The sequence below is a fragment of the Vicia villosa genome, linkage group LG3, assembly GCF_029867415.1.
Source record: "Vicia villosa cultivar HV-30 ecotype Madison, WI linkage group LG3, Vvil1.0, whole genome shotgun sequence".
Lineage (NCBI taxonomy): Eukaryota > Viridiplantae > Streptophyta > Magnoliopsida > Fabales > Fabaceae > Vicia > Vicia villosa.
The window spans coordinates 52,996,738-53,068,826 of NC_081182.1; the positions used below are offsets into that span (position 1 = coordinate 52,996,738).

The 72,089-nt window shown below is 34.6% G+C and overlaps 2 protein-coding genes, 1 long non-coding RNA gene and 1 other non-coding gene across 5 annotated transcripts; 1 reads left to right on the forward strand and 3 right to left on the reverse strand.

Annotated features, from left to right (window-relative positions):
- Positions 1-1,120: 1,120 nt before the first annotated feature.
- TRNAM-CAU (transfer RNA methionine (anticodon CAU)) lies at positions 1,121-1,208 on the reverse strand. Its single transcript is given in 2 exon segments — positions 1,121-1,156; positions 1,171-1,208. It is a non-coding gene; the product is annotated as a tRNA-Met (tRNA).
- A 21,439-nt stretch (positions 1,209-22,647) lies between these two features.
- Positions 22,648-24,327, forward strand: LOC131661436 (uncharacterized). The gene has a single exon (XM_058930976.1). The coding sequence runs from the start codon at positions 22,896-22,898 to the stop codon at positions 24,174-24,176; it is 1,281 nt and encodes a 426-aa protein (XP_058786959.1). The 5' UTR covers positions 22,648-22,895; the 3' UTR covers positions 24,177-24,327.
- Positions 24,328-37,594: 13,267 nt separating this feature from the next.
- LOC131655725 (uncharacterized) lies at positions 37,595-39,016 on the reverse strand. 2 transcript variants are annotated; one of them, XR_009299862.1, is made up of 4 exons: positions 38,845-39,016; positions 38,616-38,654; positions 38,442-38,524; positions 37,595-37,756 (listed from the first exon to the last, which is right to left on the reverse strand). It is a non-coding gene; the product is annotated as an uncharacterized LOC131655725 (long non-coding RNA). The 2 variants fall into 2 exon arrangements; XR_009299861.1 differs by having other exon boundaries at positions 38,616-38,758.
- Positions 39,017-39,050: 34 nt separating this feature from the next.
- On the reverse strand, positions 39,051-39,786 carry LOC131658054 (glutathione S-transferase L1-like). Its single transcript, XM_058927390.1, has 4 exons — positions 39,679-39,786; positions 39,493-39,592; positions 39,313-39,389; positions 39,051-39,206 (listed from the first exon to the last, which is right to left on the reverse strand). Exons 1-4 carry the CDS (start codon positions 39,721-39,723, stop codon positions 39,051-39,053), a joined length of 378 nt encoding a protein of 125 aa, XP_058783373.1. The 5' UTR covers positions 39,724-39,786.
- Positions 39,787-72,089: the final 32,303 nt, after the last annotated feature.

A 72,089-nucleotide genomic window follows, 5' to 3' on the forward strand; every position in this document is an offset into this window, starting at 1 on the left:
CGGTCTTCCTACAGAAACACACCATGTTCAATGTTTGTCAACGAATACGACTGTTCGATCCTAATAATTTGGGCTTTTGTCCCATCTTATCGAATCGAAGCCCAAAGCACAAAAAAATACTTTGTTTTATTCTTTGACCCAACTACTGTCGAAATTATCAGTTAACAACATCAAAATTAAATCATGTTGTCATTTCCAAGGCCTCGTACTTGAGGGACTGTGGACTGGGATAACTTATTATGGCCCGTGATAAAGTACATTTTGGTAAAGTCCAGCTAAGGGTAGAAAGTGGGGTAGCCTCCCACTCCCAAAACGGGTGTGAGCGTCAGAAGTGGCATCGAAATAGATTAGAACATCTCACACAGTCTATCTCATGCATCCCAGATGAATATAACGATGAAAGGGTGTCAAGGAAGGGGAAATTGTTTTCCTGTGATTTGGAGAAAGAGGTCTCACACTCTGCCTCTCATTATTGATAATGAGTTATGAGATCCACTCTTAGTTACATCCATAGGACTCTATAAATACCCTAAAATCTCCAAGTTTAAAGTTAGACACAAATTTCAAAAAAGGAAATACACGACCCCTTATAGCTATTACATGAGCAGATCATTGTTCTCTCATAATTGTAAATTTAGCAAATACAACTTGTATAATACAAGACTCAAATGATAAATACCATAGTTTATATTTTATTATAACAATAATAATAAAATTTATGAAAATTTTGTAAATGAAATATTTAAAAGAAAAAATAATTACACAAATTTTGTATTCCCAAAAAAATAAAATAATAAGCTGCCGAATATTACAAGTTCTATATTGTCTTAAAAACCTGATTGTGGATAAGTGTGCATAAGCAAAAGCAATAAGACAATTTATTTTGAAAGTATATAATTGCTTGTAAACAGTATGATATGTAATTAAGCGTAGAAGAACTTGAATCCCATTTGTTTATTTTTTCCAATGGTAAATTAAATATAAGCCAGTTGCAATTCCATATTAAACTCATGTCTGGTGGTAAAGAATGAAAAGAAAATCCGATCAGAAAGATACGAGGCACATGATCTCACATAGTCACATGGCAAGTTGTACATAAAAATGTTGATAAAAAATATTTTGGGGTGAGAGAGGCTCGAACTCTCGACCTCAGGATTACTCTCAGAAAGCTATGAGACCTACGCGCTAGCCAACTGCGCCACCACCCCTTGATACTCATTGGTCAATCCATACTTACCTATCCTTTTATTAACATATCTTTTTTGGTCCTTTTAGTCCGTATAAATCCATGGTAACTTTTTTGTTCACTTATTTCTCCTCAAATACAGTAATATAATAATAAGCTTTTATATATTTTTTTCTTTCTAATTTATTATTAGACAAAATTAGCAAGAGTATGATCAACCCTATTGCCATTGAAATAAGCTTTTTTATATACTGCATTCTGTATAGATTAACTATCACACAAATGATAGCAAATGATGTAAGGCCTAGGCTACTCCATCATAAAATAGCGTTATGTATATTACTCCCTCCGTCCCAAAATAAATGTCGTTTAAGGATGTTACACACAGATTAAGAAAAGTAATGATTGAGTCAATAAAGATAACATTTTTACAAAATTACCCTTAATTACTATTGGGTGTTATATATTATCATGTCTTGAAAAGAGTGTAGATAAGGGGTAAAGTTGATAAAAGTTGGTTAATATTGCATTGGGAAAGTAAAGAGACTATTATTTTGGGACAACTTTTTAGGGCTAAAAAGACACTTATTTTGGGACAGAGGGAGTACTTGTCATCAATAAGTCACATTTTAAAATCAAACACATAAAATGGATTTTATTATTTTAAATTTAAGACTTAAAATATATTTTTTTAGAGGGTTTTGTTTTTAAACCTGTAAAAGATTTTTTTTTAAATATTTTTTATTTTATCTAGATTTTCTTAATAACTCTCAAGTGTCACATGTTTTCAAAAATTCTCTATTTTTTGCAGTGTGACAGTTTATTTTTTAATTTTTTTAATCTTTTATTTATAATTTTTAAAAATATTAAAATTTTAATTTTAATTTTAATAATTAAATTATTTTTTATCTCATGGGTCACTGTCAACATAATATTTATTTTAATCCATCATTATCTTATTTGAAAGATAAATATTTTATTTTTAAATATTAAATTTTTTTCTTTCTCCACCTCACGATTCATTTTTCCTACAAATTGCTTATTAAAAAAAATGATTCATTTTAATACAATTAAATTTATATGATTGTTGTTCATTTTATAATTCAGTAAATCATTTCAAATTTTGCATGTGTATCTTAATAAATTTTATATTATATCAAATAATTTTTTAATCTCACGGGTCATTATCGGCTAGATGTCTATTTTATTTAAACTAATAATTTATCTTAATTTGAAAGACAACACCCTTATTTTGAAATATAAGAAAAAAATTATTTCTTCATTTCACGAGTCATTTTTTCTTCTTGAATGATTATTTAATACAATTAAATTTATATAATTATTTTTCATTTTCAATTAAGTAACTCATTTCAAATTTATATCTGTATATAAATATATTTTATATTGTACCAAATAAAATTTCTATTTTATGAGTCAATATTAGCACAATATATATTTTATTTTATTAAAAACTTTATTTAATTTAAATGATAACATACTTATTTTTAAATATTAAATATTCTTTTTTCTTTCATCACACGAGTCCTTTTTCTCTCTTGTATTTTAATACAATTGAGTTTATATAATTATTATTCATTTTAAAATTAATAGTTACTTTCATATTTAAATATGTGTTTAAATATAATTTGTATCGTATTAAATAAATTTAACCGTGCACCCGCACAAATATCTGACCAGTTAACTTATATAGTTAAAAAATTAAAATTTAAAGCAAAATTGATTTTTTTTTTAATTTAGAAATTAGTCTTGTGATTTTACATATATTTTTCTATTTATCCTACATTTTTATAAATTTATTAATTATAAATTTAACCCATCTGTTAAATTTTTTAAATATTAAATCGATGACATATTTTCCCACTTTTTTATGCATCTCATTTTTTGTATACACATTTAAAATCAATATATATAAATTTTTTACCAAAAATATTTTTCCATACTTTTATATTAATTCGTGACAAATGTTTGTGTCACTAATTTTTTATATATATTTACATTAGTAATATATATTTATTCACTATTTTATTACATATTGATAATTCATAAAGTTTTTTTCTTACGTGTCAATGGCTTGACAAACATTTGTCATATATTTTTATTTAATCAATAATATATATTTATCTACAAACAAAAAAGTATACCAGTTATGAGCTCTAATCCTCTGCTAGGGTTTATCACGACGCCGACGGAGATTGGGAAAAGTATTGTAGAGGTGGATCTGCAAGAGCGTAGCACTAAGAAAGTCAAGAATAGCAGTGAGGAGAATGGTATTAGGATGGAAGGTACGTGTGGTGGGCCGATTGTCTCCTTTCGAGACATCATAACTGGGCAAGGGAGAATAAAGACTTCGGATATTTTGGTGCCAGAAGTAGGAGGGGATGAAGTTATGGAGGATACTAACGGTGACATCACTATAGATGAAGAATTGATTGGAGGATATGAATGCCCTAAGTTCATATTTTCTGCTGAGGAGGAGGAGAGGATGCAGAGACCATGGAGGAGGGGGTAATTGTGAAGTTGTTGGGGGAGGAGAATATGATATAAGGCACTTGAAAACAGACTCAAACAAATGTGGGTACGGAATGGAGTTATCAACATCATTGATTTGAGCAATGACTACTATCTGGTTGCCTTCTATCATGAGGATGATAATAAAGTTGTGATGGCTAATGGACCTTGGTTCATATATGATCACTACCTTACTGTGAAAGATTGGAAGCCTAATTTCCAGCCTGATAGTGATACGATAGAGGAGGTTGTTGTTTGGGTGCGTATTTCTGGATTGCCTATCGAATATTACAGTCCAAAAGCTTTAACAGGATTTGGTAATCGCATAGGAAGAACGATCAAACTTGATAGAATTACTTCTAAGCAGGAGAGAGGAAAATATGCAAGGTTGGTGGTAATGAGGAAAGTAATGATGAGGAGATTATGGAGGTTTCCAAGACTATTTCTTATAATATTAATGAGATTGTGGGCATTAATAACAATATTCTGAATAATTATGACGACACTAGGAAGTGGCTTGATATGATTGAGGAGTGTAATAAAGAGGTGGGACAAGATAAAACAACGGTTACTGTTGGAAGTGGAGGAAGGAGACAGCAACAGGAAAATTAGAAAAAGAAGACCAGTAATCTGACAACATGTGGTGGTATTAAAATTAAAGAAAAAAATGGTGGGATTAGTACCTCAGGTGTTGAAGGCTTATTGGGCAAATTTTATATTGGAGACTCTCAACATTCCAACACATATGATACTTTTAATTTAGTTAATAACAAGGATGCTGGTAAAGGCGGAGACAAAAATAGAAAGGATAGACATAGTGGAATTAACAGTGGCGGGACCTCATTGGATATAATCCATGCAAATGAGTGTATTGAAGTTGACGAACCACCTGATAAAAGAAACATGTCCAAAAATATTCATAACTTCACTTTTGGTGATAAAAATTATATAATTGAGGAAGCAAAGAATGGTAAGGAGGTGGATGGTGGATTTGAGCTGGAGGACGAGGATGCAGAGGAGATCGTTTGTGAAACATTATGATTGGACACAATTCTTTCTTCTTCTTTTATGTGTTTAGTGATGTTTACAAATAATAAGATTTTGGTGTGGAATTTTCGGGGTGCCACTAGCAAGGAGTTTTATACGTACTGTAATATTTATGGGAGTAAATACAAGCCATCTGCGTTGATAATTGTCGAAACTAGATGTGATCCTTCATTGCTAAGTAAAGATTTCAAGAAGCTTGGTTATGATAGGATATAGAGCATCGATAATAGTGGTTTTGCTGGAGGTATTGTCAAGGGTTGGAAGTCGAATCACATGGATGTTCATGTGTGTAAGAAGTAGGAGCAATACATTCATGTGAGTATTAAAGATGAGAATGATAGGAAGTGGAATTTCACTGCGGTTTATGCTAGACCAAATGAGAACAGCAAAAACGTTTTGTGGGATGAGTTAAAGGATATTTCCAGAAATATGTGTGATCTGTGGATGCTGGCGGAAGATTTTAATGACATTGCTTATGTGAGTGATAAGAGAGGTGATGCAATGCCTTCTACGAGTAGATGTAAGAAGTTACGTAACAGAATGGATGTATGTAATATTAGTGATGTGGAGGCTAGAGGTCCAGTTTTCACTTGGAGAGGTCCTATATTTCGTGGTGGTCAGTGCATCTATGAGAAGCTGGACCGTGCCCTAAGTAATGATGAGTGGAGAATGATGTATCCTGATGCCTTTGTTAAAGTTTTGATGAGGGTGGATTTTTCTCACCATCACCCTATGCTTATTAACTTTAAGGAGGATCAGTGTGGTTGGTTTGAGAAACCATTCCGGTTTGAAAATGCTTGGTTGTCTAATGATTCTTATAGTAACATGCTTAAGGAAGTCTGGAGGGAAGGCACTGATGTGGTGGGGAATTTGAAAAATGTTGTTATAGGCATTGACAAATGGAAATTCGACTCCTTTGATAAAATTAAACGAACCAAAAATTATATTATGAGGAGGCTTGAAGGAATTCAACGGAGACTTCAGTTGCATGATAATATAGGAGGTATGCGAAAGCTGGAATTTAATCTTCAGAAGGAGCTTAGTTGCATTTTGAACCAAGAGGAGCTCATGTGGCACCAGAGATCCAGAACTAGGTGGTTGGATGATGGGGATCGTAATACAAAGTTCTACCATATGCATACTATTGCTAGGAGGAAGAAGAATAAGATCATTATGTTGAAGAATGAAGATGGGGAGTGGTTGTCGGATTCAGACGTATTGAGGAAGCATGTTTCTGATTTTTACAAAGGTTTGTTTAGGAATCCTAATCATTGGTGTACCTGGGAGCAGTCCAAGGTTAGCTTTCCAGAGTTATGCAGTGATGATTTATCTCAGCTGGGAAGGATATTGACAAGGATGAAGCGAGAGTTGCTCTATTTTCGATGAAACCATGGAAGGTCCCTGGGCCTGATGGGTTTCCTGCGGGTTTTTATCAAAGTGATTGGGATGTGGTTGATGGCGAGGTTAGTAATTTTGTTATCAATTTGTGGCATAATCCCAGTAGCATATCAGATATCAATAAGACTGATATTTGTCTGATTCCCAAAGTAGAGCAACCTCAAAAGATTGCTCAATTTCGACCTATTTCCTTATGCAATACTCTCTATAAGATCATTACTAAAGTTCTGGTTGGCAGATTGCAACCGGTTTTATTAAAGCTGGTGTCCCCATTTCAGACTGGATTTGTTCCTGGAAGAGCTATACATGAGAATATTATTATTGACAATGAAATCATGCATAGTATGAGACAAAAGAAAGGGAAGAAGGGCTTCTTTGCAGTGAAAATTGATTTATCTAAAGCCTATGATAAACTTAATTGGGAGTTTATTTGGAGGATTTTGGAGGAAATTAAGTTGCCTAAGAAAATGATTGACCTTATCATGCATGGAGTTATTAGTTTGGAAACCAATGTGAATTGGAATGGTAATAGAAATGAGTTTTTTAGACCTCAACGAGGTATTCGTCAAGGAGATCCTATCTCTCCTTATCTTTTTGTCTTATGTATGGATAAACTTGCCCATTTAATTGAATATGAGGTTGCTAGCAAGAGGTGGAAGCCATTTCGTGTTGGTAAGAATGGGATTGAAATTACCAACTTAATGTTTGCTGATGATTTTCTTATCTTTGGAGAGGCTAAGAAGGCTCAATTGGAGTGTGTTAAACGTACTCTGGACAAGTTCAGCAGTATGTCGGGGCAAGATATTAGTTTTGAGAAGTCGAGTATTTTATTCTCCAACAATGTGACTAGAGGTTTGCGCTTGAAGTTGTGTGCTAATTCTGGATTTAAGGAAATTAGTAGTATGGGCAAGTATTTAGGTGTTCCTTTAAAAGGGAAAGCCCTAAGAAGGGGAGATTTTGATTATATTATTGAGCAAACTGCGAAGAGGCTTACTAGCTGGAAATCCATACACCTTTCTCTTGCTGGGATGATTACGCTTTCCAAGAGTGTTATTGAGGCAATTCCGATATACCCTATGATGACTAATATGCTTCCGAAAGCATGCATTAAAGAGATTCATAAAATGCAGTGTGCTTTTATATGGGGGGATACGGACCAACATAGGAAGTACCATGATGTTAGTTGGCAGAACATTACTACGAGTAAGGATGCTGGAGGTTTAGGGTTGCGTAATCTTGACATGATGAATCAAGCCTATATATTGAAGTTGGGAGGACAAATTATAAATGGGGATGATGAGTTGTGGTGTAGGGTGCTTAAGAGTAAGTATAAGGTTTTAGATGTTTCCAAAGATATTCATGCTAAAAATACTGATTCGAATCATTGGAAGGCTATATCCAAAACGTCTCCAAGGCTTTTGAATATAGGGAGATGGAATATTGGTAATGGTAGTGCTACTCATGCATGGAAATATTTTTGGGTGAGTAGAGGAGAAAGTATTAAGGAGAAAGATGTGATTATTCCTACTGCTCTTGCAGAAGCCAAGGTGTGTGATCTGGTTGGTGCTAATGGTGACTGGAACTGGGAGTTACTAGATTGGCTTCCTAATGACATTAAGCTGCAAATTGCTGCTATACATCCGCCGGTTTTTGATAATTCTGACGACACTTTTGAAGTGTTTACCTTGGATGATGGAAGCTTATCGGTTCGAAGCATTTATCAAGTGTTAGCAGAGGAGCAAGATCTGGCTGTGAGTGACAGTTGGAGAAGTATTTGGAAATTGAAAGTCCTAGAGAGGGTTAAGTGTTAGCAGAGGAGCAAGATCTGGCTGTGAGTGACAATTAAATTTATATGATTGTTGTTCATTTTATAATTCAGTAAATCATTTCAAATTTTGCATGTGCATCTTAACAAATTTTATATTGTATCAACTAATTTTTTAATCTCACGGGTCATTATCGGCTAGATGTCTATTTTATTTAAACTAATAATTTATCTTAATTTGAAAGACAACACCCTTATTTTGAAATATAAGAAAAAAATTATTTCTTCATTTCACGAGTCATTTTTTCTTCTTGAATGATTATTTAATACAATTAAATTTATATAATTATTTTTCATTTTCAATTAAGTAACTCATTTCAAATTTATATCTGTATATAAATATATTTTATATTGTACCAAATAAAATTTCTATTTTATGAGTCAATATTAGCACAATATATATTTTATTTTATTAAAAACTTTATTTAATTTAAATGATAACATACTTATTTTTAAATATTAAATATTCTTTTTTCTTTCATCACACGAGTCCTTTTTCTCTCTTGTATTTTAATACAATTGAGTTTATATAATTATTATTCATTTTAAAATTAATAGTTACTTTCATATTTAAATATGTGTTTAAATATAATTTGTATCGTATTAAATAAATTTAACCGTGCACCCGCACAAATATCTGACCAGTTAACTTATATAGTTAAAAAATTAAAATTTAAAGCAAAATTGATTTTTTTTTTTTAATTTAGACATTAGTCTTGTGATTTTACATATATTTTTCTATTTATCCTACATTTTATAAATTTATTAATTATAAATTTAACCCATCTGTTAAATTTTTTAAATATTAAATCGATGACATATTTTCCCACTTTTTTATGCATCTCATTTTTTGTATACACATTTAAAATCAATATATATAAATTTTTTACCAAAAATATTTTTCCATACTTTTATATTAATTCTTGACAAATGTTTGTGTCACTAATTATATATATATATATATATATATATATATATATATATATATATATATATATATATATATATATATATATATATATATATATATATATATATATATATATATATATATATATTTACATTAGTAATATATATCTATTCACTATTTTATTACATATTGATAATTCATAAAGTTTTTTTCTTACGTGTCAATGGGCTTGACAAACATTTGTCATATATTTTTATAAAATCAATACATGTTAAGTGATGCAATAACTTGTATAAATTAAGTGAATCAAATACAATTGAGTGATGCAATAACTTGTATAAATTGATGTTTATGTAGGTATTTAAATTTAAAATAATATAAAAAAGTTGATTGGTGAATTTATTGAAATCTATTTTTGTTAAATTTGTAGTAAAATTAATTTAATATATTTGAATCTATTGACATGTTAAATTTTTAAAGGTTACGAGAATATTCAAATCTAAGACGAAAGTCTTTTATTAATAGTAACGATAATTCTGAAATATAGAAAAAGAGAGACGGATGACGAGCACTCAATAATTTGTGATTCTTCCTCAATTTAAAATCTTTATGTCTTATGCACTAGTTGATCAAGCTACCCCCGAATCAAGCTATACATCTATTTAGAGTAAACATTATAGTCCAACGATTTTTAAGTGAAGACTTAGGTTTCAAGGATCACCTGTGATTTAATCTTTCAAACTCTCAACCGATGGTAATCAACATGGAGATATCTCAAGCCTCATCAAGAAGAATCAAGGTTCTATTTCGATGCTAAAGATAATAATTTCGACACTTAAAGCTTCACAGTTGTGAAAGAGAGGAAGTGTGAAAGCTCGTTTAATTGTGTCCATCTGAGTGACCATTTCCTTGTAAAGACACAAGGGTATTTCTGGAAATATTATGGCTTACAATGATTTAATACATTCTCTGTCAAATTGTTAACTGAGAGGCATCGACGATATAAACACAGAGGATCTAGACATAGATGATGGACACTAACGCAAAGTTGCTGCCCCCATCTCCAAACCATTGCGAGACCTTCGATCGCCACAAACTTTTTATAACAGATATAAAACTGTTGGTCGTGTTGTTTGGATATGAGAAGAAAATGACCTTTTTTTTTTGTATTTCTCCAAAATTTCTTATTTGGATTTGAAACTTTTTTGTCTTTTTATTCTTCATTAAAGAAAATGCATGAAAGAGAAGAAGGAAGAAGATGGTGGGTGAGGAGAAGGAAGGAGATCGCTGGCTAGGATTTTTGGCGAGGGAAAAATGATATTGTGTTTTCTTCTTCTTTGTTGATTAATTTTAATTTTTAAATATCTTTTAAATTATCTAGTTAAATTAATTTTTGGAAGAAAATCATATAATTAATTTTTAAATTTCTTTTAAATAGTTTTAATCTTTTAAATTAAAAAATTCATGTAAGCATCATTACTGACACGTCACTGTCGTTTATGCCACATGTCCACTTTTGGAACAAATTTTTTAAAAAAGATAACGGTGTATACATTAGGTAACATAAAGAAATGATTTGTAGGTAAAAATGATAGGGACCAACCTATTATAATAAAATATCTTAAAGGACCCTTGTGTAATTTGTCTAACTTATTAATGTTAGTTATTGTCGTATCAAGTAAAATGTTTAATATTGATTTTGTTGCCGTTAAGATTTAATGTTTAACGATTCTATTGATTTTGTTTATTTTTTATTGTTGTTGTAGTTGAGAATTAATGTTTAACGATTCTATTGATTTTGTTTATTTTTTATTGTTGTTGTAGTTGAGAATTAATGTTTAACGATTCTACTGATTTTACATTGGGGTCTTTCTTCATGAGTATCTCACATTGTAAAGACACGCCACATACTCATCTGAAACCTTAAGCTGGAGAGTACTTCGATATAAGTGAGTCGGTCCTTCACTCACCCCCATGTGGAGAGTACTTCGATATAAGTGTGTCGGTCTTTCACTCTAACCTGGCTCTAATACCATTGTTGAATCATCGATTCGGGGGAGGGGTGGTGGGTAAACATAAGAGAACATTTTTACATTGGGGTATTTCTTTATGAGCAACATATCTTGTAAAAGACAAACCACACACTCATCTAAAATCTTAAGGTGATAGGTGTGTGGATTCTCTCACTTATAATGCTAAAGTCTTCACGTTTCTAATAAATGTGAGACTTCCCCATACTTGTCGTTGATATTTAATGTATAAGGATTCTATTGTTTTTTTTTGTCGATGGGGATATTTAATCAAAATGAGTACTTATGCTGAAACTTTATTCAAAGAAATCAAAGAAGAGGAAGAACCAAAACAAAAAATGAGTATTTCTTCCAATGCTGGGAGAACAAAAACTGCTGTGACTGTAGAGGTCCAAGTCGTTGAAAGAGACCCTTCTACCGAACCTTTGAGACCCAAGAGACATCTTAGGAAGAGGAGATAAATAAGAAAGGTGAAAGGCCAGTCATCATCAATTCTGATGATGATGAAGCATATTATACTTGGTTAAACTTTCTCTTAGCCTGAGGATTTAGATATGATTAATAAAAAATGACCTTTTTGTAAGTTTATTTAATGAAAGTTTTATTCTATGGTTTCTTTTCTGCCAACTTAAGGTTACAACTAATTTAGGGCTTTTATTCTATAGTTTCAAGGAATTCAAGAACTTATTTCTCATACACACGAATCTACCAGCTTTCATCATATGGTTTTATGCTAATAAATTTGAATAAAACCAAAACACATTTGCAGCAAAACAAAAATAAAGGAAGTGTGAATGACATATTAATGCTTCATACACAAAATCTAAAACATGTAAATTATAACTTATAGTAAATTATCTTGTTGTCATTCCCATATTCCTTCTTGTTGTCTTTCCCAGATTCTTGATGCATAGTCTTCAAGGAAGTTTGTACGTTAACCAAAATTTATTCTTATAAAAAAGGTGTTTGCATAACCATCCAAAACACCAAAACCAAAACCTAATATGACCCAAAGTTATTGTCACAAAATTTGAATAAGAAATGAACATAGTGAAGTGGCCTAACTACGATCCATAAAATAAAGCTTCTCAACAACAACAAGAACAACAGTAATAGAGAAAAACAAGAATAACAGTAATGGAGAACAACAACAATAAGAAGAACAACCGTAATTGAGAACAACAAGAACAATAATAACATACAACGGAGAAGAGTTTTAAGGTTAATGGTGAGAGATTTTTTTTCGTTATCTAGAGAAGTAGTGTTCTTTCGTTATGCCTCCTTGGAGAAGAAGTGTTCTTTTGTTGACTGTAGAAGTAGTGTTCTTTCGTTAGTAGGTCTAAAAAAGATAGACAATAAGGGAATAAAAAAAGTATTTATCGCGGTTAATCTAAAATACCGAGGTAACATAGCTGACGTAAAATCTATAAAAAATAAAGGCGTCTTTTTGGTTGCAAAAAGAATAAAAAATTAGTGAGTTTTATCTCGGTTTTACAGAAAATCGAGGTAACATATCCGTCGTAAAATCTAAAAAAAAAATAAAGGCACCTTTTTGGTTCCATATTAAAAATTAAATAGTAAGAGTTGAGAATCGAACCTCAAACCCTGAGCATATATTTATGTCGATTTTATTTAAATCCGAGGTAACCGATTTATTATTATTATTATTATTTTATAAATAAAATAAGGTGCTCCAATCACATGTACCCGCAATTTATTATTGTACGTGGTGAAAGTTTCGTCATAAAAAGTGTTATTTGTTGTAGTGTAGTGAACTATGGGTGTCATCCAGCCCTTGGCATCTAGTGTGTTTATGGAATTGATAACTTTGTTCTTCGTGTTAGGGGATAACAATGTTTCTTTTATTATTGTCTTGTTGTCATCCGAATTGACAACTTTGATCTTAGTTGCTAGCATGTTTTAACAAGAGATCAACTCTAGAGTTGTCTTCCCTATGATCGTAATTTACTTCAAATAAATTAAGTGATTTTTTAGCTCTTGAACTTTCTACAAATACTTCACAAGTTATGCTTTTTTAGTTTGGTAATTGTTAGAATCCTAATTGTACATATTTTGTGTATAGATTTTGTGATATTTCTTAACTCTTTTACCAAGTTTGATCCCTTTTAGTGTAATATCATGTAAATAAATAACATTTTTTTCATCGTGTACATAAGTTTAGTTTTATGACTTTTAATTACTTTCTTTTATAGGTATGGATTATTTTGGCAAGCTTGGAATGAAAGAGATTGATGGAATAAGCTTGTAAGGAGGTTGGGATACTCAAAGAAGAAGAATTGCACCAGAAGGTCCGCTTAGCTGACCATAAGCGAAGCTTGGCAGTAACAAATTCAAAGCTGGGTCCTCTTAGCGGAGCACAAGCGAGGCTTGGCAGAGGCGAACTTCAAAGTTGAGTCCGCTTAGCAGACCCCTTCCACTTAGCGGAACCTGAAGACAAAGCAGATATTTTGGGTGAGTCCACTTAGCGGACCTAGGTCGCTTAGCGGACCTAGGCCACTTAGCGGACCTACTTTTTGATCACTTGTGATTAGGCACTTAAACATGATATTTGTGTGGTTCTTATCACTAACAACACAACACATTTTTTAAGAGAAAGTTAGGGCAAGAGAAAGGAGATAAGAGAAAACCATTTTCAAGTGAATCTTCAAGATTTCAAAGCATCTTCCTTCATCTTTCTTGAGTTTGATGCTACCAAATCTTGTTTTGTTGCTTGTTGTTGAAGCTTCCATGGCTATGGAGAGCTAAGTTTCATCTTGTGTCAAGATTAGAGGTAGTTAGTTTGTAAATATGTATTTTCTTTGATTTTTTGTGTATGAACTTGGTTGATGATTAATATATGGTGAACATCTTGTTATTCATGTTTTATTTGTTGTTTTGGATCAATATTGAGAGATATGTTTCAAATCTTGACCTAAAGGATATTCATCTATCAATAAACAAACTCTAGAGATAGATTTGTGAGTTGATAATCACTTGTATCAAGCTTTTAAGATTATCATGTTGATTGTCGGCATGAGAGATCATCTGACGGTTAATATGATAATAATCACGATATTGCTTTAGAGATAAACGGTATCGAGAGGATACGTGGTTGTATTAATCATTAATAGGTTCATATACATGATCATTAGAGTACATATGAAGCAAACTAATGAACACTAATCTTGGCACAATTTTCTCAAATTGTTTTCAAACCCTATTTTATTGTCTTTATTTACTTTTCATGCTCTCTACATTTTATGTCACTAAACTCTTACCCAACTTTAACTCAAAATACACTAAATTGTAGAACGGCGGTAGTATCGCATCAATCCCTGAGGAGACGATAAAAGAAATACTTATCCTATACTTTTAACAGTAATCGCCTTCGACTTAACTGGTAAAAAGTTGGGAATAACTTCTAACTATGAGATTGGACGCACTCATTTCTCATGCCAAGGTCTTCTCATGGTCTCCCTCTTTATTCTAAGGCTATCTTGGTAACACTTCCTGGCTATTTGTTGGTCTCCTTTCACAACACCTATACGCCTGTTATTCAATGGATACTTCATAGTTAGGCGAAGGTATTCATAGAGTTGCGGCTAGAATGTTGAATTCGGGGCGACAAATTATGACGTTGTATGACGGGAGATAACATATATGACGAGGTATATGAATTTTATTAATTTGGAGTTATCACACATCGAAAACGATCCTGATGGAATGTAGCCTAAGACATGAACATGTTTGCCTGAGAAATCCACCAAAGAGCCTTTGAATGGTTATAAGTGTTCTGCATCTACTTCTAATCTTGAAAAGGCTTCCTAGTAGAGGAAGTCAGTCGAGCTATTAGGATCTACGAGAACTTGCTTGACACCACAATTAAGCAATTTCATACTGATGACCATGGGGTAATCCTCATGGAGCGGGATTTTAGTATCTTTGACATTCCAATTAAACAATTGCACGTAGATGACCATGTAGTCATCCTTTTGAAGCAGATTTTCAACAACATCACGATGCGAAAAAGTGATCTCGAGCGCAAGAGTTGCATAACTTGGCAATAATTCCTTTTTTCTTAGTAAAATTATAGATAATGCTGTGAGAATTAGTGTTCTGCAAATGGTAAGGATTCAAAGCAAACACTAGATTTGTTAATATATCAAAGACATTTGTTTCATTTCCTATAGATATGAGACATATAGCAAATTTTAAACAATCAATCAATTTTGTACATCCGAGACTTTTCTTGTTGTGATTGTTGGTCGGGTTGTTTGTTGTTGTATTGGTTTGTTTGTGTTACACCGACCGATTTTCTTTCTCCTTGTATTTGGGTTAGGCACCTTAGTGCTCTTTAAATCCAATTTGATTATAAAAAAAAAAATTGTCATTTGTTTATTAAACTCCAAGACATAGTGTTCTAGTTCTTGAAAATAGTCTTTGCTAGCTTGAAATTGAACTCTAACCAAAGTGAACTCCAAACTTTTTTTATAAGCAATTTATCTGGTCAACATCACTCTACCAAACTCAACAAACCCAAAAATAGTAATGTAAAGATTTCAAACAAAACTTCTTAAAGTAGCGAAAAAAATATCTATCAAGAATAATGCTTCTAGGGTAAGTTGAATCCATTGCAGTCACCAAAATTATATTTAAACCTATTTATTAATGCTTGATAGAATTCAAAACCCTCCTTTCAAACAGCTTTGTCCCAGCAGTCAAAATTATACCATCACCTCCTCAATTTCTTGAACTTTGTTACTATAGCACCTCCCTGAAATGATAGGCTTGATGGTGTTCAAGATTGGAGCATACCAACCCCACTTAAAATCCAAGAAATCAATAGCAAGTAAAGAACCACTAATGTTATTAACTCAAGTGTGTGCAATGCCAATACCTTACATAACCCTCTTACTTCCACTCCTCAAAACCAATTTAGCAATCACAAGTTAGGTTTCCAAATTTTCAAGTGGGTCGTTAAAGTCCAAAGTTAGTTAGGAATGGACTAAGTGTAATTATACTTAAAATTATAGTGTTTAATACTAACAAAAATGAGTTAAGATGTCAAATTAACCTCACTATTAAAGTTTGATGCATATTCCAACTTAGGTCTCCTTTTTTAATTTTTAATCATCACCCACCCTACCACTATGAAGCACAAATACATTAAAAATTTAACATGATATTTGTACACTACATATGACACCAACACCGTAGCTTCATACGGTTTGGTTTTTCTATTACATTTAATAATTAAATTTTCAGTTTTTTTAATATAAATAAACACAAGTAGTTGTAGTATTTTACATGGTGTAAGATTTTAGGTGTAAGAATAGCCGTGCTTAAAATTTAATCTAATCGTATTTAATATGTATTGATACGCCGATACGCTTTAATACATTGGCGATTCGTCTTCTATATGTCACAGATATTATATGTCACCTGATCTTTCAATGTTTAACATATTCTTTTTTTCTCTTCATTCTTTTTAATTTTTTAATAGTTATTCTTTAATATTCTATTTGATTCTTTTCAGAAATTTATTATTTTACAAGAATGGTTAATTTAATTCATATTAAATATTATTTTCTTTCCACATATCATTAATTTTATTTATGCAGGAAAGTCCTAGTTTTAATATTATATTTATTACATTTTTTTCTGCAACTGCAACGTTTACTATTTTTCACTAAAAAGTTTTATTACCATAATATAAAGAGAAAATGGGTGATGCATTGACAGTGTAAAAAAGTTTTACACTGTCATCCAATCACGACCATGTATCCTACCAAGTCATACTGTTATTTTTAAATTACTAAGATGACATGGCAGATTGATATATTCTCATTGGATGACAGTGTAAAACTTTTTTACACTGTTAGTGCATCATCATTAAACCCTAATATAAATTATAATTATCACTTTTATACATCTAAAATATTTTAAATAAATTTTTACAATCATACTTATATATGCGTATATTTAATGTATGGTATTTTGTTTTTCCAATTAGTAACATATTGTCTTATCGGATACGAATAGTATCCAATACTCTACTCTATTGTGTCCATACTTTATTGCCTTTGGATGGAAAATTGATAATCCAACGTGTGAAGAGGTTGGGCCCATTTTGTCATCAATATTTGCATCGTAAAATCGAAGCAAACAAACGTGTTTGCGCAATGTTTGGTTCGTTGTTCCTTTATTTCATTGTTCCATTACTGGTTTGTTATGGATGTTCCCCAGTTTCGTATCCTATGTTTTCTTGAGATTTCAATTTTCAGCAAATTTACATCGGCAACACATCAAGCACATAATTCGAAACTAATCACATGAATTCAGTGTTTTAAAAACCGGACCGGTCATCGAACCGGTGAGGGTACTGGGTCACTGGTTTATCGGTCGAACCACTGGGTCACTGGTCGAACCGCACGACCAAACCGGATTAAACCGGATAACTCGGTTGAATAGACCTGTCATTATATAGGTATAAAACCGGTCGAACCGGATGATTCAGTCTCTAAAAAAATATAACTAGCTTTTAAATTTTTTAAAAATATCATATCATAAATTCAAATTTCATAACTTAAATTCAAATTTTAAACAAAGGTATAACACATAACAAAATAGTAAAAAATTACAAAGTCTAATTGCAAACAAAGTCTAATTACAACATAATCTAATTGAATAGTTTATAACAAAATAATTCCAATGTGTACCAAATTTAATTCAAAATAGGATCCTCCTAAAAAGAAAATCAAATAAAATTCAATATGTTTATGCTATTTAACAAAATTTATTAGCAAAGATAACAAATAGACAATAAAGTTTTTAATTCGTCACTAACGAAAAAAACTATGTGAGAATGCTATTTAAGTAATACACTACTAAATATATTACAAAAAAGTTTAAAAGAAATGTTAAAAAAAAATTAAAAAAAAAGTTAAAAAAAAGTTTAAAAAAAAAACAAAAAAAAAAAGCAATTAAACCGCCGGTTTTCCCGGTTTTTCCGGTTTTCCCGGTTTTTACCGGTTTTCACCGGTTCCCACCGGTTTGATGGCATACCCGATCTGACTATTGAACCAGACCGGTTACCAGGCCGGTTCCCGGTTCGACCGGTCCGACCGGCCGGTCCGGTCCGGTTTTTAAAACACTGATGAATTAGAAAATATATCGCTCATTAATTTATTTCATTTTATGCATGGCTTTCATAATTATTTATTGGGTAATGCTAACTTGTGCCCCAATGGCACATGTTAAGAAAATATAAACGGAATGTTTGTATTGAAAAAGTAAATAAATAAATTAACTATGAATTTTTAATTAAATCAATACACAATTTTCAAATCCAAAGTTTCTATATCCAACTCAAATATTCCATTTATAAATTTCTTAACATGTGCCCTTGGGGCACAAGTTAGCATTACCCTTATTTATTTTTAATATATTTGACACCCAATCACCGACTTTCCTACGCAATAATGAATAGAGACAAAAGAACATCGAAGTCAAAATCAACGTTTGCCCATATTTTCAGTACCAAATGAATTGAATAATTAATTTAAGGAAAATCTAATACAAGTTGTGTCTTTCTGGTGCGAAAAGAATCTCAAATGTTTGACTCTTTAAAAAATGGTGATCACTATATTAGAAGTCAGCACTATGAACTACTAGTATACTATTAAACTACATGTAGAAGCTTCTTGAACATTACTAATACCAGCATATCATGAACTACTATACTTTGACGAATCTTCTTGCAATCCATGAATCCAGCTAGAGAAAAATATAATATGATGTTCACACAAGCACACATTTTTTTAACATTTAATTAGTGTATTAATTACTTATTATAATAATTGGCATTTAATTTTGATCTTTCCAGATCAAAAAGTTGTGGAGTAGTTAGCGGAAGTCGTGGACTTGATGCAATAAACAGAGGAGGAAGTGTACCTGCAGACATTCAGATGCTAAAATAAATATCGGTCGTAGATGTAACAAGGTTTAGGATTAGAAAAGTGAATACATGACTCTCCTGCAGCGGAGGATATCTATTGTGAGCCTCCAGCGCTGGGCAAATGGTCTATAATGGATGACTACCAAGATTTCCACGTGCAAGTGGGGGTGAGTAGCACATACTCACTATCCTGGATCAACTGCTCTGTGATCTTAGGAGGCGTGGACAGAGTTGTCTGTTATGAGAGACAATTGATGAAGTGTTCTCGACCGAGAAGCAAGTGGAAAATATGTTCTTCAATAACTTTCACATATTGTGCCAGTGTTTTAGACCGTCCTCAACACGGGCGTGGATAGACCTGTTCGACGTAGGTTAGCTCCAAATCCAGTCCAAAACAATTTTATTTCACAAATTGTTATACAGAACTATGGAGTACATAATTATTTGGAATTTTCCTTTAGAAAATGGGTACTAATTTCCTTAGTAAAAACAAAGAATCTTCACCAAACTATAATCGTTAACAAAGAAAACAAAATCGTGACACAATATTCAATTCACATTTATTTCGTGACATAAGAATTCGTGGACAGTTGAATATTGTTTTTCTAATTAAGTCAGTGAGGGTTTTCGTACAATTATTAACAAAGAGGGACCATTATTAAAGCTTAATTATTTATTAAGATAAGTTCAGCATAATTGAGATGCAATGCTTAGTTTCTTTTGGAATGAATTAATGGAGCTCTTCAATTTTCGTGGTTCAATAAATTCCAAATGTCCACATCATTTGTTTTAAATTTCTCAATATTTAATAAATATTCAATTTCTTCAACTTAATACTTAATAATTTCGAGATTATTAGTATATTTCAACAATATTTATTTATTAATAAGGACCCTTAAAAGGTGAATAGACACTTTGTTTTTTTACTTCACAATGTCGATTTATTCCAACGACACTGTTTAAGGTGAGGAGTTTAAGATTTGGTTTGCTCAACTAGAGAAAGAACAAAAAGATTGGAGGCTTTGGAGTTACACTATTTTGTCAAATGTCGGTGTCCGACACAGTAGTATCTTTTTCCATTTGCATTTGTTGGATCATTTTCTCCCCTTGATTCAATCCAATGGTTATTTGATTCCATCATTATGTATTACCACTCCAGTTAATTACAGTAGAAACTAGAATAATAAATCTTTTATCAAAGTTTCAAATTTAATAGATTAGGTAAAAGGTTCAGATTTAATAAGTTGAAATTCATGAAATTGTTATCAAAGTTTGAATTGTAGGAAATGAAGGAATTGTTTTTATTCTCTCTACGTTCTAAGCTAGGTAGGCAGAGTTTCATAAATATTTTGTCACTTTGCTACCAAACTTATTGAAACTATTGACATGTGAAAGTCGTTGTCTCATGTCAATGAAAATGCTCCAAACAAGGAGTTGTTTGATGGAACCTAGTAAAAATATAAATATAAAATAGTACATCATTCATAGTTTATTGTTTATTCTATCCTACATTTATTGTTATACTAGGTAAATAAATATTAGTTACAAAAGTGATTACTGCTTTTTTAATAGGATGGTAAAATAGATCCAGATTACATGACTAAATTGGGAAATTTACTATGGCTCTTGTTTGATAAAAATAATAGTTATGTGATAAGTTATTCGATAGTTTATAATTGAAATTGATTAATATTTTATAATTTATGTTTGACGACTAATAATTGATAAGTTGATTGAATTGTTTAGTAAATTTAACCGTTTAAGTAATTAATAAATTAAAATGACAAAAAAAACATTTAATATATAATTATTTTATTTAAATTAAAATAAATTATAAAAAGTAGTAGTGGATTTTAGATAAAATAATAAAGATAAAAATAGAAGAAAATAAGATATAAGTTAAAACGCTATTTGAAATAACATATGTAAAATAAACTATAAACGAATAAAATAAATTATAAGTTTGTGATGAAAAAATTGTTGTCAAACAGTTTTTTTATTGTCTTATAATTTTATAAACTATAAGTTGTAAGTTCAAAAGATCTCTTGTCAAATAGAACCTATGATTATAAAATGAATCTTCTTTTCATTTTTAATTATTGGTTTAAAAATTATTTAAAGAATAAAACTAACATGTGCCTCAAGGGCACATGTTAAGAAACCTAAGGATAAAAATTTTGTATTGAAAAATATAATAAGCACATTAATTATTAATTTTTAATTAAAATAATGTATAAATTTAAATTTTTTTCCACATTTAACTCTTAACATGTGTCCAACCCTTATTTAAAATACACGGTAAACAATATACAAGTTAGTTCATTTTTTATATAATTATTTGTTTTTATAAATATTATACTCAATCATTTAATATAGCATTCTATTTACTTCTCTAAACTATAAATAAGAAAATATATTGAAAAAACAATTATTATTATTCCCTCCGTCACAAAATAAATGTCGAATCTGATAAAATTATTTGTTCTAAAATAATTATTATTTTAGTTTTGAATGCAATTTTAATTTTTATCTTCCAATTTTATCATCTAACTAATCCTCTTAATTTATTATTCTGTGACTCTATATTTCTATATTTATGATAATTTGAGTATACCAATAGGAAACAAGAATAGTTTGGTAAAAATTATATTCTCTTTTTTAATTATCACATTTTTTTAATCTGTGTGAAATTACTAACTATGACAATTACTTTAAGACGAAAAGAGTATTGTAGAAACGGCTTTTTACTCTGTTTGGGAGAGGGCTTTTACTTTGGTTCGAGTGCCAAGTAGTATGGAATGTTATAGAAAGTGTGACATTTGTTTCTCTTATATAAGGATCCTCTTCATTTCCTAAAAGAAATTGAGAACACCATTATTATAGTTTTATGTGTATAAAGTTAAATAAACATTAATTATTTGTCACATGTCTTAGATATATGTGTTTTTATACATAAAACTATAGTAATAGAGAAAATGGAGAGACAAAGAAATTAAGAGGATCTTAACCCGGTTCTCTCATGCTATTAGTTGAAGTAAGGATCTACTTCATTTTATAAAAAGAAAGAGGGTACATTAATATAATTTTTATGTAAATTGCACATATTTCTAAGACATACGACATATATTTAATATTTATTTAATTTTATATACACAAAACTAGGGATGGCGGGAAGACTCAAATATATGGGGCCCATCCGCACTCGAACTCGAGTCAACGGGTAAAAATTCGAGTTGACTGAGTTCGGGTGTCGGCCAATATTTTGGGTGTTGATTTGAATAATGTGAAACTCGCACCTAAAACTCGAAACAACACCCGCTTGTACACATGAGTTTTAATATTTGTGAGACTCTATGTTAATTTTGATGAGACAGTATGTTAATTGTGTCCGAACTCAAACTATAGTAAGAGATTCTCAATTTCTTTTAAACTTTTTAGGAAACGAAGGGAATCTCTATTTTACTAGTTGAGAAAAAAAACTCAAAAGTACGTCATTTTTTCTATGAGAGGTTAACTGAAGGAAAATCTCTTACGTTTTACATTGGGTGGACTGTTGAGTGGAACCATCCGAGACCTTTTTCAAAAATTGTAAAATTTCCACAAATCACACCCAATAAAACAAATACATGTAAAAACGAAAGTGAACCTTTCCAGCAAATCTCAAACAAGAAAATACTACACCCCCAGTGCATTAAAAATGAGAGTAAACAGCACGTAAAACCGCGTCTTGGATAGTGAATTCCACCACTATACATACTCTGTCTCCATGCCTCATGTGATGGGTCTCACTTTTCTCTAACCTCCCCACTTTCACAATAAATACTTGCGATCTCACTCTCTGCTACACCTCCCTCTCATGTGCTATCTCCTCAACAACCTATAAAACCATTAACCTCTAATTCCTTACTCTGCCGACCCTTTTTTCACTCTCCCCATCCCATCATATTAGTGTACATACAACAACACTCTCACATACATCTAAACATAGTGTGTTCTTGTGTTTCATTTCACAAATGGCTCCACTACTTCACTTCAACAGCAAAAAACTCCTCCTAATCTCTCTTCTCTTCTTCTTCCTTTTTCTTTCCATCTTTTCCTTCACCACCTCCTCTCAACCTCAACTCAACAGAAAACACTCATCAAACATCAATACAAGAAGAACATTGTTGGAGCTGGAAACTGAACAAGAACAAAAACAAGAATCTGAATCTCAACATCCCATCAAAAAGAAACCTAGTCCCAAAAACCAAACCAAGTTAATCAAACCAAACAACCTCTCAAAAAACCAAACCAAAACAATCAAATCCAATACCACAAACACCCCCTCCAAAAACCAAACAAAACTCACCGACACTACAACCAACCTTAAAAAACTCAACTCCACAATCTTCAAAACCAAGAAACTCAATTCCACATCAAAATCCACCGCCACCAAATCACTGGATCTCATCAAAGCAAGTACCAGCATCACCAAAAACAAAACGACAAAATCCACCGTCACAAAAACAGATCAGCAAGAATCAAAGAAACCAAACAAACCCAACACCAACAAGAAACAAACACCACCTAGTTGGTTGTTCGACGATGAAGACACCGATTTCGTTTCAGATTTCAAAGATCTCCCAATGAGATTCCAACAAACACTAATCCCCGACCTCGAAAAAATCTCCACAACCTCAAAAGCCTACATAACAAAAACCAACAAACAGATCACAAACAATTTCAAACCATACGTCGGCAACAAATACGCACCAACCATCGCAACTCTCCTCTCTTGCACCTGCGTTTTACTCCCACTACTCCTAGCCTCACTTCTCTTCAACAAAATCAAAGCCTATTTCTCTCTCCAAAAGCTCTTAATCTTCATCCAAGCTTATCTATCAATCTACTTCTCCATTCTCTGTTTCTCTTCCTTGATCACTGGCCTCGAACCGTTGAAGTTTTTCTACTCTACTTCGCAGTCCACGTATCTTACCCTGCAGATCATTCAAACACTCGCTTACGTTTTCTACCTTCTGTTACTTCTCATGTACCTTGTTTTGGTTTTCTCGACGGAAAATGGTTTGGGCTCAAAGCTCATGGGCTTGGCCCAAACGTTTGCGGGCTTTTCGGTTGGGCTTCATTATTACATGACGGTGTTTCATAAAGTGGTGTTGCGGCAACCGCCGAAGACTAATTGGAAGATTCACGGGATTTATGCCACGTGTTTTGTTGTGATTTGTGTTCTTGCTACTGCTGAGAGAAGGAAGAAAACTTACTTGGAAGAAGGTGGAGAAGAAGGAAAGAAGAATTAATTAGTTATACTTTTTTTTACAATGCTGTTAATTTTTTTCTTTATCATTTTAATTATTAAATTGGAATTGGATTATCTTAAGAAATATATACCAATGTTGTTAATGTGATGGGATGTAATGTAATGCCGTAAGGCTTTGGCTTGTTATTTAATCACATTCAGATTCGTTACATAAATAAGTTGGGTTATGATTATAATAGTTGTACAATTCATTATATGTTAAAAAGAAATTATGTTGTTGGTTTTGAGTTAGAAGTTAAATTTGTTATGTACTATGTAGAATGTGACTACCTTTTCATTTTATCGTTCTGTTTTCCTTAACATTGTTTTGGATTCCATTTTTTACTAGTTTGTCTGTTAGTCTTATTCACATGTTGATAATGATTTGTTTTCACATTCTTTATTTACAAGGGGTGGCTGTTGGTAACTTGTGATTCAAGTTATTTACAAATTGAAGAATTTTAAGTTTTTTTTCAAATTGAAGTAGAGAGAGAATTAAAGGAAATGGGAGAATTTTAAAGAACAGACTTTTTAAAAGGTTCGTAAAGCTCAAAACCAACTAACTAACTTAACTATCAGTTGTGAATGTTAATTTGTGTTGGATCGCCAACAATTATATTTAAAATTGAATTATCTTCTTATATCATTCTTATTTCAAATTTTTTAAGCTTTTTATTCTATTTAATTCTTTAAGGCCATCAAATTATCTATGATTTAACGGTTTTGTCAGGTTGTCTGTCAATTACAACTCAATTTTGTAATACTCAATTCTCAACCTTTTTTTCATCAATTTGGTCTCTTAGGAAATGATACTTCCTTTTTATGTGTTTACCCTTACCATAACTCATTGGATGATTTGCTAAATCAATTGTTGACTGATTGCTAACTAGCAACTTGATTTTCACACAGTTGTTCATATTCAACTCTTCAAGTAACATCTCCAACCAAAGGGCTTAACATACAACATAGGAGACTGCGACATACTCTGCCCCACTTGAACACAAAGCCATAATTCCTTACTTCTCTGAACTTCGTGAGATGAGTGTTAGTTCAAGAATGAACAGGCAACAAATTGTGCTCTTTCGATCATCTTGATTACCACTCTAAATTGAATCAAAATAGCCATAAAGCTTGGTTTCTATTATTGTGTTTTGATGATTTGGCTTGATCAGGTGGCTGCTTCACATAAGATTCTTCTTCTAGAGGTCCATTGAGGAGGGCTAACTTCACATCAAGTCAGTGCATCTTTCAACCTCTATATGGTGCAATGCTTACAATTAATCTTATAGTTTCACGTCTAACCACTGATACATAGGCTTCATTAAAATAAATTCCAAGCTTTTGAAGAAAATCTTTTTCCACCAACTTGCCTTATTATACTTGGAAATTTCACCACCTGGCTTCAACTTCAACTTGTAAATCCATATGACATCTATTGCTTTCTTACATAAATACTTTACTAGTTCCCGTGTTTCTGTTCTTTTCAATGGATTTAAGCTCTTCATTCATTGCACCTTGTCAATTATCATCTTCCATGCCTTGAACATGATCAATAGGTTCTAATTCAACCATCACAACTTCTTCAATTAGGTCACCATTTTTTCTTATGGCTTGATCAAAAAACCTCTCATAATCATTAATCTAATTAATTGAGTTTAGACTCTTGTTGATCTTCTCACTTTCTAAGGTTGTGCATGCTCAGTCTCCACTTCTTCGTCATCATCGTGAAGAGTGATTATGATGTGGATTCAACCTTCACCTTTTTGGATTAAATTACTTGGAATTTTCAAAAACCACATCATAGGATGTGGTTCTTGAATGAATTGAATATTCTCATCATAATCACATACTTGGTAACGGTACAAGTATATTTGTAAAGGATCCATAGAAGGCAACTCGAGATTCATAAAGGGCGGGAAGATAACACACATCATCCAAAGTATGGTTCCTTTTATTTGAAAATCAAATAGAATTATATATAATAACAAGGCACTAAATGCCTAGATACAACAGAAAATGCTGACAAACAACACAAGGATTTTCGAAAACAATCGGTAAAACAAAACTAACTAAAAACAACTAAAAGAAAAAAAACATCAAGAGAAGCCTACCAAAAATATGATAAAACCAATACAATATAGGGAGTCACTACTACAAATTTGACATATAATAGCATAAAATTAATAGCGCTTTTTAGTAAAGCGCTACTAAAAATTTCAATCAGAGACCAATAATAGCACTTATTTGTCGGTCGCTATTATAAGCTACTAACTAAAATAAATAAAATAAATAATAAATGATTTTATTAGCGCTTTTGGATGACACGCTATTGTCAGGGACCCTTTGTTAGCACTTTTGTTGAAACGCTATCATATCATAGGACCGAGTTATTTTTAATTAAATATTTTTTGTTTGACCCTTTTCTTGATCTCCCCAAACACAAAAACAGCTTCACACATACAACTCACTTCTACCCTATTCTTCTATACGCCGTACTCGGAAACCCCTCTCCATCGAAACCCAACCTCCGTTCATCAATTCATAAACCCTAAAAGCAAGATTGATTGAACTCCAAACTTAAAAATCCCAATTTTTTTTATTGAAACCGTAAATCTCGACGAAACCCTTAATTCGAAAATCAATTGGTTTGTTTCCAGAAATTAATTGAAAACCTTGAACCATCTTCGTTCATCGACAATGCTCTTTGTAGTTGGATATACCTCAAATATTTCTGAAGAATATTCTCCAAATTAGAAGAAAGCTCAACCCTATCTTTCTTATGCTTCCTTATTAACGCATTTGATCAATCGGAGTTGAAACTCACAATACACGGCGGTGACTCTTGTTTGTATGAGCAATTGCAAGGCTTTCCATGTTGCGATACAAGAGTCTCTCTCACACTGGAATTTGTTCTTCTTTCTAATATTATAGTGAAGCAGCAGTCTTTTCAGTTCAGCAAGGGGAACGTGACAAGGTAATTATTCATTATTGTATTGTAAATTTGATGAAAATCAATGTGTGTGTTAAATTGTAGATGTTAAGAATGGAGAAGATTCTAAACTCTTTGGTGAAAGGTCCTCCCTGTACCGAATTTTTTGTGAAAATATAAGTTGGGTAAAATTGGAAAGTGTTTATAAAGGTTGTGATATTGCTTTTATTTCTTTTGTTAAGTTTATGATTTTGTAAAACAAGAATCTTCTAATCTAACTTGTCTTGCTAGTCTTAGAAAGGTAAAACCCAGGAGCACCACAAAGAGTAACTAGCTAGGTCCCCCCCAACCAAAGATCTACAAAGAACATCACTAATTTCCACTGACCAACAAGAACACATCCAAAATAGGCCGAAGATAGGGTTCATAGTTTCCAGTTTATCACAACTTACACCCAATCATCACAACATGCGCCCATTTATTACAACGTGCACCCGTTATCTGTATCATTCACCCTTTGGTCAAATCACTCGCCTTATGGGCTTAGATAAAATTAATTGTTGTCCACTAACAAAACATGGGTATTGATGTGTCATAGAGAACTGACAGTATGAAAGCTCTGTCAAATAGGTAAAGCCATGTTCTCCTGAAGAATAGGGGAAATAACAACTCCACGCTCCTAAGAGGAGCAGAATAACCGTCCCATGGGTCCAAGGGTCCAAGCCCAATCAATCTCTATAAATACCTCAACCAATGGGTTGAGAGAGGATATTCAATTCATTCATAAACCACATAGATACATAAGTTATTACCATCCCTTCATGATCTTACTTTACACCAACAACCTAAAACTCTCGAACAATTATTACTTTTAGCAAATAGAATTGGTGCCCATTAAGAGGCCCCCAATAACACTAACACGGGCCACCATTGCATTATAAGGTCAAGTTGCTATCATCATCTTCATCTCCTCCACCAAATATGAACCTGCCATATCTTTCAATTGTAAGCTTAGAGTGCTCCTAGGAGGGGGAATTTGGTGTTACGAAATTATTCGATTATTTTTGCATATGAATATCTCTTTTATTTTTTTGGTTTAAGAATGGATGAAATGCAAAAAATTAATATGCGGAAAAGTAAATAACACATAGATATATTTTGGTTCAACTTTCAAAACAAGAGTACTCCAATCCCCTCATAACCCGCGAAAGATTTTCACTATTGTTAGATATTTGTATAAGCCTACCACTAAAAACTTCTCTTACAATCTTCTAACAACAACAAAGAAGCACATCACTTCCTTGATTTCCAAGAATTCCAACAACAGTGATAGACTTTGAATCACTGCGATTCAAATGACCTTCAAACAAATATAAAGACAACCCTCCCTATTTGAAAACACTTGTAGAAATAATAACCACTTACAAACAAAAATACCATATAGTTGGTGAATAATATACAAGAAACTGATAAAATTTAGTACAGACAGACTTTGCAGCAAACTTGATAAAATTAAGAGTTTTGCTACTTTTTTGATATATTGACAATCCAGTATTCTCCTTCAGTGAACAAATCAAGATGGTATAAACATTTAAGTGCTTAAGTGTTTTCTCTAAACTTTTTCACATCTGAATGGAAATTATGCAGGAAAAAGTTTTCTGTTAATATTTACAGACACTTGAAAATTATTCATGAAGTAGGTGATTTTGAATTTGAAAAGTCCTTCTATTTATAATGAACCATGTACTTCTTAAAATATCAAAGAACGTCATTGGAGCATTGAAAATGGAAGAAGTGAAAACCTGAGAAGAATGCTTTAGAAGCCTTTAATCTAAGATGAGCTACAATATAGACCTCGAGTAAGCAAAAATAGGACTTAGAATTGACATTGCAATGTAAACTCCAACCATCATGCCTTTAGTGATGCTTGGAATTTGACTTGATATAGCCATCCAATAAGATGAGGTAAAAGAACATGAATTTAGATTGATTATAAATTATAAAATCTCATAAAGAAAGTCCAATGAAGAAGTAAAATGATCAAATAAATCTATTTATATATTTCACTGAACTTTTGAACTATAGAATAGAATATCATAGAAAGTAAGTTCACAAAATCATGTTTTGTTTTTAGAATAACATAGAACCAAAATAGGATTAGTTTCAAATTTTCCACACCCAGGACTTCCATTACAAATTCACACCCAGGAATTCCATCACAATTCCATTTAAATGATTTTTGACTGAGGTACTTTACGAATAACACGATTCAACAACATCACAACAATGTTTGGGCTTTTCACACCCTATCTCACTCATGTTATCACTTCACCCTCTAATTGATCTGTCACAACAAGTTGTTGAGATTTTGCAAATGAAATTAATATTATATAAACTCTACGTAACTAAAATTATTGTTTTCTTTTAATTTATCAGCACGGATACTGGTTTCTATCAGTATGCTAAGTGTATAAAAAAGTTACTATTATAAAGAAATATTTACCATAGAATGCTCATGAGGAATTGCAGAAGTAGCAGTAAAGATAAAAGAAAGAACAACTCCATATATACTACAATTAGAATGGAGACAAACTCCATTCACATTTCAATTTAAAATTTAAAATTTAAATCAAGGTATAGAACAATATATGAAGAAATTTCATGAAGCTCCACATACCATGTGAGCAGACCATTTCATGAAGCTCAAAATACTTGAGCAGACCATCTTCTGCTTAAAAGGTAAGTCCATTGTCGGCATGAGTTATGCTCCTCCCGAAAAATTACATTGTCACCGAAAAGTATGCCCTTCCCTTCCCTCGTCACCGCATGTAGCGATCCAATTTTTGTGTGACTTTTTCTTATAAGCTCCAGAAACACATCAAAAACAAAAACTACAATAAAACATTGTTCATGTACTGAACCGAAGTGCGCAGTGGTTATACCAAATATAACAAATGCTGAATTGAATTTGTTCTGCGACAGTTATGAGTCATACAAACTTCCTTTTGTTAATTGAAGCTTATTATTACAGTAAAATTTTATTTAGATGTGATTCTCTATAGAGTGGACTAAAGGACTTTGTTACCGCATATAAGTGTTGATAATAAAAGTCATAAAAACTAAGGATACATACCAGAATCTACAAGCTGACAATAACTACTACCAATGAAACCACTGATATTATAAAGCTTGGTAAGAAGTAAGGATACCTAACCCGATAAAAGATCCACAATTTTTTTCCATATACCGGAAGAGGGTTAGTTGGTATATCACAAGTGTTAGTGTTAGAACAAGATTTGTTCTGATCAATATTCTTAGTTTTGATGATAACAAGGATATGAATTTTGTGTGAGATAATGTGGTACTCTAATACATTGCAATTTCCCTTTCAGGAAATATATAAAGAGTATGCACAAATCAGCGCTCAGAAGCTTTGTCTCAGAAGGTTCAGCATGCAACATCAGAACATGGTCTGGCAAGACATCAGAAGATGGTCAAGGCAGAATCAGAACATGGGTCTATGGAAGCATCAGAAGAACTTGAGATCAGAAGCAGAAGCACTGAAGTTCTCATGGTATCACGCTCAGAAGCACTTCAAGGTCAGAAGACAAGAAGATGCTTTGCACCAAGCTGTTTGACTCGGATGATATTCAAACGTTGTATACACAAACATAAGATCAGAAGAAAGTACAGGTGGCAGGCTACGCTGACTGACAAAAGGAACGTTGGAAGCTATTAAAGGCAACGTCAGTAGACACAGCGTGAACAAGGCTCGAGGTAGTTGACAAAAGCATGAAACATTAAATGCAATGCTTTACGGAATACGCAAAGCATTAAATGCTCCCAACGGTCATCTTCTCAAGTGCCTATAAGTATGAAGTTCTGATGAGAAGCAAAGTTACCGAATCTGCTGATAATTAACTTGCTGAAACGCTGTTCAACTCAAAGCTCAGAAACTTCATCTTCATCAAAGCTCACTACATTGCTGTTGTAATATATTAGTGAGATTAATCTTAAACGTTAAGAGAAATATCACTGTTGTGATTATAGCTTTTCAGAAGCAATTGTAATACTCTTAGAATTGATTACATTAATTTGTAAGTAACTAGAGTGATCAAGTGTTGATCAGGATACTCTAGGAAGTCTTAGCTTGTGTCTAAGCAGTTGTAATTAAAGTGATCACGTGGTGGTCAGGATACTCTAAGAAAGTCTTAGCTTGTGTCTAAGCATTTGTTCCTAGAGTGATCAGGTTGTGATAAGGAAACTCTAGAAGACTTAGTCGTGGGCTAAGTGGAAAACCATTGTAATCTGTTGCGATTAGTGGATTAAATCCTCAGGTGAGGTAAATCACTCCGTGGGGATGGACTGGAGTAGTTTGGTTAACAACGAACCAGAATAAAAATAATTGTGCAATTTATTTTTATCGTCCAAGTTTTTAGACTACACTTATTCAAACCCCCCCTTTCTAAGTGTTTTTCTATCCTTCAATTGGCATCAGAGCGTCGGTTCTAAGGTGCAAGCACCTAACCGTGTTTAGAAAAGATTCAGGAAGAGAAAAACGCTTCAGTAAAAGATGGCTGGTGAAATTCCAACAGATCCACCTGCATCTACATCTAGCTCTGCTGAGCAATACAATGGTAACAATGGTTATACTAGACCACCAGTATTTGATGGTGAAAACTTTGAATACTGAAAAGATAAACTGGAAAGTTACTTTCTTGGTCAAGATGGTGAATTATGGGATCTTCTGATGGATGGTTACAAACATCCAGTGAAAGCCAGTGGCGTAAGGCTTACAAGGCAAGAAATGGATGATGATCAAAAGAAGCTTTTCAAGAATCATCATAAATGTAGGACTGTTTTGCTGAATGCTATCTCTCATGCTGAGTATGAGAAGATATCTAACAGGGAAACTGCCCATGATATATATGAGTCATTGAAAATGACCCATGAGGGAAATGCTCAAGTCAAGGAGACTAAAGCTCTTGCTCTAATCCAGAAATATGAAGCTTTCAAGATGGAGGATGATGAAAACATTGAGAAGATGTTCTCAAGATTTCAAACGCTAACTGCTAGATTAAGAGTTCTAGATAAAGGCTACACCAAGGCTGATCATGTAAAAAAGATTATCAGAAGCTTACCCAGAAGATGGGGTCCAATGGTGACTGCATTCAAGATTGCCAAGAATCTGAATGAAGTTTCTTTGGAAGAGCTTATCAGTGCCTTGAGAAGCCATGAAATAGAGCTGGATGCAAACGAGCCTCAGAAGAAAGGTAAGTCTATTGCATTAAAATCTAATGTTAAAAAATGCACTAACGCTTTTCAGGCTAGAGAAGAAGATCCTGAAGAATCAGAATCTGAAGAAGAAGATGAACTGTCCATGATCTCCAGAAGGGTAAACCAACTCTGGAAGAGCAAGCAAAGGAAGTTCAGAGGCTTCAGAAGCTCAAAGAGATTTGAACGAGGAGAATCTTCTGGTGACAGAAGATCTGACAAGAAGAAGGCTGTCTGCTATGAGTGCAATGAGCCTGGACATTACAAGAACGAGTGTCCAAAACTTCAGAAGGAGAATCCCAAGAAGAAGTTTCATAAGAAGAAAGGTCTTATGGCAACATGGGATGATTCTGAATCAGAATCAGAATCAGACTCTGAAGGAGAGCAGGCCAACTTCGCGCTGATGGCTACAGAAGATGATGGATCAGAATCTACATCAGAATCAGATTCTGAAGAGGTATTTTCTGAACTATCTAGAGAAGAGTTAGTTTCCAGTTTAACAGAACTTCTGGAACTCAAGGCTCATCTTAGTATCAAATACAAAAAGATGAAGAAGCAGTTTGAATTTGAAACTAAGAAGCTGGAAGTGGAAAATTCTGAACTGAAAGAAAAAGTTTTAAATCTATCCAAAGATAGTGGATCTCCTTCTGAAACAGAAAAATTCATTCCTAGCATGAATCATATTCTGAAAGAATATGACTCGAGCTTCAGAAAGTTCTTATCTAGAAGTATTGGCAGAAGTCATCTTGCTTCTATGATATATGGTGTTTCTGGAAACAGAAGGTTTGGTTTTGGCTATGAGGGTGATACCTCACATAAATTTGAACCTATTGATGATCTGAAGATCACATACAAGCCATTGTATGATCAGTTCAAATATGGCCATGCACATGATATTAGGCTCACTTCACATGCACAGAAGTTTAACACTGTTCACACCAAGAAGCATGTGACACATCCTAAGAAATATCATGCTGACAAACCTAAAGAATATCATGCTGTTCCTCCTGTTAAATATTTTGCTAAACCCAAGTTCAATCAGAACTTGAGGAGAACTAACAAGAAAGGACCCAAGAAATTGTGGGTACCTAAGGAGAAGATAATTTCTGTTGCAGATATCCTTGGCGGCAAAGAGGACAAAAAGCAAAATGTCATGGTACCTGGACTCTGGGTGCTCGCGACACATGACGGGAAGAAGGTCTACATTCCAAGACCCGGTGCTTAAGCCAGGTGGAGAAGTCAAGTTTGGAGGAGATCAGAAGGGCAAAATCATTGGTTCTAGAACCATAAGCCTTGGTAACTCTCCTTCCATAACTAATGTACTTCTTGTAGAAGGATTAGCTCATAACTTATTGTCCATAAGTCAATTAAGTAACAATGGTTATGACATAATCTTTAATCAAAAGTCTTGCAAGGCTGTAAGTCAGAAGGATGGCTCAATCCTATTTACAGGCAAGAGAAAGAACAACATTTATAAGATTGATCTTTCTGATCTTGAGAAGCAGAAGGTGACTTGTCTTTTGTCTGTTTCTGAGGAGCAATGGGTCTGGCACAGAAGATTAGGACATGCTAGTTTGAGAAAGATTTCTCAGATTAACAAACTAAATCTGGTCAAAGGACTCCCAAATATGAAATACAAATCAGATGCTCTTTGTGAAGCATGTCAGAAGGGCAAGTTCTCCAAACCTGCATTCAAGTCTAAGAATGTTGTCTCTTCCTCAAGGCCGTTAGAACTCTTGCACATTGATCTGTTTGGCCCAGTCAAAACAGCATCTGTCAGAGGAAAGAAATATGGATTAGTCATCGTTGATGATTATAGCCGCTGGACATGGGTAAAGTTCTTAAAACACAAGGATGAGTCTCATTCAGTGTTCTTTGAATTCTGCACTCAGATCCAATCTGAGAAAGAGTGCAAAATCATAAAGGTCAGAAGTGATCATGGTGGCGAATTTGAGAACAGATTCTTTGAGGAGTTCTTCAAAGAAAATGGTATTGCCCATGATTTCTCTTGTCCTAGAACTCCACAGCAAAATGGAGTTGTAGAGCGAAAGAATAGGACTCTACAAGAAATGGCCAGAACCATGATCAATGAAACCAATATGGCTAAGCATTTCTGGGCAGAAGCAATAAACACTGCGTGTTATATTCAGAATAGAATCTCTATCAGACCTATTCTAAATAAGACTCCTTATGAATTGTGGAAGAACAGAAAGCCCAACATTTCATATTTCCATCCTTTTGGATGTGTATGTTTTATTCTGAATACTAAAGATCATCTTGGTAAGTTTGATTCTAAAGCACAAAAGTGTTTCCTTCTTGGATATTCTGAACGCTCTAAAGGCTACAGAGTATACAATACTGAAACATTGATTGTAGAAGAATCAATCAATATCAGGTTTGATGATAAGCTTGGTCTTGAAAAACCAAAGTAGTTTGAGAATTTTGCAGATTTTGATATTGATATATCAGAAGCAGTAGAACCAAGAAGCAAAGCTGCAGAAGCTGGCAGTCTCAGAAGCAATGGATCAGAAGATCAAGTTGCTGCTTCTTTAGAGAATCTCAGGATTTCTGAAGAACCAACAGTCAGAAGATCACCTAGACTCACATCTGCTCACTCAGAAGATGTCATTATTGGAAAGAAAGATGATCCTATCAGAACAAGAGCATTCCTCAAGAACAATGTTGAATGTCAATTAGGTCTGGTTTCTCTGATCGAGCCAACTTCTGTTGATCAAGCTCTAGAAGATACAGACTGGATAATTGCCATGCAAGAAGAGTTAAATCAGTTTACAAGGAATGATGTTTGGGATCTTGTTCCAAGACCTAAAGGATTCAATATTATAGGAACAAAATGGGTTTTCAGAAACAAGCTGAGTGAGAAAGGTGATGTGGTAAGAAACAAAGCCAGACTGGTGGCTCAGGGTTATTGTCAGCAAGAAGGAATTGACTATACAGAAACCTTTGCACCAGTGGCCAGGTTAGAATCTATTCGTCTATTAATTTCTTTTGCCACTCAACACAACATCACTCTTTATCAGATGGATGTTAAGAGTGCCTTCTTAAATGGTTACATAGAAGAAGAAGTTTATGTCCATCAACCTCCTGTTTTTGAAGACTCCATGTCTCCAAATCATGTTTTTAAATTAAAGAAATCATTATACGGATTGAAACAAACTCCTAGAGCTTGGTATGAACGTTTGAGTTCTTTCCTTTTGGAAAATGGTTTCACTAGAGGAAAAGTGGACACTACTCTCTTCTGTAAAACATTTAAAAAGGATATTTTAATTTGTCAAACATATGTTGATGATATTATCTTTGGAACATCTAATGCTACACTTGGAAAGAAGTTTGCTGAGTCTATGCAGGCTGAGTTTGAGATGAGCATGATGGGTGAACTCAAGTATTTCCTTGGGATTCAAATCAACCAAACTTCTGATGGAACCTATGTTCATCAAACGAAGTATGTGAAAGAACTTCTGAAGAAGTTTAATCTTTCTGAAAGTAAAGAAGCCAAAACTCCTATGCATCCAACATGTGTCCTAGGTAAGGACGAGGTAAGTAAGAAGGTAGATCAGAAGTTGTACAGAGGTATGATTGGATCTCTTCTTTACCTAACTGCTTCTAGACCTGACATTCTCTTCAGTGTTTGTTTGTGTGCTAGATTCCAATCAGATCCAAGAGAATCTCATTTAACTGCGGTTAAGAGAATTCTGAGGTATCTGAAAGCACTAGTACAAAAATGTTAATTTACACCCGTTTTTTATTAAATTTACACCCATTATTTTTAATAAAAATCGGGTGTATATCCACAGGGTGAGAAATGTCTAACGAATTTACACCCGTTTTACACCCGTTTAAAACGGGTGTAAATACGTTTGTAATTACTCCCTATTTTAAAAATATCGGGTGTAAATACGTTCTACGTTACACCCTATTTTAACAAAAATCGGGTGTAATTGGGCGTAATTACGTTTTTAATTACACCCTGTTTTAATAAAAATCGGGTGTAATTGAGCGGGAATTACGTTTTTAATTACACCCTGTTTTAATAAAAATCGGGTGTAATTGAGCGGGAATTACGTTTTTAATTACACCCTGTTTTAATAAAAATCGGGTGTAATTGAGCGTAATTACGTTTTTAATTACACCCTGTTTTAATAAAAATCGGGTGTAATTGGGCGTTATTACGTTTTTAATTACACCCTGTTTTAATAAAAATCAGGTGTAATTGGGCGTAATTACGTTTTAATTACACCCTGTTTTTATAAAAATCGGGTGTAATTGGGCGTAATTACGTTTTAATTACACCCTGTTTTTATAAAAATCGGGTGTAAATACGTCATTTATGAATGAACAATTATATCTATTTTCACCCTATTTCATATACACCATTTAGTTATATTTCATTTTCAATCATAATATTGCAAATACTATAAAATCATACACATAAAAATTATATTTTAACTAAGTCAAAATATTTTTAATATTAACCAAAAAGTATACAAAATCATGTACAATCATAATATTTCAAGTATTATAAAATCATACACATAAAAATTATATTTTAACTAAGTCATAACACTTTCTTCATATATAATTTTACGCCATGCTTGACGGTTAGCTTCGGTGTTCTCTAGTCCAATTGAATCCAACCGCTTTCCACATGTAGCATTGGATTCATCCATGGCCAAAATACCACGCCCTGGAGAAGCAATTGTTTTTTGTATGCAAAAAAACAAGACACGAGAAATTATTACAAGAAAGTGTTATTACAAGAAAGGGCCACATGTATCAATGGTAATCATACCGCGGTTTTGACGAATCTAACCATGACTCTAATACCACTTGTTGGGCAGTTCGGAAAGCGCCGAAAGTGTCAATGATGATAAACATTCAGGTTCTAAGAGACTTTTATACTGCATATCCACCAAAAAAATCATTTATTTATTTCATGCCATACACATCTTTCATGGGAAAGCACTTGCGAAGTTGTGCCAGACCAGAGTCAACATCCCAGAGTGAAATCGAAATCATACCCTGATATATCACATGGATAATATAAGTATCACAAATGGAATTTATATGATCCATAAACTAGTAATGAAGACATACCAGGCATGCTACAGCACTAGTCCTCCCGTGTTCCTCGTGCTTGAAAAGCCAATCTTCAAAATAGCTGCTTAAGCAATGTTTTTAAAAGAATCACATACCACAGTTAAAGAAATACTTTTAAAGACAGACTGACAAAATTCCAGTGTCACACCTGCAGCTTATCCATGAACAATGCAATTCGAAGAGCATTGGGATATTCTTCAAACTTCAAATAAATTGAATAGGCAAGATCCAGAACTTTCATGTCATTCGGTTCAGGAAGGTATCTGTATAAATACAAATTAAAAATAAAATAAAATATTGCTTGTAAGTCAGAGAGAGAGGGAGTCAGCCTAACGAAGTTCAAACAAGACAAAAAATTAAAAGCCTAAGACTGCAACACCTGATTTATCAAGCAAAATGGTGCTTATAAACTAAAAACTTTCCTCTTAAAGAAAAGTGCAAACTATTCATAACCCATTACAGCACAAACTCCATCCAATCAAATTTCAAAATTTAAAAGCTTGAGAGTCATGCCAATGACAATACAAACTTATCATTTCAGTCTACTCTGCCACAAAAACAAAGTACCACTACCATCTTCAAACATCAGCCATAAAAGTATTAAAAGGTCCAACTGTTGGTCTAGCTTAGCCAACAACAATTCTCATTCATAAACAACCGGACCATTTTATCGCTTTGACCTTGGAAAAGTCCAAGAGGATAACCCGCATCAGTTAATTTTGAAATTATTAAACTATCAACTTCTAACAATTTGGAAATAAATAATAAGTACACCGTAGAAATTGGATGTTAAAAATTATTTGGGATTGTGAAACAAATACAAAATCTTCAAATCACAAGATAAAATGTTTATTATTGAAAATAACCATTCTTTTCTCTTTATCTATAACTGTTTTGAACTCTGATTTCTTTTAAAACCTGCATAAATTGAGGTCTGTTTGCACTTACCTAGCTGAACTGGTGAGATACAGGCAAGTCCTCTTAAAATTTGTTTTGTCTATATATTCATTCAACATGTCAAGGTCCTCAACCTAATATTAAACATCAGTTACATGAAAACAACATTCAGTTCATCATCTGAAGTAGTTGAGTAACAAACTAAAAAAGGATCTTACATGTTACCTCCATTAAAAGGTCAACAGCTTCAGGCTCAGAGTTGTACTGCAACAATTACAAATTAGTCAACTCAAAAGTTATCAAAACTTAACAGCCATCATCTAACACATCATTTTCTGTATAGTTGAGAACAATGTGTTTTGTATTTCCTACATTCATATGAAAAGACACTATATAAGAATGTGAGGAATTACGTGATTGATTAAGATCAGAGCAAAGAAAGTGTGTTACTCACAAATTTGGATCTTCTTCCATTATCCACTTCCAGTCAACCGATTCCACCTTTTTCGATTTTGTAGACACTCCTTTCAGTTTATTTTCTCGGCGTCTCGAGCTCGACCGGACTCGCCTTCACACTATCATCGCCCTTCCCAATTTCACCTTCATTGCCCACCAGAGAAGCAACTAAATCCTCAGAACTACTATTCACATTCCTCTGCCTCAATTCACCAAAATATTAAATAAATAAGATTTTACTGCATGATCTACCTCAATCCATGCCGCCAATTTAGGTCTGCCCAATGTAATGTCATAATTTTTCACTTCCACTAGAAAAGGTTGAAATCTTTCCATAAAAGGAGCATATGCTATATCCACCTGAAATATTCGAAACTTTTGACAACTTCAATTCAGTCTGAAAATACACTAGCAATGTACACTATGTATTGCCATTGCTACAAATCAAGCAGATAAGTATACTCACCAAACTAAATTGGCCAAGGAAGAAAGGTCCATTATCATACTTGGAGAGAACATTCTCAATGTAATCAAAAGCAGTATCTAATGAAGCAAGCAACATCAAATTCAAACTTTCACATTCATTTTACTATTTCTCTATTTATATGTAACAAAACAACATTGAAGAAAGAAAGTGTCAATTTACCAGCCTCATTCACATCTCCTTTAAAAGAAGAAACAACTGTCTTGTAAAAGGTATCTGTGTAAGATAGAATTTCTTCAGTAAACTCCTTATCAGGAGAATCCTATTTATCAGAGACAGTAAACCTTTTTAGTTCACATTTTGAACCTGAAAGTAAACATCAAAAGTGAAGATAAAAATGTATCTTACATTGGGAAAAAGGGAAGGTCCTTCAAAGTGAGTATCAATATACATTTTGAACCTTGATGTTTAGCCAATATGTCACACAAACTTTGTTGTTGTTACTTCCAAGAAAATCGCAGGCACTCCATGCTGCCGAGTTTTGAGGCATAAAGTTTTTATCGCGATGAAGATATATATCACTACGAATACAAAGCAAACAATAACTATGAATTTGGAGTTATACAACAAAAAAATTTCTTATTATTAATATTGGATCATTCCTGGATGGTCTCTGGTGTTGTTCCAGGCCAAGGTGCACTTCCATATCATAATTTGGAGCATCGACCTCCTCACCTAATCAAAAACTCAACAAAGCGCAGAATCACACCAGCTTTTATAACCTTCTCAATCGGTGGGCTACATTCTGATAAAACATAAAAAATGTCAACCAAATGTCCCTTAACAAATAGTATATAAGAACTTAACATGATAAAAAAATTATACATAGGATAATATCTAACCAATTGAAAGCAACTTCCAAAACTGAGTAGTTGCTTCAAACTGCATGTTATTATCATCAGTCCAAATTTCTGTAACCAAGGATGGAAGGTGTTCCAACTGCAGAAAGATATAAACATACAAAAGAAACAGGAATTCAGAAAAATTCACCATTTTAAGTTCATTCAATCTAACCAAATAAACTTAAGTTCACGTTACCTAATTGGTACAGCCAACAAACTTTTTACTCCCTTTTTCACAAGCAGCTTTCGCAGAACCACATTGTCACATATCTGAACTGGACTTGCTACAGACTCATGATTTTCTGAAGTTTTAATTATCTCTTCCACCTCTTGATCTGCAACTATATTAACCTACACAAAAATAAAAGCATAAAAAAATCCAAAGTGTCTCACCTAAATCACTAAGAAAATTCAATTCGATATAAAATCAATAAAAACATAAGAAAAAACATTTTTATTAGAAGAAGCCAAACACGGAATAAGACATACACTTGAATCCCCAGAGTCCATCATCAACTTCGTCATTTTCTTCTCTTCCATCACTTCCCAAACAGCTATATCCAAAACGTCGCTTTGCATCACCTTGAATTCATATTGGTGCGACGGTGAAACCAGAGAAGAATCAATACCGTTCAAAACGACGTCGTTTGGTGCAAGCTTTGCCTCTCAGTTTCGTAGGGCCTTTTCCACGATTCTGATACTCAAATCTTGATTGGCTTCTTCATCAACATCATCGCTGCTGAACATGAGTGATAGCGGGGAAGCACCCTCGAGATTTTCGCTTGTTTCATTGACTTGTTCGTACCCTGTTGCATTGGCTTTCAAATTCTCCTTCTTTGCCATGCCGTTGTGAATTCAAGGGAAGATTTGGGATTTCGATTAAGGGGATATTTGGGAAGACTTCATTTCAGAGAAGGTTAGGGTTTCAGTGTTTGAGAAGGAGAATGGAAGATTTGAGAAGAATAAACCCTGAAGTAATATAAAATTTATGTTTTCATCGGTGAAAATTGTTGAAAACTGGGTTTAGAAAAGCTTCATTGCATTTTGTTCAGCTTCCACAAGAGTTTTGTTCAATCCTATAAAATTAGATTATTTTATTCAGTCTAATAAGTTAATATTTACTTATTTATTAGATTATTTTATTCAATCTAATAAGTTAATATTTACTTATTTATTTGTTAATAATGTTTAAATTATTTTATTCACTTAAGAAATTTAGACTCATTAATTTGTTGATAATATTTAAATTATTTTTTAATATGTTATTACATATTTTGAGTTATAAAATTAAATAAATTTTTTTAGTTTATATAAATTAACACCCGTTTTTTAGTTTAAAGGGAGTAATTAAGATTTAATTATAGTAATATTTTTAATTTAAACCCGTTTTTAGAAAATAGGGTGTATATTGTCACCTGATAATGCTTAAAATAACACTTTATTTACAAAATTGTCATCACGTTTTTCATTTACACCCGTTTTTCATATATTGGGTGTAAATTTTAAAATTATATTAATCTTTTTGTACTAGTGAAGGTACTACTAATGTTGGTTTAGTTTACAGAAGATCCAAAGATTACAACTTAGTAGGATTCTGTGATGCTGACTATGCTGGAGATAGAATAGAAAGAAAGAGCACTTCTGGAAGTTGTCAATTTCTTGGAAGTCATCTGATCTCATGGTACAGTAAGAAGCAAGCTACTATTGCCCTCTCAACAACAGAAGCAGAATATGTTGCTGCTGCTGGATGTAGCACACAAATGCTCTGGATGAGAAGTCAGCTAGAAGATTATCAGATATATGAGAGTAACATTCCTATTTTCTGTGATAATACTTCTGCTATATGTTTATCTAAGAATCCTATCTTACATTCAAAAGCTAAACATATTGAGATTAAACATCATTTCATAAGGGACTATGTTCAAAAGGGTGTTATATCTTTAAACTTTGTGGATACAGACCATCAATGGGCTGATATCTTTACAAAACCCCTTGCTGAAGATAGGTTTAAGTTCATTTTGAAGAATATCAGTATGGATTTATGCCCAGAATGAGAAGATGAGAAGATCTTATGTATGAGTATCTTCTGAAATGAGATTGGATTAGTCTTTTATAAGAAGTTCTGATTGTAATCAATTAGAAGTAGTGATTCTGTTATTACTAACGTTTCATTGTCTAAGTTGACTCAGAATCTCTTTAAAAGTAAAACAGCTGTAACTGGCTATCCAGATGGTAAACACGTGTTCACTAATTTTGGACAAGCGTGCGTGCAGTTGAGGGGACACCTACTTAGGTAACTGTGCTAATCACTTCTTTTGTCATTATTATCTCTCCTCACGTCACGTAACATTAAATGTCATTCATCATTTTAGTTTCTCTTTATACCCTTCAAACGTTTCGTTTTCCTCTATTTATTTCTCTCTCTCTCTCTCTCTCTCTCTCTCTCTCTCTCTCTCTCTCTCTCTCTTTATCTGCATTTTGCATAAACCCTAGTTTATTCATCTTCAACCTAGCATTCACCATGAATCCGTCTTCAAGTTCCTCTCAAGAGGTTTCTCCACTGAAAACTCGCTACACTCCTCCATCAGAAATGGAAGTTTTGTGTAAATCTTCTGTGGACTCTGATGACTTGGGTGTGAAGGATAGAAAAACACTTAGAAAGGGGGGGATTGAATAAGTGTGACTTAAAAACTTGAGCGATAAAAATAAAATGCACAATTATTTTTATCCTGGTTCGCTGTTAACGAAGCTACTCCAGTCCACCCCCGCAGAGATGATTTACCTCAACTGAGGATTTAATCCACTAATCGCACGGATTACAATGGTTTTCCACTTAGCCGCAACTAAGTCTTCCAGAGTCTTCTGATCACAACCTGATCACTCCAGGAACAACTGCTTAGTTCACTCCTAAGACTTTTTCTAGAGTCTACTGATCAACACGATCACTCTAGGCTTAGTTCACTCCTAAGACTTTCTGCTCAGCCAACTGCCAAGACTTCCTACTCAGCCAACTGCCAAGACTTCCTGCTCAGCCAACTGCCAAGACTTCCTGCTCAGCCAACTGCCAAGACTTCCTAGAGTATACTGATCAACTGATCACTCTAGTTCCTTACAACTTAATGTAATCTATTCAAGAGTTTACAAATGCTTCTTAAAAGCGATAATCACAACTGTGATATTTCTCTTACAATTTAAGCTTAATCTCACTAAGATATTACAACAGCAATGTAGTGAGCTTTGATGAAGATGAAGATTCTGAGTTTTGATTTGAACAGCGTTTCAGCAAGTTAATTTGAATTGTATTGGTGCGAAATCGTTAACCTTGCTTCTCATCAGAACTTCATATTTATAGGCGTTGAGAAGATGACCGTTGAATGCATTTAATGCTTTGCGTGTTCCGTACAGCTTTGCATTTAATGTTATACGCTTTTGTCAACTACCTCGAGCCTTGTTCACGCTGTGTCTACTGACGTAGCCTTTAGTAGCTTTAACGTTCCTTTTGTCAGTCAGCGTAGTCTGCCACGTGTACTTCCTTCTGATCTGATGTTTGTGAATATGACGTTTGAATATCATCAGAGTCAAACAGCTTGGTGCACAGCATCTTCTGATCTTCTGACCTTGAAGTGCTTCTGAGCGTGATACCATCTTCTGATCTTCAGTGCTTCTGATCTCATGTTCTTCTGATGCTTCCATAGACCCATGTTCTGATTCTGCTTCGACCATCTTCTGATGTCTTGCCAGACCATGTTCTGATGTTGCATGCTGAACCATTTGAGACACATCTTCTGAGCGCTGAATTATGCGTACTCTTTATATATTTCCTGAAAGGGAAATTGCATTGGATTAGAGTACCATATTATCTTAAGCAAAATTCATATTATTGTTATCATCAAAACTAAGATAATTGATAAGAACAAATCTTGTTCTAACAATCTCCCCCTTTTTGATGATGACAAAAACATATATAAATGATATGAATTTGCGATCAGAAAGAGTAGACGGCAAAAGACAAATTACACAGCTATAGCATAAGCATATGAATATGTCTCCCCCTGAGATTAACAATCTCCCCCTGAGATAAATAATCTCCCCCTGAAATAAATACTCGAAGAACTTTGATAAAAGACTTCCCTGATTATTTCGGTAGAGACGATCATATAAGCTTCTGCCTTCAGAGAATTCATAGCTTCTGACTTCTGCTTCCATTGGACAGCTTCAGAACTTGAATTTCTTTGATCTTCAGAACATTCACAGCTTCTGACTTCTGCTTCCATTCAGGACAGCTTCAGAACTTGAATTACTGGATCTTTTAGAACATTCACATCTTCTGATTTCTGCTTCCCTCGGATAGCTTCAGAACTTTGAATGTCTACCAACATCACTTCATGCTAGATTTGTATCAGAACATTGTTGAATGTACCAGAGCATCATCTGAGCATCTCTACATCCTGAAATGTTACAGAACAAAAACTAAACGACAAAAGTCAGCATGAACGAGTTAGAACATAAAATGTATATTCAAATACATGATATGTATCAGAGCCAAATGTATCAGAGCATTTAGGCTAAAAACATGTATCAGAGCAAATAATGTATCAGAGCCATAACATTATAGGGCAAATAGAATTTTGTCATAACAGGATAGACAATGATATTCAAATTCTATTATCAGTGCTTCTGATTCATTCTTCTTTCTTGCTTCTGATCTCTGAAGCTTGACAGCACTCAGCTTGCTTCAGTTTCCATGGTTTTGCTTCTAGTGTTTGCTTTGAAGATTCACTTCACTTCTCTGTACCTGCAAAACACTTAAACCATATAGAACTTGCAGTTCTTGTTAGTGAATGTGTGGGAGCCTTTACCCAGCAACTGATAGATTTAATCAAATCATTTATCATTTATCTTTCTCCCCCTTTTTGTCATAACATCAAAAAGAATATTTAAAAAGATTCAGATGTATAAAACGACAAAAGAAGACATTTACTGGAATGTAAAACACAAAGGAACTTTTTCATTGATCAGCAAAAGAGGATTACAAGAAGAATGCAGGAAAAACAGATGCAACAAGGAAAGGAAACTACAAAGACCAAAAGACTAAGATCCTAGCCTACGCAAAATCCGCGCCAGAACATCATGAGTGTGACTTAAAAACTTGAGCGATAAAAATAAAATGCACAATTATTTTTATCCTGGTTCGCTGTTAACGAAGCTACTCCAGTCCACCCCCGCAGAGATGATTTACCTCAACTGAGGATTTAATCCACTAATCGCACGGATTACAATGGTTTTCCACTTAGCCGCAACTAAGTCTTCCAGAGTCTTCTGATCACAACCTGATCACTCCAGGAACAACTGCTTAGTTCACTCCTAAGACTTTTTCTAGAGTCTACTGATCAACACGATCACTCTAGGCTTAGTTCACTCCTAAGACTTTCTGCTCAGCCAACTGCCAAGACTTCCTGCTCAGCCAACTGCCAAGACTTCCTGCTCAGCCAACTGCCAAGACTTCCTGCTCAGCCAACTGCCAAGACTTCCTAGAGTATACTGATCAACTGATCACTCTAGTTCCTTACAACTTAATGTAATCTATTCAAGAGTTTACAAATGCTTCTTAAAAGCGATAATCACAACTGTGATATTTCTCTTACAATTTAAGCTTAATCTCACTAAGATATTACAACAGCAATGTAGTGAGCTTTGATGAAGATGAAGATTCTGAGTTTTGATTTGAACAGCGTTTCAGCAAGTTAATTTGAATTGTATTGGTGCGAAATCGTTAACCTTGCTTCTCATCAGAACTTCATATTTATAGGCGTTGAGAAGATGACCGTTGAATGCATTTAATGCTTTGCGTGTTCCGTACAGCTTTGCATTTAATGTTATACGCTTTTGTCAACTACCTCGAGCCTTGTTCACGCTGTGTCTACTGACGTAGCCTTTAGTAGCTTTAACGTTCCTTTTGTCAGTCAGCGTAGTCTGCCACGTGTACTTCCTTCTGATCTGATGTTTGTGAATATGACGTTTGAATATCATCAGAGTCAAACAGCTTGGTGCACAGCATCTTCTGATCTTCTGACCTTGAAGTGCTTCTGAGCGTGATACCATCTTCTGATCTTCAGTGCTTCTGATCTCATGTTCTTCTGATGCTTCCATAGACCCATGTTCTGATTCTGCTTCGACCATCTTCTGATGTCTTGCCAGACCATGTTCTGATGTTGCATGCTGAACCATTTGAGACACATCTTCTGAGCGCTGAATTATGCGTACTCTTTATATATTTCCTGAAAGGGAAATTGCATTGGATTAGAGTACCATATTATCTTAAGCAAAATTCATATTATTGTTATCATCAAAACTAAGATAATTGATAAGAACAAATCTTGTTCTAACAGGGTGCTTATGGTTTCAAACCAAAAACGAAGACGAAGACTCAAGGGTGGTCGATCTATTTGAATAGAACGGTTGGAAGGGTTATCTGGTTCCAGGTTGAGAAACAAATCTCGGGGATCGCTGACATTGATTTCAAGACGGATCTCTCAAGACTCCAAGAAGTCTCAAGTCAGATCTCTTATGTGATGCTGTTATCAACATTTATCCAAAGGAAGAAGACTTTCTTGAGATATTGGATGATGTTAAGGATCATGTTCTTGACTTCTATGTTAAGGGAAAGCCTCGTATGAGACATTAGCTCTCTTCCTGTGAACTGTCTCTCACTTCCTCCTTGAATTCATGCATTCTCTTACAGTGGAGGTTCTAGTCTGGACAGGCATGCAGAGTTTCAAGCTTTCATGGCTAGACAAACTGAGAACACCGCAGGGATTCATGATATGTTAGCTAAGATTATGTCTAAGCTAGGGTTGTAGTCCTTAAGTCCTTTGTAGTTTTCTTTCCTTGTTGCATCTGTTTTCTGCATACATCTTTTGTAATTTTGTTTGCTTAATCAATGAAAAGTTTGATTCTGTTTCTTTCCTTTGTCGTTTTATACATCTGAATCTTTTATATTCTTTTTGATGTTATGACAAAAAGGGGGAGAAAATATATGATAAATGATCTGATTAATATTATCAGTTACCGGGTAAAAAGGCCCCACATTACTAACAGAACTTGCAAAGTTCTATGCTTTAAGTTGTGTTGTTGCAGGAATTGAAGATTCTCTTTAAAGATCAACATGAGAAGCAACAAGATGAATGCTGTGGATTCTTGAAGCAAGCTGAGTGCTATGAAGCTTCAGAATCAGAATCAGAAGCAAGAAGGAAGAATGTTCAGATATTCTGATGATAGAATATGATCTGAAACATTATGTCTATTTGTTCTGACACATTCTATATGGCTCTGATACATATTATGTGTTCTGAAACATATTCTATGTTTTGACTCATTCATGCTGACTTTTGTCGCTTAGTTTTGTTCTGTAACATTTCAGGATGTAGAGATGCTCTGATGATGCTCTGGTACATTCAACAATGTTCTGATACAATCTAGCATGAAGTGATGTAAGAAGAAATTCAAGCTCTGAAGCTGTCCCAATGGAAGCAAGAATCAGAAGCTATGGATGTTCTGAAGATCAAAGAAATTCAAGTTCTGAAGCTGTCCGATGGAAGCAGAAGTCAGAAGCTGTGAATGTTCTGAGGATCTAAAGAAATTCAATGTTCTGAAGCTGTCCTATGGAAGCAGAAATCAGAAGTCATGAATGTTCTGAAGATCAAGCACTGTGAACGTCTCTACTGAAATACTCAGGGAAGTCTTTTATTTATAAAATTAATTTCAGGGGGAGATTATTCATCTCAGGGGGAGATTGTTAATCTCAGGGGGAGACATATTCACATGCTTATGCTATAGCTGTGTAAATTGTCTTTAGCTGTCCGTTCTTTCTGATCGCAAATTCATATCATTTATATATGTTTTTGTCATCACCAAAAAGGGGGAGATTGTTAGAACAATATTTGTTCTGATCAATATTCTTAGTTTTGATGATAACAAGGATATGAATTTTGTGTGAGATAATGTGGTACTCTAATACATTGCAATTTCCCTTTCAGGAAATATATAAAGAGTATGCACAAATCAGCGCTCAGAAGCTTTGTCTCAGAAGGTTCAGCATGCAACATCAGAACATGGTCTGGCAAGACATCAGAAGATGGTCAAGGCAGAATCAGAACATGGGTCTATGGAAGCATCAGAAGAACTTGAGATCAGAAGCAGAAGCACTGAAGTTCTCATGGTATCACGCTCAGAAGCACTTCAAGGTCAAAAGACAAGAAGATGCTTTGCACCAAGCTGTTTGACTCTGATGATATTCAAACGTTGTATACACAAACATCAGATCAGAAGAAAGTACAGGTGGCAGGCTACGCTGACTGACAAAAGGAACGTTGGAAGCTATTAAAGGCAACGTGTCATACCCCAAAATTTGCCCATACTCTTCTCCTGCACAAAATCAAATCAAAAGACAAAACTCCAAAACACACTCTCCTATACAAAAGCTCTGAATTAGGGTTTGATTAATTCGATGGAAAATCATTGAATCAATGGCTCAAGGTGGCTCCATAGGGGCACAAACATCCCAAAGAATCTCCATGCAAGGTTTCAAGTCAAACAGAGCAAATTTAGGCCCCCAAGTCCTGATTAGGTCAACAGTCGACTATCAGGGGCAAAACAGTCATTTCAAGTCAGAATACAGTCAAAGTTCAAGATATTTGGTCAACAACATCCTCATAACCCTAAAATCATCATTTGATCAAGGGTTGATCATGATGATGCAAGAAAAGATCAGAAAAGTCAAAAGTCAAAAGTTACTATTTTTGGCATGAACTGGAAAAGTCAACCAAACTTTGAAAATTCACCAAAAATTCATACTTCATCAGAAAAATTCCCACCAAAGCTCATTTTGAAGGGAATTCACTCCTCTATCCAATGGTCCAAGAACCAAAACCCATAGGTCAATGGTTTAGGAGATATGGCTTCACACATTATAGGTCCTTTTCAAAAGTCAACAAAAAGACATGTTTTTCAAAAGGTCATAAAATAAGAATGGAAAAAGATTTTGATATGGGACCAAAGGCATTGGTTAGAGGACTCCCTGAGGTTTCCAAAATGTCCTAGAACACCTCCATACCTCAAAAATTGAGGGAGATACACCTTGTCAAAGTTGGACTATTTTTAAGAAAAAGATATGAAAAGAAAAGGTTCAAAATCCAAAAATCTCCAAATGGGCCTATGATTTCCTCACCCAATCTTCATCAAAAGCCCATCCACGAGATAAAGACAAGGACTTTTTATTTTTATAATTTTTATTTTTATTAATTATTTATGATTTTTATTCATTTAAAATCATGATTATAAAAATAATGGAAGATTTGATTTTTTCTCAAATTTCAATCATCATTAATCATCCAAATAGCCATTAATTGACAAAAAATTCGTACAAGAGCAAATTGATTGGAAAATATGGAATTTGGATCAAATTTAGAAACATTTTTCAATCATATTTCTTAAAAATTCCAATCAAAGATTCACTTGGATTTAGTTCAATTTTATCAACCCTAATCAGTCTCCTATAAGTATAGAAGCTATTCAGACGCAAGGGTTAGGGTTTTGGCAGTGGAAGAACTCCTAATTCGAGCATCCAAGAATCAAGAAATTTCTAAGGTCGATTTGGAGTTTAAGGCGAATTCAAAGCTTTGTGAGCCTCCCAAACGATTCCCAGGGGTATAGTAAAGCTTTTTCGATCGTAACTCTCAATCCATACGCTCAGAATCAACCTCCCAAGGCTTCACGGTGTTAAAGGTGGAGTTTTTATAGCGCTTGTGTAATAAGCGCTGTGAAAGAACCTGTTTCAGAAATCAGGGGAGGAAGACGATGCGGTGGCAAGCGCTGATTGGCCAATTCGAATACCAAAAGCGCGCGAACCAGATGAGGATACCTAGGATCCAGCGTGTTATGACTCACGCTCGTATCGTGCTCCTCACGTTGCCAGCCATCAGATCTCCAGAATGATCAATCCGACGCTTCCAAGGATGCAGGAGTACCATGGACCCCATGCGTGTGATGCATACGATTCAGCTGAGTTTTTTTTTAAAATTTTTTTATTTTTATTATATAACATGTTTATTTACATTTATATATATAACTGTATTTTTTTTAACCAATCAAATTTTATTTTATATATATAAATAATATGTTTTTAATAAAAAATATTTTCTTATCTATTTTATAAAAACATTTATTATATATTTTAATTGTAAATAAATATTAAAAATTGATTTAATCATTTATTACTCCAAAATTCATAATAATTCATGAAAACTTACAAAAAATTTCCAAAAAAATATATTTCGCATCCGATTTTATTTTTCAACTCGGTTTAATTAATTAGGTTGTTAGACCAATAATTAATTAAATTATTTATTTTCTTTTATTCAACTTCGTACCCTAATTAGGGTTTATGAAGAATAAGCCGTACACTGATTTTATTTTATTTTCTTATTATCAGGGTTAGCAATATAATTCGCCTCGAGTGCGCGCCTTCAACAAACCTCGAAGATAAGTGTGCTGCTTTATTTAATTTTATTCTTTTAATTGATTCGTTGTTAGGGTTTGCCTTGCCTTCACATATTTTCTGCCTTATTTCAGGGTTTACCTTCAAGGCAACCTTCGCCTAACAACCATATCAGATCAAATACGAATCGAAGCTAAGTATTATTTATGCATGCCTTATCAATTTATTTTCCTCTCATCCTTTTTTAAATTAATCCAGGTTATCTTCGAATTAGCCATACACTCACCCAGTTTCTTTATTTTCTTTCTTTCAGGGTTTGTCAAATGCCAAAGCTACGTCATGGGTAACCCTAAATCTTTTTCTTCTTTTTTTTATTTTATTATTACTTATGTCAAACCCTATTAAGGGATCCGCTGGTTACAAATCCCCTCTCCTCCGCTGGTTTCATTTCCCCCTTCCCTTTATTGCTTTATAACTGCGTGGTTAGTAATTTAGGGAGTGCAACTCGTACTGAATTAGAATAACTAATTAAAAGATAAATATCTGAACATAATCACGTGATTGATGCACACACGCATGCTTTTTGGGTAACCCTCTCTGTTGCCTGTTGCCTGTTGCCTTGTTGCCTGTTGCCTTTGTGTTTTTGCAGAATAAGCCACGTCCCTCGAATTCGAGGATACCTCAGCCATGTTGCCTCGATAAAAAGGTCACGACCCTAATGATGCTGCCTTCGATACACAAATGACCTCGACCCTCGGAAGTTGCCTACGAAGAAAGGCTGAGGTATCTTCTGGCTGCCTACTAAATGGCTTATTCTGATCCTTGCCTTAGACTACCTGCCCTTCTATGGCATGGGACAGTCTTATGGCAAAGGATGCTTCGATGACCCTTCAACCTCCAAACGAAAGGCTTCCTGCCCTCTTATGGCAAGGATAGACCCTTTCATTCTGAAAGGCAAAAGGAGACCTATCATCTGAGTTTAAGGTAATTGCCCCTAATTGCCTTGCAATGCTCAAACCTTTTTTATTATATTCTTTCTCATAATTTTTTCAAAAGGGCAACGCTTATTCACAAGCTAAAGTCCCTATCTCTTTCATCTACACTTTCTAAACAAATGAGCAAGCAAAGCAATTAAGAGCCCATGGAAAACCATGGATGCAAAGGGTGCCTTACACCTTCCCTTTGCATAAATTACCCCCCGAACTTAGATTTCTTAAAAGGTTTTTTTCTGTTTCTTTTTGCCTTTCCGAATATTGTTTGGATAAAATAAAAGTCGGTGGCGACTCTTGCTTACCGCGACATTCCGATTAATAAAAAGTCAGTTCACCGTGTTACAGAACTGGCGACTCTGCTGGGGAGAATTTCGATAAAAGAGGGGTTACCTTAAAAGTTTAGGATTCATTTAAATGTTTTCTATTGTTTGCTTTGTTTGATTTAATTTTGCAGGGCTGTTTTGGGTATTCTGTTGTGTGAAAGATCCTAACCCGGATCTGAGTACCTTAGGTATATGGCATGAGATCAAGGAGACTGCACAGCGTATACTGATGTGGTTGATCTGATGGCCATCGTTAGTGTGGCACATTGGTTTGTCCTGGTGTTCCTTGGGATCCGACCTGAGGAAATGCTTGGCTGCCGCGTGGTGTCATTAAGCACTAATTCGCCCTTAGAACCTTAGTCGAACTTGACTTTGGCCTTTTAGAAAGTAGCGAGATGGCTGGCTTTGGTTCCGACTGAAGTTGGTTGATACTCGAAGCTACACTCATATGGACTGGACTTTCAGGACCTTTTCGGTTGGCGATTCGATTGCCAAACTGAGATAAGCGCCTTCGAGAAAGGTCAATGATATGAGCTCCTTAGAACCTGATCTGTATATAGGACAGGTTTGAACCGACTAAACTTCAGTGGGGAGGGTACGCACCCCCAGACCACATGCAAGCCTAACCTTAAGGCAAAATTGTGTGACTTGTTTGTGTTTGTTATCTACTTGGCATCCATGACATCATAAACATCATGAGCATCATAACATCATGACTAACCATTCGAGGACCAAGGAATTCATCTTTGTTCTGTTTTGTAGGTTATGGAGACTAGAAACACCATTCGAGTTAACTTTGTGAAGATACCTTCCGAACTGAAAGAATTGGTATTAGAGATTCCTGGAGGTTCCCGATTCTCTGAAAGACATGGTCTCTTGCCCAGTTTAGTTACTTCAGGTTTTGACGAAGAAATGATGAGTGTACTATTTCAATTCTTCGATCCCGAGCATCATTGTTTTACTTTCCCGGATTATCAGTTGGTACCTACTATGGAAGAGTTTGCTGACATACTTGGACTCCCCATCCGAGATCAGATTCCGTTCACTGGTTTGGAAGAAATTCCAAAATTAGAAGTTATTGCTCCCGCTTTACATCTTAAGAAGTCTGATATTGATGGTCATTGGGAAACCAGAAGTGGAGTCAAGGGATTCCTCGCTAAGTTCTTACTTGGGAAAGCTCGCATGTTTCTGAAGTCCATGAGTTATCAAGCCTTCGAAGACATATTAGCATTACTCATCTATGGTTTGGTGTTGTTCCCTAATCCTGATCAGTTCATTGATGTGCACGCCATAAAGATATTTCTGACACGCAATCCAGTTCCTACCTTGCTTGGAGATATCCTACACTCTCTTCACACTCGTACTATGAAGAAGCGAGGGACTCTTATGTGTTGCATACCTTTGTTATCTAAGTGGTTTATTTCGCACTTGCCTCGATCAGTAATGAGGAACGACCAAAGGTTGAAATGGCACAAGAGAATAATGTCACTTTCACATTCTGATATCCGTTGGCTGTCTTTATCCAAGGAAAGTTTCACCATGATCGACCGTTGTGGACAATATCCTAATGTGCCTTTACTTGGCATACGAGGGGGTATCACTTATAATCCTTGCTTGGCTTTACGACAATTTGGTTACGCTCGAAGAGATGGTCCTCACCATATGCTTATACAAGGGATTGTGTTTGATTATGAAGATGATACTCAAAATCACCGCCGGAAGTTTATACGAGCATGGGATATGGTGAACAGAATTGATAGCAGGAGCTTGGGGCAGAGAAACTCCATTCCTTTGGGGCCTTATCTTAGATGGGTGCGCACTCGTGCTCAACGTCTCGTCATGCCTTATCCATATGTCCTACCTGTGATAGTGGAACCCGATTGCGAGGAAAAAGTTCCTCAAGTTATTGCTCATCCAGACATGCCAACCGACATCGAAGAATTAAAGAGATCTTGGGTTCAATTAAAGGAAGAAAGAGACACTTTTGAAGCTCAGTTTCGTGCTAAAGAAAAGAAAGTGTTAGAACTCACAAGATTACTTCAAGCAGAGCAAGGCATCAACAACTTCATTGGTTCAAAAAGGAAGCGTCCATGGGAGACTTGAAGAATTTATCTTTTCTAAGTTTTATTTTATTTTCTAGTTTTATACTTTCCTTATTGTAAAAGACAACAATAAAACAATTTACAATTACTTTCTCTTAATTATTATTAATAAAGTTTCTTTTTGTTTTGTTTTAAACAAATTTGAATTCTAAGGTCCTCGAAACATTGCATATGCATAATCATATCATTCATAAACATCGCATCACAGGTTTCATAAAATCAAACGCCTCATCTTTGTACTGTTTATTTCAGTAACAAAGATGAATCTCGAACAATCTATGAAGAATCTCCAAACTCAGAACAACCAATTCCAAGAAATGATCCTTAACTTGGCCAAGGGGCAAGAAGAATTGAAGGCACTTCTAATCGAGAAGGAGAAGAATCAACATAAGCTCCAAGGCGGTCAAGATAATCAGAGATCCAAGCCTAAGCGGTCATTTACTCCGTTACATATGCCGCTGTCTCAAGCTCTGCAACAGCTGCTCAATCAGAACTTGATAACTCTATTGCCTCCATATTCACTTCCTGCTAATCCCACTCCTGGGTACAAGTACCATGCAAGATGTGCTTATCATTCAAACAGTCCTGGTCACGATACAATGGATTGTGGACCATTGAAGCACATGATCCAAGACCTCATTGATTGCAAGATCATTGACGTCATTTCACCTGAGAAACCTCATATGGTCAATACTGGGTACGATCGGAAAGGTCACAATGAACCCAACCAATCTGTGGGGACAATTCTGACCTTTACACCAGTTCCACAACAAAGACACAAGTCAGATACACCTAAGCGCCAATTCGCAAAGATCAATATGACTCTGGCCGAAGCGTTGCAACAATTGCTGAAAAAAGGGCTAATCACTTTGAAGGACCCTCCGAGGAATCCCAGTACTTCCTCTTCTCGTTATAATCCTAATGCAAGGTGTGCGTATCACTCTGATAGTCCTGGACATGACACTAATAACTGTTGGACATTGAAGAATAAGATCCAAGACTTAATCGATGACAAGATCATTGACTGCCACCCTCCTGAGGAACCTCACGTTGTGTACGACCAGAAAGATCACGATGAACCCAAACAATCTGTGGGGACAATTCTGACCTCTACATTAGCTCCGCAACAAAGACGCAGGTCAGAACGTCAGTTTACAAAGATCAATATGTCACTGGCTCAGGCATTACAACATTTGCTGAGAGAGAACTTGATTACTTTAAGAGATCCTCCTGTAAAGCCCAACACCTCCGCCCCTAGCTACAAGCCCAATGCGAGGTGCGCATATCACTCCAATAGCCCTGGGCATGATACGAATGATTGTTGGCCATTGAAGAACAAGATTCAAGACATGATTGATGCTGGTGAAATTGAATTCTATCATCCCAAGACCCCTGTGGTGATCACTACTCCTATGCCTAATCACAAAAAGATTGATTAATACCTAGAAGGATGAACTTTTTAGATCATTAGATTTACTTTCATTTGCAATTTCTGTTCTGTTTGTTTAAACACTCCAATTATGATAGACATTATTTGTTTTAATAATCATCATCAGTGCATTGCGTATGTTTGTCTTGAATAAATTATTTCGCTATCACTCTTTTTAAAATTATGTCTTTACTTTGCATATGTTTTTATGATACTCAACTCCTGCTAAAGCTGTGAGCCTTTTGAGGGAGGAGGACGAAAACGATACCGCAACCTCATACAGTATGCTTTTGAGCGGACTATGCTGACGATGTACAGGCATTGTTTCAATTCCTAAACAGTGGAGATATAAGGATGTTAATCCCTCGTCAACCCCTTTGAGCCTAAGAAGTAGAAGTTTCTTTCTTGTACTAATTAAAACCTTTGATCATAACCTGGGGCAGGGTAGTTCTCAGTTAATTTGGCTGTGCATTCTAGTTTAAGAGAATCATTCAGTACACCTTTCAATAAAGATTTCAAACACAAGCGTTCATCCGTACACATCAAAGAAGTGTTGGAGATGTCAATCAAAAGCCAATGATGGTTCATCAATCATTAAGCAAGGCAGTCAACATCTTTCAAAAAGAAAAAAAAATGAATGAAAGAATGAAAAAACATATATACAAAGAAAAGCCTGCTAAGTCAAAAATAAAATCAAAAGATGACTCAGGCAAAAATCGAGGCATCCCGCTGACTGTAAGCTTAAAATAGACAGTTCAGGCAAAAGTTAGGGATATCAAAAGATGAAAAAAGAGAAGTCAATAAATTCCTGAACGACACAATGTTGTGACTACCAAAAGGAAGAAGTGACTGCCATCTCAAAAATTCTCTTTGCTTGCGAATCATCATCATTATCAAAGGTGCAAATCCAAAAGTCTCTTGGAACCTGAATGCATAAGCCAAATTTACTGAGTTTAGGACTGAAGATCATCACGAAGAGGGGTGGGGATAAATAAACTTTGAGCCTTTATCCTTTGTTTCTTAAACCGTGAACCAAGCCACGTTACAACCCTTGAAAGTCCTAATTGAAGCATGGTTAGTTCGAAAGCATACTGTCACCAAAAAAAAAAAGGTATCCTGACTCCTTAAGGTTTACCAAAAACGAGGAGTCGGTATTTCATTCTTACAAACATTAGTGCAAATATCATTTTTTTACAAGTGTCGTGTTTTTGCATCTCATGTTTTAAAGGTTTTTCAAAAATTCAAGACAGACGTATGCATTGCATCTCATGAATTCATTATTAAACATATTCTGCTACATAATTTCAAATGTTAGCATCAGAAAGAACTTGCACAGGGTACAACTAATGACTGAAAGTTATCCCGACAGACAATATTACTCCAAGAAGCAATGTCTCCTACGTATACAAGGGGCATGACACGTCTTTCCCAATCCATCTGGGGCAATCAAGTCAAGATTCCAAGAATCTCTCAAAATCCAAACAGTCAGGGGCATCATCCTAAGTTTACGATTACTAGGGGCATGTCACATACAATATACACTTCATAAAGTCCTCGTGAGGTGAATCTCTTCAAAGTTCCTGCTAACTGGGGCAAATCTATACAAGTCCAGTTTGACATTTTAAGTGACGTGTCCTAAATCGAGTAGTGGTTACTATAATACTGGGGGCAACTTTCATCCATGTCTCCTCACAGAGCCAGGTTCACGAGATCATATCCCCACAGAGTAATCACTAAGAAGATATCTTCAAATACTCTTGCCCTGACAAAGACATGGCGGCCCAACAGAGTTTACATCTTCAACACTGTCTATCAATATCTTTATCACCAATCAGGGAACATCAAGTCACTGATCATCTCCAAGCAGAAATCATAAATTCCCAGCTGAGCATCTCCAAATAAGATCAAACATCAAAATCACGAAGACATAGAGATTTATTTTCTCAATCAAGACAACATAAATCATATTCACATATCATATGTCATAAACATATTCATACATTGCACGCATTACCTCATAAAAATTCATACATAACATGCAAAGCTTCTCATTTATTTTGAGAGACTCATTATGTAATCCATGCATCATGACATTGCATAAATTTAATCTTACCTTTTGCAGAATACAGGTACAGACAAACGAACGAAAACTCCAACTTTCCAAGGTCTAATTCATCTACCACGAACGGTAATGACACGATCATTTTCAAGATCTAATTCAGCTACCACGAACGGTACTGACACGGTCAATGCTCCAAGGTCTAATTCATCTACCACGAACGGTAATGACACGATCACTTTCAAAGTCTAATTCAGCTACTACGAACAGTACTGACACGACAAAAGATCTAATTCGGTTACTACGAACGGTACTGACACGGTCAACTCTCAGTGGTCTAATTCTATCATCACGAACGGTGTAGACACGATCACTGACCTTCCCAGTCTAATTCAGTTACTACGAACAGTGCTGACACGACAAGAGAATCTAATTCTATCATTACGAACGATGTAGACACGATTATCTCTCCAAGATCTAATTCAGTTACTACGAACGGTGCTGACACGATCGACCTTTAAAGAATCTAATTCTATCATCACAAACGGTGTAGACACGATCATCTTCCAAATTCTAATTCAGTTACTACGAACGGTGTAGACACGACCAACTCTCCAAAAATCTAATTCATCTACTATACGATCAACATTCAAACAACTACTTCTCAAACACTTCAGTCCCGACAGCCAGATGGCATCCACAAGCCCATCTCCAACAAAAGTCCCTACTTAAAATAGGGCAAATTTCTTGGTATTCTAGTGTTCAATCACCTTCCACCTTCAGATACCGACTGGCATACAAACCACTCTACATCTTCAGGTTTAAGATAATTGAACAGGGGCAGCTGTCATACCCCAAAATTTTCCCATACTCTTCTCCTGCACAAAATCAAATCAAAAGACAAAACTCCAAAACACACTCTCCTATACAAAAGCTCTGAATTAGGGTTTGATTAATTCGATGGAAAATCATTGAATCAATGGCTCAAGGTGGCTCCATAGGGGCACAAACATCCCAAAGAATCTCCATGCAAGGTTTCAAGTCAAACAGAGCAAATTTAGGCCCCCAAGTCCTGATTAGGTCAACAGTCGACTATCAGGGGCAAAACAGTCATTTCAAGTCAGAATACAGTCAAAGTTCAAGATATTTGGTCAACAACATCCTCATAACCCTAAAATCATCATTTGATCAAGGGTTGATCATGATGATGCAAGAAAAGATCAGAAAAGTCAAAAGTCAAAAGTTACTATTTTTGGCATGAACTGGAAAAGTCAACCAAACTTTGAAAATTCACCAAAAATTCATACTTCATCAGAAAAATTCCCACCAAAGCTCATTTTGAAGGGAATTCACTCCTCTATCCAATGGTCCAAGAACCAAAACCCATAGGTCAATGGTTTAGGAGATATGGCTTCACACATTATAGGTCCTTTTCAAAAGTCAACAAAAAGACATGTTTTTCAAAAGGTCATAAAATAAGAATGGAAAAAGATTTTGATATGGGACCAAAGGCATTGGTTAGAGGACTCCCTGAGGTTTCCAAAATGTCCTAGAACACCTCCATACCTCAAAAATTGAGGGAGATACACCTTGTCAAAGTTGGACTATTTTTAAGAAAAAGATATGAAAAGAAAAGGTTCAAAATCCAAAAATCTCCAAATGGGCCTATGATTTCCTCACCCAATCTTCATCAAAAGCCCATCCACGAGATAAAGACAAGGACTTTTTATTTTTATAATTTTTATTTTTATTAATTATTTATGATTTTTATTCATTTAAAATCATGATTATAAAAATAATGGAAGATTTGATTTTTTCTCAAATTTCAATCATCATTAATCATCCAAATAGCCATTAATTGACAAAAAATTCGTACAAGAGCAAATTGATTGGAAAATATGGAATTTGGATCAAATTTAGAAACATTTTTCAATCATATTTCTTAAAAATTCCAATCAAAGATTCACTTGGATTTAGTTCAATTTTATCAACCCTAATCAGTCTCCTATAAGTATAGAAGCTATTCAGACGCAAGGGTTAGGGTTTTGGCAGTGGAAGAACTCCTAATTCGAGCATCCAAGAATCAAGAAATTTCTAAGGTCGATTTGGAGTTTAAGGCGAATTCAAAGCTTTGTGAGCCTCCCAAACGATTCCCAGGGGTATAGTAAAGCTTTTTCGATCGTAACTCTCAATCCATACGCTCAGAATCAACCTCCCAAGGCTTCACGGTGTTAAAGGTGGAGTTTTTATAGCGCTTGTGTAATAAGCGCTGTGAAAGAACCTGTTTCAGAAATCAGGGGAGGAAGACGATGCGGTGGCAAGCGCTGATTGGCCAATTCGAATACCAAAAGCGCGCGAACCAGATGAGGATACCTAGTGATCCAGCGTGTTATGACTCACGCTCGTATCGTGCTCCTCACGTTGCCAGCCATCAGATCTCCAGAATGATCAATCCGACGCTTCCAAGGATGCAGGAGTACCATGGACCCCATGCGTGTGATGCATACGATTCAGCTGAGTTTTTTTTTTAAAATTTTTTTATTTTTATTATATAACATGTTTATTTACATTTATATATATAACTGTATTTTTTTTAACCAATCAAATTTTATTTTATATATATAAATAATATGTTTTTTATAAAAAATATTTTCTTATCTATTTTATAAAAACATTTATTATATATTTTAATTGTAAATAAATATTAAAAATTGATTTAATCATTTATTACTCCAAAATTCATAATAATTCATGAAAACTTACAAAAAATTTCCAAAAAAATATATTTCGCATCCGATTTTATTTTTCAACTCGGTTTAATTAATTAGGTTGTTAGACCAATAATTAATTAAATTATTTATTTTCTTTTATTCAACTTCGTACCCTAATTAGGGTTTATGAAGAATAAGCCGTACACTGATTTTATTTTATTTTCTTATTATCAGGGTTAGCAATATAATTCGCCTCGAGTGCGCGCCTTCAACAAACCTCGAAGATAAGTGTGCTGCTTTATTTAATTTTATTCTTTTAATTGATTTGTTGTTAGGGTTTGCCTTGCCTTCACATATTTTCTGCCTTATTTCAGGGTTTACCTTCAAGGCAACCTTCGCCTAACAACCATATCAGATCAAATACGAATCGAAGCTAAGTATTATTTATGCATGCCTTATCAATTTATTTTCCTCTCATCCTTTTTTAAATTAATCCAGGTTATCTTCGAATTAGCCATACACTCACCCAGTTTCTTTATTTTCTTTCTTTCAGGGTTTGTCAAATGCCAAAGCTACGTCATGGGTAACCCTAAATCTTTTTCTTCTTTTTTTTATTTTATTATTACTTATGTCAAACCCTATTAAGGGATCCGCTGGTTACAAATCCCCTCTCCTCCGCTGGTTTCATTTCCCCCTTCCCTTTATTGCTTTATAACTGCGTGGTTAGTAATTTAGGGAGTGCAACTCGTAAACTGAATTAGAATAACTAATTAAAAGATAAATATCTGAACATAATCACGTGATTGATGCACACACGCATGCTTTTTGGGTAACCCTCTCTGTTGCCTGTTGCCTGTTGCCTTGTTGCCTGTTGCCTTTGTGTTTTTGCAGAATAAGCCACGTCCCTCGAATTCGAGGATACCTCAGCCATGTTGCCTCGATAAAAAGGTCACGACCCTAATGATGCTGCCTTCGATACACAAATGACCTCGACCCTCGGAAGTTGCCTACGAAGAAAGGCTGAGGTATCTTCTGGCTGCCTACTAAATGGCTTATTCTGATCCTTGCCTTAGACTACCTGCCCTTCTATGGCATGGGACAGTCTTATGGCAAAGGATGCTTCGATGACCCTTCAACCTCCAAACGAAAGGCTTCCTGCCCTCTTATGGCAAGGATAGACCCTTTCATTCTGAAAGGCAAAAGGAGACCTATCATCTGAGTTTAAGGTAATTGCCCCTAATTGCCTTGCAATGCTCAAACCTTTTTTATTATATTCTTTCTCATAATTTTTTCAAAAGGGCAACGCTTATTCACAAGCTAAAGTCCCTATCTCTTTCATCTACACTTTCTAAACAAATGAGCAAGCAAAGCAATTAAGAGCCCATGGAAAACCATGGATGCAAAGGGTGCCTTACACCTTCCCTTTGCATAAATTACCCCCCGAACTTAGATTTCTTAAAAGGTTTTTTTTCTGTTTCTTTTTGCCTTTCCGAATATTGTTTGGATAAAATAAAAGTCGGTGGCGACTCTTGCTTACCGCGACATTCCGATTAATAAAAAGTCAGTTCACCGTGTTACATAACGTCAGTAGACACAGCGTGAACAAGGCTCGAGGTAGTTGACAAAAGCGTGAAACATTAAATGCAATGCTGTACGGAATACGCAAAGCATTAAATGCTCCCAACGGTCATCTTCTCAAGTGCCTATAAGTATGAAGTTCTGATGAGAAGCAAAGTTACCGAATCTGCTGATAATTAACTTGCTGAAACGCTGTTCAACTCAAAGCTCAGAAACTTCATCTTCATCAAAGCTCACTACATTGCTGTTGTAATATATTAGTGAGATTAAGCTTAAACGTTAAGAGAAATATCACTGTTGTGATTATAGCTTTTCAGAAGCAATTGTAATACTCTTAGAATTGATTACATTAATTTGTAAGTAACTAGAGTGATCAAGTGTTGATCAGGATACTCTAGGAAGTCTTAGCTTGTGTCTAAGCAGTTGTAATTAGAGTGATCACGTGGTGGTCAGGATACTCTAAGAAAGTCTTAGCTTGTGTCTAAGCATTTGTTCCTAGAGTGATCAGGTTGTGATCAGGAAACTCTAGAAGACTTAGTCGTGGGCTAAGTGGAAAACCATTGTAATCTGTTGCGATTAGTGGATTAAATCCTCAGGTGAGGTAAATCACTCCGTGGGGGTGGACTGGAGTAGTTTGGTTAACAACGAACCAGGATAAAAATAATTGTGCAATTTATTTTTATCGTCCAAGTTTTTAGAATACACTTTATTCAAACCCCCCCTTTCTAAGTGTTTTTCTATCCTTCAGTTAGGCCTGGAAATTTCAGAAGTTATTAATTCTACAAAATGTCTTTTTATGTAATTATAGGAATACAAAGATCAACACCAAACATAAAAATATATCAACAAACGATATACTGATGCATAATTTTGATTTTCGATAAAAATATACAATAGGGCTAAACTTAAGAGTTTATGAATTATTCACCAACGGTCTAAGAGTTATGCACCTTAAATTGCAACAACATTACCAGCATAAACCCTGGACACATTGCTACCATAGTGATTGTGAATTGTTCATGTATGCAGTTTAAAGTATGAAATGACAACATAAAAGTGTTGAAAATAAAAGTCATAAAAACTAAAGATACATACCGGAATCCATAGGAAGACAATAACTATTATCAATGAAATAACCGATATTATAATGCTTGGCAAAGAGTAAGGATACCTAAGTCGATAGAAACAAAAAATCAGAGTTGAGTCAAAACATGCGTGTATTAGAGAATAATGTATTTGAGAAAGCAAACAATTATAAAATTAGTGAAGAATATTCTCACATTTGGATTTCCTTGCTCATAGAATGTTCAAAGGATAACAACAACTTCTGATGTTGTTATACCTCCAGCACATGTGAAACCCTTTTTAGCAACTTTAGTCATTGAAAGTTCACCTTTTTTCCATTCTAACTTAACGAAAGAAAACAATAACTCAATGAAACTATCGGTATTTAAACACATCCAACTCCCAAAAATTATCATGGATTGAATCGTCAACATATAACATAGAAAATCAATTCTTTAAAAACCCAAAGTACTAATTACATATATAGAAGATCTAAATTTTAAAAACACTAAATCATTGAAAACCCTAAAACATTTTGCATTAAAAGAAAAACCCTTAAACCTTGAAAACTCATAATCCATTTTCAAATGAATACTTTAAAAAACCCAAAAATAATAGGTGAAATTTGAAATTTTGCATCAACGTTAAAACAAAAGCATCTACAACATAAAACTGAAAATGAAGAAGAAATATCGTGAATAGATGAAGGAGATAAATCCATTTTACCTATTTTGTTGAAGAAAAATATTCCAGAGATAAAGATGAAATTTCTTAAGAGAGAAGCGAAGATGAAGCTTGGAAAGATGAAGGATGTGATTGGATAAGGCTGATAGAAATGTTAAGAAAAGGAAGAGGTGTGGTTGCAAAGGAAAAAACCAGATGACGTAGAGGGTTGTGGAACAATCAGGGTATTATGGTATTTTCCAGAACATAATTTGTTCTTATATTATAGATTATTTTAAATTTAATAAAGGGAATATAAAAATAGTAGCATTAAATACTTAACAATTTTTTTTGGGAAATAAGAATTTATATATATATATATATATATATATATATATATATATATATATATATATATATATATATATATATATATATATATATAACAATTTGTACAAAGCGACTCTTAGGGTCCAACTCCACAACTCCAAAATATCATATACCTCTCAAGTCCACTATCTTAATAGTAAGTGAGCAATATGTTTCCTAAGGTTTGGTTTCATCCAAACTCTATTTACAATATCATATACCTCTCATTTCTTGCTTTTACTAGCCCTGGTCACCCATGCTAGTTCTTATGTCCATCCCATAGGTTCGTTATCCACATTCATCCATTGAAGGACAACTTTCTAGACTCCTCTCATGCCTCTGCATTCAAAAAATAGGTGTTACAGGTTTTCAACACCAACACAAAACACACACATCATTACTCAGGATCCCTAGTTTAACCAGTCTAGATTTTGGGGCAAGACGACCATGGCTAGAAAGCCACAAGGTAAATAATGCTCTTGGCCTGACAGCATTGCCATAAAACAAGCCCCTCCAAGCCACCTGTTGGTACTGCTTAAGAAACTCATAGTAAAAATTCTTCATGATGAATTTTCTAGTTGTCATCAGCTCTCCCCATTGTTGCATTTTCTTCACTTTGATCATTTGCTTAAAGATACTCTTCTGTGTCCAATAGTAGTTGTCCCCAATAGACATATTCATTATATCTCCGTTTTTTACATAGTATGCATACACTCATTGTATCCATAAGTTATAGTCTTTATTACAAAGATTCCACAACAACTTCACTAGACAAGCTCTATTCCACTTTGTGAAGTTGACCACATCCAAACCACCCTATTTCTTCTCAATATAGCATATGTAGAACTAAGTCCTATATTTTATACCAGGCCCATATGTATTTCGGTTTCTATCCTTCCTCATATAAAGGATAGTTAGTTAGCTAATATGTATATAAATATAAGGTTTTCCCTTAATAATCAATAGAAAGAATTTTATTGTTTGTCTACTGTAATGAAGTATTCTCCTATAATGACAACATTGTGATGGTATCAGGAGCTATCTCCTTTCTTGAACCTATCAATTTTTTTTTCTCTCTGTGGGACCCACTCCCCTTTCTATTCCACCAACCACTTTCCTTTTCTCTCACACGTGTTTCTCTAATAGTTTCTCTAACATTGGCCTTTCCTTTTCTCCTCCTTCTCCGCTGCGTTATCGCTATTTTCATCAGTTTCTTTGTTTTTTTGGCCAAAATCCTTAAGAAACCTCTTGCTCTTTCTCATTTTTTTTTCATCCAATTTCTTGCACTTTTACTCAGAAAATCAATCACCATATATCCAAACTCCATCTTCTTCATCCCGTCTTTCTTTCCGTTTTTTTCAATCCCCTTTTCTAAAACCCTAATTCGTAATTCTTGCTTCGTCTTTGTTCATCCATGGCAGAAACTACATACGCCGACTTTTCCACCAACCCTTCCAACCCATATTACATTCACCCTAACTAAAATCCAACTCTCATCCTTGTTACTCCCTCTCTTGATAGCAAAAATTATCTCTCATGGGCTCGCTCCATGAAAGTCGCTTTGATTTCCAAGAATAAACTTCGGTTTACTGATGGCACTTTCCCAAAACCTAATGCCACGAGTATTCTGTATGATCCTTGGATCCGTGGTAAAAATCTTGTTCTTTCATGGCTTCAAAGATCCATTTCGGAAAACATTGCTCAGTCAATTTTATGGCTTGACAACGCTCATTTTGTTTGGGAAACCTTGCGCAATCGTTTCTCCGAAGGGGATATTGTCGCGGGCGAAAAATCGTTTTGTTCCTCTTTTTTGTGGGATGAGACACCTGATGCCTTCTTTGGGCTCGAGTGCTCAAAAAAAATGATTTTTCTTTTATTTCGACCAAACCTTTTATTATTTCCAAAGGAGGAAAAGGGAAAAAGCTGCAATAACCTAAAAAGTGGGGGGAGATCTTGGGTAAGAGGGTTGGTTATACGAAGGGAAGGTATTAGCACCCAACGTATCTGTAGTACTCTACAGGGTTCTTTATTGTTTTTTATTCTATGCTACGGTGAAGGTTCTGTTGTAAAATAGGTGGGACCTAAGGTGTTTGTTTGATTATGCTCGCAAAGATCATCGAGATCCTCTGCATACATATCCCTTAGAGGGAATCAGAGCATCTGTAGCTCGGGGTCTACGGGTGCTAAGGTTTGAATGGTTTTTTTTGTTTTGTTTTGCTCGCCAAGGATCGACCTTGTGCCTACGTATTCTCAAAGGGATGTTGAGAAAGTCAGAGCAATCGTAGTTCCCACTTATGCTAGTGGAAGCAAAGGAATATAGACAAATGTCGTCTAAATGCTAGATGTATCTAATCTATATCATCACATACATCTGTTTGTTTTTGTTTGAAAATCTTTTCATTATAAGCCCGGGGCCATGCCACTTAGGGTGCTTAGAATGATAAAGATGTTTTTGTTGTTTAACCAGCCTTGTGGCAAAAACTTTCAATGAAGTCAGCCTTGTGACAAAAAGTTTTGATTAATCAGCCAGCCTTGTGGCAAAAGTTTCAATGAAGTCAGCCTTGTGACAAAAACTTTGATTAATCATCCAGTACGGTGGTAAAACAGTTTGATTGATTAGCCAGCCTTGTGGCAAAAAAGTTTGATTGATTGATTGTTTGTGATGATATAGAAGAGATACTCCTATCATAGAGATGATAAATGTCTAATCTCCTAGGGTATTTTGATTTGGATATTGGGGGATGCTTATAAGAAGCCCGTGGGTCCTTGTACGAAGCCCAAGAGGAGGCTATCCGAGGGTCCTTGCATTGTAAGCCCAAGAGGAGGCTATGGGAGGGACAATCGAGGGTCCTTGCATTGTAAGCCCAAGAGGAGGCTATGGGAGGGTCACTCGTTTGTACAAAGCCCAAGGGGAGGCATGGTATAGTTGGTTTGAGCTCTTAGAGCGATTTCACCGGGAAACCATACTCTATGTCCTAACCTAAACTAGGGAGATTCTTTGCACGAAGCCCAATAGGAGGCTATGGGGAACCTAGTGTTGTACTAAGTTGAACAAGCACACATATCACACATATGAACAAACATGAACAAGTATGAACAAACATGAACAGGTATGAACAATTATATATATGACAAAGTGTGTGTATATAATGGAGTTTATGAAGGAAATATACCTGTAAGCATGATCCATTTGTATACACGGGGGCTCGGGACTTATACTCGAGGAGAGGTCCACTTGAATTTATTCAAAGCTATGTAAAAAGGTATTTACAAAGGGGCTTGGGACTTATACCTACATGGAGGCCCATGATATTTTTTGGGAAGATTTAAAGAAAACCTTCATTTTTGGTTTGTTATTCAAAGTTTAAAAACAAACTGATCGAGGTATGTACAAAAAAGGTGTATGTACAAAAAGACGTACAATGAAATACCTAATTTCATGTACTGGAATGGGTATGTACGAAAGGGCTCGGGACTTATACCTACATGGAGGCCCATGGTATATTTGAAAAGCAGACGCGTCGTTTGAAAAACGGTTTGAAAGTTTGTTTTGAAAGAAAGTTTATTTATTTTGAATAAAAAGACTGTGTAAAAAGAAAAAGGAGTGGGTCTTATACTCTAATATTCGAGAGGCCCCACTGTTTTGAAAATTAATTGATTAGTCAAAAGAATTTAATCAAAAAGAAGTGGTTTATCGTTTGAAAAAGAATCGCGATCGCTCGTTTTAAAACGATTTGAATTTGACAAAAGTCAACTTAATTAAGTTAAAACAAGTTTTAATACTTAATTAAGACCTAAGTGATTAGGGTTTGATCACAAAAAAAATATTTACAAGTGATTAGGTTAACAAATAATGAAAAAAACAATATTTAAAGTATTTAAAAATACTTAAAAACATGTCATTTTAAACCTAATTAAAACATATTAAATAAATCTTTTTTGTGATTTTTTTTAATGTTGTCAAAAATAGGTATATTAAATAAGAAGTGTGTAAAAAATGAATAAAAAATGAGTTAATTTGATTGGTTAAATAATTAGATAAAGTTTGTTAAAAAAATGAAGAAAAAAGGTGATAAAAAATTGGTTTTGTCTCCCAAAGGGTTTGAACCCACGCCCTAGTGCTTACCAACCAAAACACTAACCAGCTGAGCTGCGTGTGCAGCTTGTTTATGATACGCTTTCAACTCATTATATTTTAAAACAAATATTTGAATTCTTTGAACGAAAATCTGGCGCCAAGAACACACCATAACTGAAATTCAAAAATCTTCAAAACTGTGTTGTTTGGATCGATCAAAGGGTCTATCTCACTCGGTTTTTCACAAGGAACATGATGGTGATCTCAGAATTCATTTATTTTCACTCTAAGGGGGTCAATTTTGTGATGAACACGAAGAACCCTAAAACTGAAATTCAATGTGAAATCGTGTATGATCATGATATGATGCAATTGATTGAGGGTTAATGATCAGTGATAGTGCAGAAACAAGATGGTAAACCAGTTTTTCATTTATGATGCATGTATGTTAGAGTTTGAAGTTCATGTTACTTACCTTCAAAAACGGCCAATCTGGAAATTGATTTCTGCAAAAGAGAAGTTCCAGTTGTTGTTTGATGATCTGAACAGCTTTAGTGGACCTTATGGAACATGTTTGAATGCTTGGAATGGATTGAATTCACCTGAGTATATCCATGGAACCCGATCTGCAGTTGCTTTGAAGTGAGGATCGAATTTGATGATGGAGGTGTTTCAGGTCATGGATGATGATTGGTATAGCTCATATATGATATATGGAATGTGTTTGGATGATTAACTTGGACAGATATGGGCTGGTGTGAATTTTGGCATGATAAGGCTCTCTTTATGCAAACATGGTGGTTGAAGAGTGATTCTGAGATTTAGGTGTTTTTGGGGTGTGTGGATGGATCAAACACATCACATTTGATGTTTATGAGATGTTAGAACCCTCACTTTGGTCAGAACTTCAAAGGTTTAGAGGTTGAGAATTTCACCTCTTTGAAACTTAAGAAACTTGCATTCTAAGAAAGAAGAGAGAAAACCTATAATTGTGAGGTTTTGGTGTGAATTGAAGAGTGATTTGAACCTCTATTTATAGGCCAAAGTTTCTGAATACAAAGCTCTTGCAAGTTGATCAAGAATGATGACTTGGCTTAAGAGATAAAATGGCATCTTTTGCATTTAATGCATATGGTTAAAAGTAACTAAACCATGGTTAATTTCCAAGCTTCCTATCCTCTTCCATTCTGATCTTCAAATCAGAAAATATCATTCAATCATTGCTTCTATGCATCATTGCTTGGATTATAGGTCATGTAGTCTTGAAACTTAGTAAAAAATGGTGAAAATTCAAGTGAAAAAGTTCACTAATGTCAAAATTCAAAACCATGGCTACACTCCACATTTTTTCATGCTCTTGGACATTTTGGAAAGCTCATATTACACACTTCAAAACCCTAGTTGAAAGTTTCTTCAAGACCTTTAAGGAAATGGGTGAAAAAGATCCATGAACTTTGAGAAAAATGAAGTTTTAAGTGAAGTTTTCAAAAAGTACCAACTTTGAAGCACCATATCTCTTAAATGATTGATCTTATGGAAAAAATTTATATGTGTCAAAGTTGTTTATTGGATCAAAATCTACAACTTTCATGTTGGAAGTTTTTTTCAGTTTGTAGGTGAAATTTTGAGAAATTCCCTTCCAAAGTTTGGAAAAAACCATTGAAAAACACTTAGAAAATTTTCTAAGTATGGAAAGTCAAACTTTGACTTTTTGATTCTTGATTGATTTTCTTGATTTTTCTTGATCAAATGGCTTCATATATCATATATTGATGATTTAAAACTTCAAAAGTCATGGTTGACCAAAATTCCCCAAAAGTCAATGGTGATCTTGTACAGTTGACTTTTTCAAACGAATCGCGTTTCTGGAGATTTCAAATGAACCAAGCTATCCTTATCAAATGAATGGTATGAATGAATCACATTGAGACATTAGAGGATATTGAACCATAGTTTGAGTTGTGACACCATGTCCTGATTAAAAAGTCAGTTGTTCAGATGAATTAGGTCAAAAAACCCTAATTGTCGACCTGATGAAATTGATGACTGTAGGTCTTGAATTGAGGTGTAATTTCCATTGTATGTTGTCATAGGGATTATTTGAGGATGATTGAAACCTTTGATTGACTTCCTGGAGATTTTTAGGGTTTCCCAAATGTGATCCCTGATTTTGGTCCCTGATAATTCAAAACCCTGATCTGAGGATTTGTCTGATCAATCTTTGTGTAGGAGATGTCTTGAGCTAATGGATTAGGTCAAAATGATGTACTTGGGGTCTTGAGGTCATGTCCCAAGTCATTATGTCAAGTTCTGAGTAAAAGTCAAGAGTATGTTGTCTTCAGTCAAAACCCTAATTCAGTCGATTCAGAGCCTTTGAGCTTGTTGAAATGAATCTCTGAGGACCAAATGTTGATTGTTGATGAAGATGATTCATTTGAAATGAAGGGAGAACAAAACCCTAATTGATTGTTACTTGTACTGATGAGTGATTTCCTGATCAAATCCTGCTGAGTCACAAGTAGCAAACACAAGCTATGCAATTTGTTAGAGATGCAAATGATGCATATGCAGATGATATGAGGTGGTATCTTAGGTCAAAAATTGGGGTATGACAGATGCCCCTATTTAAGTTTCTTCAACCTGAGACATGAAGATTGAAAAATCTTCGTTTTGATAGGGTGGAAGAGACTTAAATATCAGAAGACGCAAATTTTGGACCTAAGATACCAAAATTGCGAATGATGCAAGGATATCTTTACCGAGGGAATATCAAGAACTGACTCTGCTGGGGAAAAGAGATTGGGGAAGGATATCTCAATCCGTTTTAGGAAGAGAATCCGTTTTTTCGGGAAAGCAAGTGTATGCTTCATTGGGGAATGATAGCTTTGTAAGAAAAGCTTACCTATCGACATTACCGACTATCAGCATGGGGATAGACTTGTTTAATAATGCGAAGGTGAGAGGTATGAAACTGTATTACCGACTATCAGCATGGTGATAGACTTGACAAGGTAAAAAGAGTTTCAAAAGTTCGGTTAATATTATCGACTATCAGCATGGTGATAGACATGTTAAATAATATAACCAGAGCAAAAGGGTTACCGACTACCAGCCTTGTGATAGTGGTTTTGAAGACATGATCAATTATCAGCCGAGTGATAAAATGATTCTGGAGACTTTGCTAGGGAAATTACTGGTTATTCAGCCTTGTGAACAGTAATAAGACCCTGATTTGTCAAATGGTCTTCATGATTGATTTCCTAGAGAGGAAAAGTCTTTTGGAAGAGACATAAGCTGCTCAGATGATGAGGCTATTGCTTATTGTCTATTTTTCACGACTCTGTTTGAGGAATCGGAATTTGAATATTTGGTAAAGACAGGGTTCTATCCATGAATGAATTGGAAAGAAACAGTCAAACAAGACTTTGTACCCATGAGGAATGAACTCGATGGGATTTTCTCTTTCGTTTTGAGAGGAGAAAACTAAAGCAACCTTCTTCCACGAGGAATGATCTCAGTGGGGAATTGGAGAAAGAAGATGTTCTTTCTGCTTATGGGTGACAACCTACTTGGAGAGATGACACGCCCATATCTGTTTCTTTTTCCTCTTTTTCTTTCTTCTTTTTTCCTTTTTCTTTCTTTCTTTTCTTTTTGAGGATAAGTATATCCTAAACAAGTAAGTATTGAAAAATGCAAGAATGCATAAATGATGCAAATATGTATGAATGATGAATGTCATGAATGTCGTATGCATGCTGACAATACTGACAGACAAAGAAGTATGCTGGAGAGGGACCAACGTCGCAATACAACCAGATACTTGGCAAATGTTCTTCAACATGGTGTAGATAACACGGGTGATGAATGATGCTGCGTGCTTTAAACTTCTCTGGGGAAGATAAGCATCTTTTCTTATTGAGATGAAAGAACTTCTTCACTGGAGATGGAAAATCTTCGTCACTGGGGATAAAAGACCTTCTTCACTGGGGATAGAAGAGCTTTTTTACCTCGAGGGGTAATTGCTTCAAGAATTCTTTACTGGGACCAGAATAC

Excerpts from the sequence above, each read along its gene's own strand:
- LOC131661436 (XM_058930976.1), top strand. The coding sequence starts at position 22,896 with ATGGCTCCACTACTTCACTTCAACAGCAAAAAACTCCTCCTAATCTCT.
- LOC131658054 (XM_058927390.1), bottom strand. The coding sequence starts at position 39,723 with ATGTATATTGATACTCACTTTGAAGGACCTTCCCTTTTTCCCAAT. Across the intron at positions 39,390-39,492 it reads AGGAGATGTGAATGAGGCTG|ATACTGCTTTTGATTACATT; the intron begins GTAAATTGACAC and ends TTGCTTCATTAG. Across the intron at positions 39,207-39,312 it reads TCCTTGGCCAATTTAGTTTG|GTGGATATAGCATATGCTCC; the intron begins GTGAGTATACTT and ends CGAATATTTCAG.